Consider the following 72,089-nt stretch of genomic DNA (forward strand, 5'->3'; position numbering starts at 1 on the left):
AATAAAATGGATATAGATTCGTTAGAAAATGTACAGAGAAGAATGACAAAAATTATACATGATGTTCAAAACCTTTCATATGAAGACAGACCAAAAAGGCAAAATCTGCACTCACTAGAAAGGCGTAAGTAAGGGGAGGCTTGAGGCGTTTAAGTGGAGGAAGAGTTTAAATAATGGAGACATTAGCAAGGTATTTAAAGTGAGCATATAGGATAGAACTAGAGCCAATGATTTAAAAATGGATAAATTCCGTTTTAGTATTAAAATAGGTAGAAATTGGTTTGGCATCAGAGTAGCAGACGAATGGAATAAGTTGCTAAGTGATGTAGTTGCTGTCTCTTCCATTTAGAGTTTAAAGGATCGGCTAGATAAGCATATGACAAGTAAAGGTTGGGTATAAAAAAAGATCTCACACCCAGTACTGAATCATTTTTTTTTTTCCTTTTCAGGCTACACTATGATAGTCTACTTTTCCCCTTTCACACTTTCCTATAAAATGTCCCCGCCAGATTATCTGTACTGCGTGTTGTTCCTTCTGACTTTTCTTGCCGGCTTCAGTGGAGGGCTTGGAAGGCGAGGAAGAGCCTTCTTCTTTGCTATCCTTATCGCATTCTAATAGTTTAGTTACTCTTTTAGGAGCTGCCTAGCACTGGCCGACTTTCCTACTACAGTTATCCTCTCTCTCTCTCTCTCTCTCTCTCTCTCTCTCTCTCTCTCTCTCTCTCTCTCTCTCTCTCTCAGGTTCGTCATCATTCCCATCCTAATAATTCATTCACAAGACTAAGGAGTGGAAAAAAATAAGGAAATCATACAAGGGTGGGGCCGGATAACGAGGCCAGATAATTAGGTTGTACTTCATGCCTTCTTCCCACTCCACCACCACTCCTGACCATCTAGCACCGGGGGGCACATGACTTCACACTGGTAGCATCTGCTCAGTCTGGGGGTTCAGATGTAAGTTAGGCGCAGCTTGGAGGGTTCAAAGATTGATGTGTTCAGTTTTGAGGTTGGGAGGTTGGTGGGACATGATAACAAACAAGGCCGGACGAGTTCGGCTGTGGATTTTGAGGTTGATGGAGTTCTGTTGGGGATTTGGAGGTTGGTGGAGTTCTGTTTTGGGTTCAGAGTTTGACGGGCTCATGTCGAGGTTTTAGAGATTTGTGTGGTACAGTTCTGGGGTTCAAAGGTTGGTGTGGTACAGTTTGGGGTTTCAAAGGTTGGCGGGATTCAATTTGGAGGGCCAGAGTTTGATATAGTTCAGTTTGGGGGTTCGTGATTATTTTAGCAGATTAATTTTTCCAAGACCTAACTTTAAGCTGATTTGGGGTTCAATTTAAGGGTTTATATGTTGATGGGGTTCAATTTAAGTGTTTATATGTTGATGGGGTTCAATTTAAGTGTTTATATGTTAATGGGGTTCAGTTTTAGGGCTCATATGTTATTGGGGTTCAATTTAAGGGTTGATATGTTGATGACGTTCAGTTTGAAGGGTTCAGAGACTGGTGGTGTTCAGTTTGTGGCTTCAGAGGTTGATAATGTTTAGCTTGGGGATTCAGAGATTGCTAAGGTTCACTTTAAAGGTTCAGAGGTCGATGGGATTCAATTTGGGGAGTCAGAAGTTAATGAGGTTCAGTTTACGAGTTCGTAGGTTGTTGGGGTCAAATTTGGGGCTGCAAGGTTGGTAAGGTTATGTATGGAGCTCATAGGGTGATGGGGTTCAATGTGGGATTTGCATGGAAAGGGGGATTTGGTAGTACTACAATGTTTTTTTTTTTTTTTTCGTTAAAATGGTGCCTTTAGCAACGTCGGAGGATTCTGAGAATGGTGGAGATCAATTTGATTGATTACAGGAGTTACGGGTGCTCAGACTGGGGCTTTGAAAGTAGCTAGAGTTTAGTTTATGGGTTCAGAGGTTTGTCAGGTTTTGTTGTACGTCTGATGCTGGTCGGTTCTATCATTCCGCTAGGGAGCCCCAGGACTTGTTGTACAAACTCCGGTAAGTGATTCCTGAGGCTATTCTAATGTAACTGTTTTATAAACATTATGTGGATCTTCGATTTCACAGTGGTTATAGACTATTCAAATTTGTATGGGGGTTGTTGTTAATGTTGTTGTTGAATAACCCCGGCTTGTCTGGCCAAGCAGTCCCATGAACCGCAGGCAATCAACTGCCCTGGAGAGCTGTCCTGTGGAGTGAACCGATGTTCCTTTGTGGTAAACAATTCCTCGCCACAGCAAGGCGTGGGGAAGAGTGTGGAAGTTTGGTTCCTGGATGGACGCCACAGTGTATCTCCATTCAGATAACTGACGCATCATAATAGGATCTACATTACCCGGTTATTTGGCTATATGGTTACCACCCAACGTTGTAAATGGTTTCCTAAGTTACAGGAAACCATATGGCTTGTCGCTCATTGTAGGCTACTATGGGTCACAGAAGTATCGGCGTACAGGGGGTCCGATGCCTACCGAAAACATTCGAACAACTGCTGTTTATCAACGTCTCATTGTGTATGAACAACGTGTTTATATAAACATAACATTTGCTATATGTTTGCACGAGGATATTCCTACTTGGCGACATATGACACCTCCCGACATGAAGGCTACCAACGTGTGGTAGGACGGACACTAATATTTCAGTGACCGTCGTTCTGTGTTCCCAAATGTTTCACGCATATTGAGCACCGATACTTTTGTGACCCAATGTACAACCACCTGAAGTGGAAAGAAGAGTAATTAAAAGTGACAGGAAGGGTGAGAGAAACAGAATGAACTGAGGGAAAACAAAGAAAAAGAATGACATAGGTGAAGGAAGAAGGAGGCAGCACTACATAAGGTGCGTGAATGATGGTCACCACCACCTACCACCTCTGAGTGGGGTTGATTTAGTTAATAGGGAAACTTGAAGTCTTACAAAGTTCTTGCAATGGAAACTAGGGGTCACACGTACAAACAGGAAAGAGACTTTACAGTGTAAAGGAATAGACGAAAGTAGGAGATATAATCACTTTAATCAAAATGCGAAAATGGATGTGGGCAGATCACGTCCTTCGTAGAACTGATGACAGAGCAAATAGGATAACGGAGAGACAACCCAGAGATGGAGTGACAGAAAGAGGCAGACGGAGAGCAATATGGCGAGACGAAACTCGGAGATTCGCTGGAACTGGATGGAACAAGTTAACAGACAATAAAACAGACTGGAAAGACATGAAAAATCTTCCTGCACTGGACTGATTCGACGTGATGACGATGATGATGAATGAAGGAAATTATCCTTTTCAACGAGCTTCTAACCTGTATGGTCTTCAATGGTTAAGAGCAACTGATAAATACATAAACCAACTACATTACGAGATGTCAAAAAAAGAAGAAAAAAAAGTGATTAAGCATACACATTATGGCAACACATGAAGTACCTCACATTCCATGACCGTTGCAAACCTGACGTATGTTCAGTAAACCTATGTATCTTTAATTTAGCTCAGAAATCCTCCCCTAGTGTTAGTGCAACAACTCCTGGTATGTTCTGTAAACTGGTATGCTGTTGTGATCTTTCAAAAACGTACACTTACTCTAATGTCATTGTTACTCTTACTTGTATTATTATCTTCTTTTAGACTTGGCATAAGTGTTTCTAAATAGCATAGTTTTTGTACTGTTACTAACTGTATATTACTTTTACAGGTGAGTGGAGCTGGTCTCGCATCAAGCTACGAAAGTGGTAAGCACAAGAGCAGATATAGTATAAAATAAGAGCACATAATGTACTTACTTTCTAAGCGACACTTTTAAAAATAAAAATGTGTAGCCAATAGCGTACATGTCGGTAGTCTCACTCTATTTTGTTTTCTTGTGTAAACACAGGAAGAAAAGTAGTGAAACAGGTCACCATTTAAATAACGATCTACTGTAAACCCTCCTAACAAACGTGTACGTATGTAGCATTGTATGGTAATGCATATAAATTGCTGTGCGGGGAGAGTCAGTATTTCTCCTGTTTGTTTATTTCTTTGTATATTCCATTAAATTATTAAAATTCTATTTGTTATGAGGTTGGGAGACCGTAATTTTTTTTACGGAAATTCATGGGACGTTTGTGTTTTTTGGATTTTTTTTAATGCAAGAAAGGAGCCAAAGGACAGAACCCTGCAAGATTGTTCCCTCAAAAAAAAAAAAAAAAAATTATATATATATATATATATATATAACAGAGCCAAATTCAAGGCCTGTCCATTTCTAGATGCCTGGACACACTACTTTTCAAAGACTGGAGGCCATTGGCAGTGGGAAATACAGACAGAGGAAGTTCCAGAGCTGACCTGTTGCAAACATGAAGGACTGGGAGTAACGGTGAACTCTTGCATTAGAGAGTTGGACAGAAAAGAGATGGGAGTTATTGCTAGACGGGTGATATGCTTCCCTTCCCTCCCCTCCGTTGTGGTGGAGGGATGCAAGCAGACAGTTCAGAACAGTGTGCATCTCAGATTACCGAGTGTGGGCAGCAACTAATTACATAGATCACAAGCGTTCTATCATCTTCACGTACTTCAGAAATTGTCATCAGAACTTGGGCTTTGGTTTCCCTTTTGTGATATAAACAACATAGCCACATCCTTCATCATATACCCAGAGGGCAAGTAGGATTCAGCAGTCATGGATTGTTATAAATGATTGTGGCATATTATTTTAATCCTTGGACCACCAGGAACAATATCCAGGTGCACAACCTTGGAAACCAAGTATATACTGCAAGTTGGGAATTCAAGATGGTCTCAAAGATGGTTACCATATCCATAAATGTTCATAAGTTGGTCATAATTTTCAGTAATTTCATGTGTAATACGAGTTAGGGACACAGAATTCATTTTTGATAATTTCATAGTAATTCAACATACTTTAGCTTGTAAAATCAGCTACTGTAAACTTGAAATCCAGATGGCATCCAAGATGGCTGCCATATTTATAAGTGTTCTTAAATTTGTCATACTTTGCATTAATTTCAATGTAATACAAGTTTTCTAGGGTTTTTAAGGAGAAAGTATTTATGATAATTTCTAAATAATTTGATATACCTTTAATTGGAATTAATGCTTTATCCTTATTTAACAAGGACGGCACAATGAGAGCATGTGGAACAAAATGAAGTCTTGTGAAAGCTATAAAAGAGGACACAGGCATAAGCGATTGTGAAAAGTTACAACCATTCAACAAAGCACGTGCAAAAGTGATCGACGTCACGCACTGGTTCATCATTTGTCATTTGTGAAAGATGAAAAGTTCTCTGCCATCGCACTTAGATACAAACAAGTGATTCTCAATAAAATCCCAGTTAATGCAGATGCTGTTCACCTGTGTTTTGATCGCTACAGAAGTCCAAGTATGAACGATGCAAGAAGACAGATGAGGACTGATAAGCTAGAAACAGTAAAAATATTTGATATCAGACCAGCACAAAGAACCAGATCCTTCAGAACTTTTTGTTTGCTCTCCAAAAAAGACAGTGTTACTTGCCAACTTGTGTGATGAATGGTGTCAACTCCAGTCTTCATGTTCTGGTAGCACCAAACTTCATCTGAGTTTTTCATTGAAGAAACAAAGTCAGTAATGCTGCAAAGTGGAAATGTAACTGCAGTCCCTGCCCTTGAATCAACATATGAAGAGGCAGACGCTCGTATTATTTTAAATCCCTGTATAGTGTTCAAGTAGACAAAGTTGATCAGGTTATTGTTCATTCAAGTGATACATATGATATTCTCCTCTGTCTATATTATGCATCCACAATGTTGAACGATTTTCCTGAACTTCGGGTCAAGACAGTAATAGACAATTACCTTCCCACACGTGACATTGCCAAAGCACTGCAACCATGCAGATGTCTCTCGCTTCGAATTGTTCACCGTTTAAGTGGCAGGGATACCACCACCAGTCCCCCTTTTTTTTTTTTTTTTTTTTTTTTTTTTTTTACCAGGAAGAAAGGATGGTTAGCAGCAAGTAAAAAAAAAAAAAAAAAAAAGAATCATCTGGATGTTTTGGAAGACTTCACCAGTGACAGCAATGCTATCATAGCTGAAGAGATTATCAGTCAGTCTAGGAGGTTACTTGTCACCGTATGCACAAGGAATGATGAGATGTCAGATGTTATAAATAAATAGTATAATAAATTATATTACATATATAAGGAAAATTCTTTAGCTAAAAATTTATGGATAACAATGAATTTGATACCGTACAGTAAGCACAACTGAGGAATGTCGTAGGATTAAGTTTTTACGAAGGATTAATTGCGTGGGGGAGGGGATTATCAAACATGGGCCTACTGTCCCATCCAGGTCACTCTCTCTTGCTCTCATACCTCTCTCTCTCTCTCTCTCTCTCTCTCTCTCTCTCTCTCTCTCTCTCTCTCTCTCTCTCTCTCTCTCTCTCTCCTCTTCTTCTTCTTCTTCATTACTATCCTTACCTCTTTCTGGTAGTTCAGTTACTCTTTTAGGTGCTGCTTAGCATGGGCCAACTGGCCTGCTGCAGTTATCTTCTCTTCTTATGTTCTCTCTCTCTCTCTCTCTCTCTCTCTCCTTCACACACACACACACACACACACACACACACACACACACACACACACACACACACACACACACACATACATTTACCCATGCGAATTAATATAATTACACATATAAATAATGCCATTAAATATAGGCTATGTAAGTGTATTATACCAACATGAAGCTATTATATACATACATATGTTTAATGGCATTGTATATTAATGTGCAATTGCCTTGTAAGCATGGCTATGTCTTTGATTAATTCGCACAGATAAATATGAGAGAGAGAGAGAGAGAGAGAGAGAGAGAGAGAGAGAGAGAGACCTGGTGGGACAGTTGGCCTATGTTTGATAACCTCGTCCCCCACCCAAGTAATCCTTCTTAAGAGCTTAATCCTATGACATTCCTCAGTTATACTTACCGTACGGTATAATTTATAATTCATTGTTATCCATAAATATTGCCTAAAGAATTATGCTTTATGTATATCATATTTTCTTATTTTAGCATTTAATTAACTAGAAACAAGGATGTATGTTATTAACAAAGCTAATAAAAAAAGCAAATTCCAGTGTACTGGCATAAGTACTCACTAGAATCTAAAAGTGTACTAAATAAAGAGCAGGTGATTACGGAACCTAAAGGTGAATGTAGGGAAGAGTAAAGTGATGGTCTTTGAGAGAGGTGAAGTTAGTGAATGTACAGCGAGGTTGGATGGTGAGGAATTGGAAAATGTGAGTACGTTTAAGTATTTGGGTAGTGTGATGAGTAAGGATGGAGGTTTGGAGGGTGAAGTGCTTGAAAGGGTACAGCAGGGAAGAAAGGTTGCTGATTCCTTGAAAGCAGTGATAAGAAACAGGGAAGTGAGCATGGAAGTGAAAAAGTTACTACATGACAGTATTGTGATACCAACTCTAACGTACGGAAGTGAAGCTTGGACATTGTTGGAAGGACACAAGTCAAGAGTGAGAGCAGTGGAAATGAGTTATTTAAGAGGAGCCTGTGGAGTCACGTGGAGAGACAGGCTGACGAATGAGGATATAAAGGAGCGTTGTGGTGTGGATGTGGATGTGATAGGAAGCGTTATGAGGAACACACTGAGGTGGTTTGGCCATGTGGAGAGGATGGAGGGTGAAAGACTGACGAAGAGAGTGTATGTGAGTGAGGTGGAGGGGGAAAGAGGGAGGGGGAGGCCAAGGATGAGATGGAGGGATGGGGTGGAGAGGTATATGAGAGAGAGGGGTGTGAGTTGGGAGCAGGGCAGTGAAATGGCGGGGGACAGGGCGACTTGGAGGCGATTTGTTTGTGGCCACCCCAAACGGGATTGAGGCGTCTGGCAATAGATAGATAGATAGATAGATTACGTATTATAATGGATAAATTGAAGACTTTAATTAGAAAGTGAAAATAGACGGTGCCGTTACTAGTGAAACTTGGATGAATAGACACACTCGAGAATTTTTGGCGGAATATCGTATAAAGAGCTATAATATACTTGTGCCAAACCGCGTGGGAAGAAAGGAGGCGGGGTAGCTATTTATGTAAAGGATTCAATAAACCATTACAATAAAGCCGATATTAAATTGAACATGAATACAGAAAGTGTTGGGGTTGAAATTAGTAACATGGAGAAATTAGTCCTGAAAGCTATTTACAGATCTCCAAAATTAAGTAGACAGTTAGTAAAGATCTCTGGGAGAAAATAAGGAAACGGTCACAGTCCAGCTTAGCAATCATTGTAGGGGATCTTATCCTGTCAAGGACTGATTGGCGAAATCATACGGGATGCAGTCCGAGAAATTTCTCGAGTTAGTGCAGGGTGATTTCCTTTATCAGTATATCAGGGAGCCCACTAAAGGTAATAATATTCTAGATCTGATTTTACCAGATAGAGAAATCGTCATTAGAGACCTAGAAGTTGGCGGATGACTCCGTAGAAGTGAACATAAAGAAATTAAGTTTAAATTTATTTTCTTTTTAATGCAAGGAAGAAGGAACCAAAGGCCAGGAGCCCACAAACTGTTCTTTCCAAGAAAAAAACAAATCAGAAGAGAGCCAAATTCAAGATCTGTTCATTTTGAGTTGCTTGAACACATTGCATCTGAAAGACTAGAGATCATAGGAAGTAGGAAATACAGACAGAGGGAGACAGTTCCAGCACTGACCTGTTGCATAAATGATGAACTGGGAGTAATGGTTAACTCTTGCATTAGAGGGTTGGGCAGAAAAAAGAAGAAAGTTTGTTGCAAGATGCACCCATCATAAAGATGGAGGGATGCAAGCAGACAGTTCAGAGGAACAGTGACCATTGAGGTAGCAACAGAAAAGAGATAAAGATGCAACAGTGCAGTGAAGAGACAGAGGTTGAAGGAAGCCAGTTAGAGGAGTGACTTAATCCTTTCACGCGCGGATAAGTTAATAAGTTTTCTGGGACATGACCTGCCGACTTTTTTCCCCTCCCCCCCACCCACTGTGCACTCCTAAAATATGTTTTCTTGGCTTATTTTCACCACCCAAACATATTCATTTTGCCACAAAACCCACATACTCCTATTCGTCGATGTTTGTTCTACATGATAAGAAAAAAAAGAAGACACTATACATAAGTTAGGGCAATGTGAATAAACATTCAGGTGCATACATCTCACTTCCCAACATCATAAGTCGAATGTTTACTGATCAATCTCTACATGTTATACAGTCACTGGAAAGAGAATTTTACTAGCTTTCAAAAGCCGACTGTCCCAGTTTGATACGAAGTATGATGTTCGAGTAATAAGCGAAAAAACAAAACCCATTTCCGACAGACAACAGATTTTATTCATGGAGCTCTAGCAATAAACTTTTCTCACCACTGTTATGTTTTTATTATATCATCCTACGCAGAGTTTCAATGGTTTTAATTTGAGCCAAAATGGTGATCCTAGGCCTCATAGTTTTCAAGAAAAATGCAAAAAACTACAGTGTACCCATGCCGTGTCGTGACTGTAGGGCAGTTTCCTGCCTTCCTCTAAGCTCCTGCATGTATTTCACCAATTCTGTGTTCACTAGATACACACACTATATTCACATGATCCACTGTCACTATGTTTTATAGCTAAATACTCACATTTGGTGCAGGGTAGAGGCAGTGTAGTTGATTAGAAACAGTAGCACAATCTTCGTTGGGCCATTGGCTGATAAAGACCAGGAATGCTTCACAAACACCAAATATCCTATTCCAAACACCAAATCTACAGTCAGCGCAATGGAAGTCTGGACCCTCTAATTCGCACCATATATTTGGTAGGTTCCAAGAAATATTGTAGGAAAATTCATGTAGTTGGTGGATTTTTTTTTCTGGTGGTTTCTAGCGACTTTACAGGCTTGCCACCACGTGCTGTGAGTTTATGAGCTCAGTGCCTGCCTGACTTTGGATGAGAAAGCACGTCAGATTTTCTTGTCTTGCCTGGCCTTTGTTAATTTCAAAGCTCTCGTTTTCACACCCTCCTCTGCCTTAGTGAATCATTGGAGATGGGTCCCAAGCCACTAACTGATGTAGAAAAAGCCCGAATATTATCTAAAAAAAACAACAACACTTGCTCAGTTGCAATGCGGCAGTCCCCCTGGGCGGCGGATATCGGTAGCCAATATTTCTGCAACTTCTGCGCTCCTTTGCAAGCCACAAAATGCGTCTAGGAAGCTGGGATTTGCACTGTTAAGTGGATCTGAACTTTCTCTTCAATATGGCAAGAAAAGAAATCAATATTCGAAACTTCAAAAAATGACCTTCGCGTTGGCATGGCATGCACTGAAAATTCTGGGCCTTTGACCATGGAGGAGTTAATTTAACTAAATGTGAATTTGTGAGGGCTCAAGTGCATTACCTAGGTTATGTGGTCGGTTTAGGCCAAGTGAGACCACCTGATTTTAAAGTTCAAGCCAATGTCAATTTCCCCCAACCCAAAAATAAGAGAGAGTTGCAACGATTCTTGGATATAGTAGCTTACTACAAACGTTTAGTCCTGAATTTCTCTGATGTTGTAGCTCCCCTCACTGATTTGTTAAGAGAAGAAGCCAAGTATGAGTGGAAGCCAGAATGTGAGGAAGCCCATTCTAAAGTCAAAGCCATCCTGTCATGTCACCCAGTGCTTCAAGTTCCAAATTTTGATAAACCCTTTAAAACAGCTGTTGATGCCAGTGGGCTAGGGGCTGGTGCAGTTTTGCTTCAGAATAATGCTCAAGGCTTTGAGATCCCTGTTTGCTATTTTAGTGAAACATTTAATAAGGCCCAGAGAAATTATTCAACTATTGAGAAAGAACTCCTTGCACTCATACTTGCCCTTCAACACTTCTCTGTGTATGTTGGTCCTGGGTCAGGTGATGTTGTAGTGTATACTGATCACCACCCTCTGAAATTTTTGTCCCGATTTGAGGACAAAAATCTTAGATTGACCCACTGGGCCCTACTTTTGCAAGAATACTCCCTTGTTGTAAGACATGTAAAAGGTGTTAGTAATGTTTTGGCAGATTACCTGTCCAGAACTTAATTGTACAGTATCCAGAAATTTCCCCTTGGGAAATTTCTTCTCCCAGGAAGGGAGGTGTTACTGGCATAGTTAACCCCAGTAGCGAATGGGTGAAATATTAAATAAGTGATAACGTAAGGAGACAGGTGAGCCGTTAAGAACAGTAAATCTTTTTTTTATCAGTTTTGAGGGCTGTAAGGGGTAACCTTAGTCCTCAGCGGTCAACTTTGCCTTCTGAAAACACACCAGATGTTTTTCTCACAAATTACGCAGAAAATCCCTCTTGTCCTTGAAATACTGGGTGTGACATAATGTGGGAGGAGCAAATTAGGGTTTTTTGCCAATTAGAAGCCTAAATGGCGCCTTCGTCACATTCTTGATGGCACGCAATTGGTTCTGTGTGGAGTGTAGGAGGCCCTCATTGGTAGCAGGTGCGTCTGTTGTTTCTGTATGGACAGAGATTACTTTTAAGACAGCCTAGTGGTTAATTAGCTAAGAAAGGCGGAGTAAGTCTGCTTTTATAAGCTCAAGGAAAATGTGAAGAGACACATTTTTGTCCCATTTTGTACACACATCCGTTTACACATTTATGTCTCATTTTGTACACACATCCCTGTACACATTTTGTCTTTTTTTATACACATATTCTTGTGCACATTTTGTCGTCTGTACACATTTGTTCACATTTACTGTCACGTTACACTTTTGTCACATTGTGTTGCACTTTTCCTCAACACTACTCAATACGTGACTTTGATTACAAAACACACTATTTGTGCACCATTTCCCATTTTTGGTTCAGTCCTCCATTTACACTAGTGTGTGAAGTACATCTGGATTTCACCTTTGAAGTCTCCACGTTTCCTCGAGCTTTGTGAGTACTTACCCTCCATTGAGTGTATTCTGGTTAGGTAAGAAATAATTTGTTTTATATTTGTATTCTGAGGCCTATAGGAATCCTCCTTTTGTAAAACGAACCCTGGTTTCCTCTTTGGTTGTGTATGTTATAGTGTACAGTAAAGTTAAGGTAGTTTTTTGGTAAGCTTTATCTTATCCCTTTTGGTGATTAATTAAGGGCTAAGAGTGCACTGTAACAATATATCTATCTACCTATCTAGCTATCTATCTATCTTTCTATCTATCTATCTATCTATATCTCTATCTATCTATCTATCTATATCTATCTATCTATCTATATCTATCTATCTATCTATATCTATATCTATCTATCTATCTATATATATATAACTTGCCTGCGAATTCTATCACACACACACACACACACACACACACACACACACACACACACACACACACTCACACTTGCAAGTCCACAAGTGAACCGCTTCTCACAAACTTTTCCATGAATTCGTTGGGTGAACCAATCTCTGTCATGTTTTGCCTGCAAACTTGTCTACTGTATCTCATCTTTCTACCTCCGGTCTGGCCTCTTTTGAGCCAGGTAGACAAACTCGATTGTCAATATTTTTGTCCGAAATGCATGAATGTGTGTGTGTTTGTGTGTGTGTGTGTGTGTGTGTGTGTGTGTGTGTGTGTGTGTGTGTGTGTGTGTGTGTGTGTGTGTGTGTGTGTGTGTGTGTGTGTGTGTGTGTGTGTCGAAAACTCAAATCTCAGAAAGTGTTGATTATAGAAGGGAAAGTTATGAATAAATGTTGTTTCGAGTCACAACTTGAGTTTACATGTCACTCAGTCAGCATTAGGAGTCATTCAGGATGGATACATATTAGTCAGGTTTTCATTTAACAGTATTATAACGGACTACCTGGCTCACAGATGACGGGTAGTCTTGTTTGAGCCAGGCAGAAGAAGTCGTTGGTAATTTTTTTGTACGAAATGTCCCTGCGTGTGTCTGTGTCCAAAACTCAAATATCAGAAATTATTGATTGTAGAAGGAAAAGTTATTAATAAAAGTTAGTTTGAGCCACAACCTGAGTTCACATGTCACTGAACCAGCATTGAGATTCATCCAGGGTGGATACGTAACAGTCTAGTTTTCATCTAACAGTATTAGTAAAGAGTACCTGCCTCACAGATGACGGGTTGTCTTGTTTCCTTCCATTTTCCATGCAACTACTTCTCTTCCTCATTCCCTTCCCACCGTTTGGGTATATGGGTGTTGCGATTTTTCCAAGGTCCCTTTCTTCTTTCCTTACGCCTCCTTTCCTCTTTCATTACCTACACACAGAGTCCATCATTTCCCATGTCCTCTTCTTTTCTCACATCGGTGCTTTCTGTCATCTCTCCCCCACCTCTTTTTCCTCCATTCTCCTCCTCACCCCACCCCCTTTTCCCCTTTTTGTGTGTCAATGTCCCAGTTAGGAGTAGCTGTTCTCTGAATCACCGCTTGTGTTTCTACATCCTTTTTTACCGCTCCTACATTTTATTCATTTTTTTCCTTCCTATTCTCACCATCTAAATTACTTTATTCCTTATTTTGTATTTCCCGCTTTACAATTTTATACTGCAGTCTTTCCTATATCTTTTTTTCCCATTCTTGCCCCTTTCTCTTTTCATTACCGCGGTTTTCCTTCTTTGTCCCGTCTTTTTCCACTGCTTCCTGCTTTCCACCCTCTTGATTTCTTTCACCTTCCATTTTATGTGTGTGTGTGTGTGTGTGTGTGTGTGTGTGTGTGTGTGTGTGTGTGTGTGTGTGTGTGTGTGTGTGTGCACGCGTGAGTTCGTGCGTGCGTGTCTGTTGTGAGTGTGTGTGTGTTTGTGTGTGTACGTATGTGTGTATGTGTGTCTGTTGGAACATGCAGGTAGGATATATAAGCAGGTGAGTAAAGAAAGGCAGTGTAGTTAACTTGTCATATAATTATCCAGATGGAAAGACAGTATGTAGGGACAGGCGATTGAATTGATTGAAAGAAAGGAAAGATGCAAATGAGTGAGAAGCTGGGTAGGCGGATAACCAAGGATATTAATGACGTCCAAAGAATACCAGTCAAGCGGATTTTGTAATATGAATAAGGTTTGGGGAATACCAGTGTGAAGGATTTTGTAATATGAATAACGCCCCCCAAATGTTAGTGTAATAGATTTTACAATATCAGTATCAGCCAGAAAGTATTAAGTATTTTCGCAACACACATGCTTCGGTTTCCAGTCTATTTACATCAGTGCATTACAAGACTGTTAACTCTGTGTACGAAGGATGTAAGTGTATTATAGAATCATGACGCCTAAAAGAATTGTGTGCACCTAAATGGGTGAGAGTGATGTGAGGTGGTGAGAGGACAGCTTGATGGCAGAAGACAGGGCGATATGGGGGAGATTCTCTGGTGAGCATCCCTTCCGGGATTGATGTGTTCGACCACAGATAGATAGGTAGGATGAGATATGTAGGTAGATAGATAGACACAGACAGAAGAGAGACACAAAGAACGATACATAGATAGACACATAGATAGATAGATAGATGGAGAGGTAGGGAGACTGTGAAATTAGAAGAAAGAGGAGGAGGAAGATGGAAAGAGAAACGAGAGGGAGCGTAGGAGGGGTAGAGAGTTGGAAAGAAAAGAAGAAATAAAAGGAGGAGAGGACGGAGAAGGATAAAGAACACTTTCAGAAGTGCTCGACAGATGTGGGATAATAATTATTGGGCTTGGCTAAAGTGAGGCACCATACTGGGCTTCGCTATCGTGAACTACTTTGTGTGTGAAAATCCCCCTGTATCTAAAAAGGGAGGCTGAGGAAAAAGGACAAGGAGAGGTAGTGAGAAACGAGGAGGGGGGACAAAACAGACAGAACAAATAATACAGTAAACGTATAATGGGGAACAAATTGGAAACATTACAACCACCTAATATAGTTGTTCGTAGGATATAGTGGGAGGAAGGTGGGAGAGCAAGTGGAACACCGAGTACTATGTATTTGTATCGTCAAGTTCATTTGAATATGCAGATTGAAGGTCATATTATGCCAGACTAGGAAAGATAAGGTTAGGTTTACAATAACCTTATTAATATTTTTTTTTACTTTATTAACCAGTGTAAAATATGTTCTGCACAAGGAGGGCATCTAAATTGGGTTATCAGGGTATCTCATCGTGTTTGTCGCAAGAGGTGATGATTCCAGGCCGACCACATCTGTATTACCCGATGATTAATACCACGCGAAAGAAATCTCACTTTTGGATCAACCACTAACTTTCTTCTGAAATAAGGAATTCAAGCACACACACACACACACACACACACACACACACACACACACACACACATACACACCTACAGTATATATATATATATATATATATATATATATATATATATATATATATATATATATATATATATATATATATATATATATATATATATATCCTCTCAGCAGCTGCAGCAGCCATTGCAGGTTCACCACTGAACAACGGCTTCTCACAACCTTTACCAGGAATTCCATGCCTGAGCCAGTCTGTGCCACGTTTTGCCTGGAAACTTCTCTGCTGTATCTCATCTTCCCACCTCCTGTCTGGCCTCTTTTGAGCCAGGTAGACGAAGTCGATGGTCATTATTTTTTAACAAATATATATGTTTGTATCTGTCCGTGTCGAAAAGTGAAATCTCAGAAAGTATTGATTGTAGAAGGAAAAGTTATTAATAAAAGTTATTTAGAGACACAACTTGAGTTTACATATCACTCAGTCAGCATTGGAAGTCATCCAGGATGGATGCATAATACTCATTTTTCATCTAACAGATTTATTACAGTCTACCTGGATCACAGATGACTGGTAATCAAGTTTACTTTCGTTTTTCATGCAACTTCTCCTTCTCATCATTCCCCTCCCCACCCTTTTGCCATATGGGTGTACCGAATTTTCCATGGTTCATTTCTGCTTTCGTTACCCATCCTTTACTCTTTCATTTCCCATATATAATTTACATCATTTACTTTGCCCTTCTCTTCCCATATCCCTGTTCCTGATCGTCTCTCCCCTACCTCTTTTTCTACCATCCTTCCCCCCGCCAATCCGTTGTACCCTTTTTGTGCGTGAATGTCCCAGTTTGGAGTAGTTGTTTTTCTGAATCACCGAATGGGTTTTTCTTCATCCTTTTCTATCGCTTATTCATTATATTCATTCTTTCCTTCCATTTCTCATCTCTTAAATACCTTTCATCCTCATTCTTTTTTTCCTGCTTTGCACCATTCTGTTCCAGTCTTTCCCATGCCTTTTTTTTCCTTCTTCCCCCTTTTCTCTTTTCATTACCACGGGTTTCTTTCTTTGTCCCCTCTTTCTCCAACCGCTTCCTGCATTCCGCAGACTTGATTTCTTCCACATACACGTGTGTATGTGTGTGTGTGTGTGTGTGTGTGTGTGTGTGTGTTTGTGTGTGTGTGTGTGTGTTGGAACAAGCAGGTAGGTAGATAAGTAGGTAGGTATTTAAACAGGTGGGTAAAAAACGGCAATGTAGTTAACTTGGCATACAGTTATCCTTATGGAAAAAGAGTAGGCTATGTAGCGGTAGGCGAGTGAACTGATTGAGAGGAAGATAGGAAAGGTTCAAATGAGTGAGATGCTAGGTAGGTAGATGGACAAAGGATAATCATGGAATATCAATTAATCGATAATGTAATATGAATAACGTCCAAAGAATACCAGTCAAGCGGATTTTGTAATATGAATAAGGTTTGGAGAATACCAGTGTGAAAGATTTTGTAATATGAATAACGCCTCCCAGATATTAGTGTAATAGATTTTACAATATCAGTATCAGCCAGAAAGTATTAAGTATTTTCGCAACACACGTGCGTCGGTTTTCAGTCTATTTACATCAGTGCATTACAAGACTGTTAACTCTGTGTACGAAGAATATAAGTGTATTATAGAATCATGACGCCTAAAAGAATTGTCTGCACCTAAATGGGTGAGAGTGATGTGAGGTGGTGAGAGGACAGCTTGATGGCAGAAGACAGGGCGATATGGAGGCGATTCTCTGGTGAGCATCCCTTCCGGGATTGATGTGTTCGACCACAGATAGATAGGTAGGATGAGATATGTAGGTAGATAGATAGTTAGACACAGAAAGAAGAGAGACACAAAAATGGATAGACAGACACATACTGTAGATGGACACATAGGTGAAGAGGTAGAGAGACTGTGAATTAAGAAGAAAGAGGAGGAGGAAGAAGGGAGGGGAAGGGAGAGGGAACGTAGGAGGGGTAAAAAAGGGGAATGGAGAGGGAGATATGAAAGGAGGAAAGGAGGGAGATAGATAAAGAACATTTCAGAAGTGCTTGGTACATGTGTGGGATTATAATTATTGGGCTTGGCTAAAGTGAGGCACCATATTGGCCTTCGCTATCGTGAACTGCTTTGTGTGTGAAAATTCCCCTGTACAAAGGAAAAAAGAAGGACAAGCGAGGAAGAAAGAGAGGTAGTGACAGAGAGGGAGGGGGAGAAAACTGACGTAAACAGATCAGAGAATAAATGTATAACGGGGAACAAAATGGAAGCATTACAACCACCTAAAATAGTTGTTCATACACTGGGAGGGAGGTGGGAGAGCAAGTGGAATAGCGTGTACTAGTAAGTGTGTGTGTAGTATTTGTATCGTCAGGTTCATCTGAATATGCAGGTTGATTAAGCCAGCCTAGTTCAGATCAGGTTAGAATTACAACCACCTTAATTCATTTCTAAATTATTAATCTGTGCAAAATATGCCCTGTAAAGGGAGGCATCTAAAATAGGTTATCAGGGTACCTCATCGTGTCTGTCGCAACAGCTAAAAATATGATTCCAGGCCGGCCACATCTGTTTTACCCGATTAGGAAGTCCACGCGGATATAATCGCATTATTGGATCAACCACCGGCTTTTTTCTGACATAAGGAATTCAACCAAACATCCATGCACACACACAGACATACAGACACAAGCAGGCAGCCACACATACATACAGTAGACACATGCATAATACATGCACATACAGATGTACAGTAAATACGAGTAGCCTGTAACCATACCCACGCATATGCATACACAGATATATGAACACACACATGTATCTGATTAATGGAATGATAAATTACACACACACACACACACAACATATATATATATATATATATATATATATATATATATATATATATATATATATATATATATATATATATATATATATATATATATATATTGTTACGGTGGCGCCAGCCCGGGGCTATTACGAAAAGACAACAAGTCAGCCTTAGATGATCGGCCTCCACTGCGTTGCAAAAATAACGCAGACCCCGGCACTGACACTCCGCAAACTAGAGAAAAACTGCGCAACGGAAAAGTACTTACTTAAGAACGCAACACTCTGTACTTTGATAATAAAACGGAACAGCCTACCTATAGATCTAGCCTACTATCGTCACTACCGGAAGTAATACCGCCCGAGACAGTATACAGGAACACCTCCCACTTACTTCCGGTGGTGACGACTTCTACTTAACCCGTGTCCAAGGGGGAACGCAGTTAATGGCTCACGATAGTTCTCACTAGCCTTGTGCAAAGAGATGGGATTAAACAGTGTAGGGGTTAGGGGTGTGTGTGTATGTACGTGTGTTGGGGGAACGTTAATTAAGGCAGCGAGAAACTACGGTGAGCCAGACTGGCCCTCCAAAGACAACAAGGTCACAAAACAAAATAAAATAACTACTTCCCTCAGTCAGCAACAAAAAGAATAAAAATAAACTTAAATGAAAACGCCAGCTCGGCATAAAAATGACTGGGGAGAGAGTGTGCACACACGCACGATACAGAAGCTAGCTGGGAAGAGACTGCCCCTGATCAAGGCTCGTGCACGGCCAAGCGCGAACGCATAATCAAATTAATTAATAAGAACTTATATTCGTGCCCCTCTCTCTCTCTACAATAAACTGGTACTTCTAATGCAAGCAAAATCATTAAATATACTGGTAGCTCACACAAGACAATCAAAATAATCAAATGCATACTCAGCATGGTATGAAATAAAATTGCCCTCAGTGGCAGGAAGGAAAGAAACAAAAGAACTTGTAACACTCGCTAATGTAAACTCCGCGAATGACGCGGATACATACTGCATAATCCCCTAGCCCAGATGTAACGGCTGCATCCGTGGGAACGGAAAGGCGGACAACGTAACATGCCCTTCCCCAAGGGAAAATTTTGAGCCCTGGATCAAAATTTTCGAATCAAGACCCTGACCCCTCCCACTTGGTGTCATACACAATGACATCATCGATGTAAACGACACAGTTGGGTATGCCATCCACCACTTTATCCATAAGCCTCTGGAAAGTGGCTGGAGCATTCTTCAATCCATAAGGCATCACCTGGCACTGATATACTGCACCACTGACAACAAAGCTAGCCACTTGTTTAGCCCGTTCCGTCAGCGGGACCTGCCAGTATCCTTTTACTAAGTCAAGTTTGGTGATATAAGTGGCATTTCCCACCTTGTCCACGGAGTCATCGACCCGAGGTAAAGGATAAGCATCGGTCTTAGACAGTGAATTAACTTTCCGGAAGTCCACACACAACCTAACCTTCCCATCTGGCTTCGGCTGCAAGGTAACTGGTGAACTCCACTCACTGAAACTCCTCTTGATCAATCCATGGTCCAACATATACTTGATCTCATTATCGAGAGCTTTTCTGTCTGATAGGGTTGATGCGGTAAGGAGCTAATTTTACAGGCTTACTATCCCCAACGTCAATGTCATGAGTAGCCCAAGTTGTCAATCCCGGTGAATCTCCAAAAACTTTCGGATGTTTCCATAATCTGTTGCACAGCTCTTCTCGCTTTACTGGCTCAAGGTGTCGCAATTTCTCCACCAGAGCTGCATAACCATTGCCCTCCCATAGGTCAGCTGGTAACATCTCACCACGACTAAGCACTTCCTCCTGCTCCTCCAACTCACTACCAACCGCCAAAACTACAGGAGCACTCTTATCCCTGGTTCCCTCAACGTCCACTCCAAAGTCACCTTCCAGGGACTGTGGCTGTAACCCTGGTCCACTACTCACATCACCGGCACCAACAGCTCCCTCCACAGCACGTTCCTTTGATGCCACGTCCTCCTTTCCCCGTCCTTCACATCCCAGGTGAGAGACATCAGCAGTCATCCCACAATGAGAATCAACTGGGCGGTAGTATGGCTTCAACATATTAATGTGGCACAACTGAGTACTCTTCCGCCTATCTGGGGTAACAATTAGATAGTCAAGTTCCCCAACTCTCTTCTTCACAATATAAGGACCACTGAATCTAGCCGCCAGAGGTTTTCCTTGCATGGGCAGCAGTGCCAAAACTTCATCTCCTTGCTTAAACTCACGACTTCTGACCTTCTTATCGTAATGAGCCTTCATTTTCGCTTGAGCCCCGATTAGATTGTCACGGGCAAGCTCTAAAGCGCAATGCAGTCTCTCCCGAGTGCGGCAGACATAGTCAAGCAGGGATTCCTGATTGCCAGATTTGTTGTTACTCCAGGCCTCTCGCACCACATCCAAGGGACCACGAACTCTGTGCCCAAACACTAACTCATTGGGTGAAAACCCTAACGACTCAGTTGGTACCTCTCTCACTGCAAACATAACAAAGGGTACCGCTAGGTCCCAATCCTTTCCACTATCATAGCAGAAGCTGCGCAGCATGGTCTTTAAGGTCTGATGATGCCTCTCCAGGGCACCTTGTGACTGCGGATGGTAGGCACTGGACAAAATGTGTTTGATGCCCAACTCTGTCATTGTCTGCTTAAACAAATTAGATGTAAAATTCACTCCACGGTCTGACTGCAACTCCTTGGGCAGGCCAAAATGAGTAAAGAACAGGATAAGTTGCTTGACTACTGACTTCGCCTGCATGCTTCTGATTGGTATAGCCTCTGGGTATCGCGTTGTAACATCCATTATGGTTAACAAATACTTGTTTCCAGCAGAAGTAGGAGGTAAAGGGCCCACGATATCAATGATTACCCGGGTAAACGGAGGTTCAACTGCAGGAATGGGAATCAAAGGGGCCACAGGAAGAACTTGATTAGGCTTGCCCACTATCTGACACGTGTGACAGCTCTTGATGTACGCAGCAACTTGTCCCGGCATACTTGGCCACCAAAAATTATATCTTAAGCGCTGCACTGTCTTTCTGTTACCCAAGTGACCCGCTAAAGGTCCCTCATGTGCTAACTGTATTAACGGCACCCTATACTGCACAGGCACCACCACCTGCACTAACTCACCCACTCCTCCATCCACCGTGGCGCCAGTGGGCGTCCATCGGCGATGTAAAACATTGTCTTTATTCAGGAACTCCTCCTTACCACACTCCATACTTCTTTCTTCCCCTACTCGAGCAAACAAGGGCTTTAATGTTACATCCTCCTGTTGCTTCACCCTCAATTCTGCTGGCCCAACACCCGCCAGCTCTACTGAGGACTGAGATAAGGGACTGGTCGGGACACTGGATTGCGAAGGGCGATCAATCTCAGCGTCACCTCTAGTACACTCGACAGGGGGAGGAATGTCAGACTCCACACTGACATCATCATCACCTCTACCCTCAACAGTGACACTCTGTTCCTCAGGCGCGTTTGACGGTGGTCCTGCATCCCCGCAGTCAACCCCAGCATCCTGAAATTCTCCTAATTCAGTCGATGGGCTGGGTTCAGTCTCCACACAGACACACTCGACACCACCTCTAGTGTCCTGAGTGGGAAGTGGGGCGGCGCCCATGCACGCATTCCCACTCTCCTCACCCACTACAGCAACACTCTGCTCACTAGGTTCCTCCATTGGTGGCCCTGCCTCACCACAGTCGACCCCAAGAACCTGTGACTTCACCAGTTCTTCCTCCCGGGCTGCAACCTGTGCCATAGATCTTGTAATTGCACAGACCGGGAACATGGCTTCCACTTCTGCATCAACTTCAATACCAATTTCTGGGGCGTCAAAACACTTCTCTGCCACAACAACTGGTGGGGGAAGAGATGGAAATACTTTCTCCCCAGCCAGGTCGTTCCCCAGCAGAAAATCAATCCCCTCTACTGGCATTACATCAGCAACAGCTACTTGAGCTGCAGCCTGAACAATGGGGCAATCGAGTTCCACATGAACATAATCATAGTATTCATCTGAGTTCATGCCTCTACACAGCACATACTTCCCTGAGTTTACAGGCCCTCCAGTCACGTTTCTGCACACAGACTGTTGTGCACAGGTATCACGAGCCACAGTAACTGGATAACTGATCCCATGAATTTTCACTGTGCCGTGACATATAAAAGGTTTACACCAGTCTAGGGACGATTTCTGAGGCAGTTCATCCGGAGGTGGCGTAGCATGTTGGGTAACCTTTTCAGCCTGAGCTGGCAGCGAGCACAGCCGGCTGAACTCCAGCTTTCCACAGACTTCTCCCTCACCGTTACCACTCTCCCAACTCCTCTCGTCCACCTGACTCGAACCTACAATTAGTGCCACTGGTTTGGCATTTTGGGAGGCCTTCCACTTAGGGCAGTTAGGCTTGATGTGCCCACTCTGTTTGCAAAAGTAACAAACTAGCTTCGAACTGGATACAGGGCTCTTTCTCCCTGAATTCTTTTTCTCCTCTGAACTTCCCTTGGACTGATTCACGGGAGATTTATCCCAGGCAGGGCCACTCACAGTCCTCTCCCTGGAATACTGAAAATTAGCATACTTGACCCCCATACTCCGCAAGGCAAACACCCGGTCATCAGCCCACGTCGCTGCTTCCTTCACGGTCTTGAATCTCTTCTCCCTAATTTTAACACCAATTTCTTTGTCAGCCATGTTGGTAAAATGTTCCATCAAAAACAGTTCACGCACCTCGTTATACGAAGTGGCGCTCTCACTCAGCAACCACTCGTCTAACCTCTCCTCCAGATACCTAGCGTAGGCCATATAGGTGTCAGCAGGCCTTTTCCGAGCACCACGGAACAACAACCGATAAGCCTCTGGTCTAAGTTCATATGCCTTCAGGATAGCTGTTTTAAATTCATCATAATCATCTACATCCTCAGGGCTCAACCTATTATACACTTCCAAGGCTTTTCCCTTCAGCACATTAGATACCAACCCCACCCAGCGCTGCCTTGGCCACTCAAACTCCCTAGCCTTCTTCTCAAACCTGACAAACCATTCTGTCACCTTCAACTCATCAAATGCTGGCACTAATTTTAGACTCCTTGAGAACCAACTCTCCCTATCCTCTGCACGGCCTGAGGTTTGGGTATCTGAAGTTGTTCTATTAGCAGTCACCTCCAAGCGAGTCTTCTCCAGCTCAAATCGCATTTTTTCACGCTGCAACTCCATCTCCTCTCTTGCACGCTGCATCTCCATCTCCCTCTCTTCTTTTGCACGCTGCATCTCCATCTTTTTCAACTCCAACTGCAACTGAGCCTCAGGTGACAAGACTCCAGGGTATATGGGAGTGGAATGAACAACTCCAGGGAAAGCACCAGACATACCCGGGGGAACTGCTCTAAACTGGCTCGGCGGCATCATAGATGGTAATAGTGGGGTAGCGAAACGAGGCAACTCAGCACCATAGTCAAACTCAGGGCTCACACGGGGAGTACCTTTGCTATGTGCCTCTCGTTGTTCCATATTTTCCATATCCACAGGTGACTCAGCACGTACGCGATCTGGTGTAGACACGCGTGACTCCATGGCGACAAATCAATAGCAGTACTGAATAATGAAATACTAATGCTGACTGAGAAACTACAAAACACATCAACTTCACCTCAAAGCACAGAGAACGCCAAGGTAACGATATCCTAGCAAGAAAAAGGCACTGTTAGGATATCCTGATGCGAGGTCGCCACTGTTACGGTGGCGCCAGCCCGGGGCTATTACAAAAAGACAACAAGTCAGCCTTAGATGATCGGCCTCCACTGCGTTGCAAAAATAACGCAGACCCCGGCACTGACACTCCGCAAACTAGAGAAAAACTGCGCAACGGAAAAGTACTTACTTAAGAACGCAACACTCTGTACTTTGATAATAAAACGGAACAGCCTACCTATAGATCTAGCCTACTATCGTCACTACCGGAAGTAATACCGCCCGAGACAGTATACAGGAACACCTCCCACTTACTTCTGGTGGTGACGACTTCTACTTAACCCGTGTCCAAGGGGGAACGCAGTTAATGGCTCACGATAGTTCTCACTAGCCTTGTGCAAAGAGATGGGATTAAACAGTGTAGGGGTTAGGGGTGTGTGTGTATGTACGTGTGTTGGGGGAACGTTAATTAAGGCAGCGAGAAACTACGGTGAGCCAGACTGGCCCTCCAAAGACAACAAGGTCACAAAACAAAATAAAATAGCTACTTCCCTCAGTCAGCAACAAAAAGAATAAAAATAAACTTAAATGAAAACGCCAGCTCGGCATAAAAATGACTGGGGAGAGAGAGAGTGTGCACACACGCACGATACGGAAGCTAGCTGGGAAGAGACTGCCCCTGATCAAGGCTCGTGCACGGCCAAGCGCGAATGCATAATCAAATTAATTAATAAGAACTTATATTCGTGCCCCTCTCTCTCTCTACAATAAACTGGTACTTCTAATGCAAGCAAAATCATTAAATATACTGGTAGCTCACACAAGACAATCAAAATAATCAAATGCATACTCAGCATGGTATGAAATAAAATTGCCCTCAGTGGCAGGAACGAAAGAAACAAAAGAACTTGTAACACTCGCTAATGTAAACTCCGCGAATGACGCGGATACATACTGCATAATCCCCTAGCCCAGCTGTAACGGCTGCATCCGTGGGAACGGAAAGGCGGACAACGTAACAATATATATACACACAGAGAGAGATACCTATCTATCTATCTCTCTCTCTCTCTCTCTCTCTCTCTCTCTCTATATATATATATATATATATATATATATATACACAGTATATATATGAGGTGCTACCCAAAATATCCATGAATTTGAATATTGAAGGAAAATAAGTTACCTTACCTCCTAGTTCTCACTGTCGCCTTCAAAGTAGTCCCCTTGGGCATGTGTACAGTGGTCCCAGCATTTTTTCCACGAGTTCATGCATCCCTGGAAGGCTTCAGGCGTGATGGTCTTGAGTACCTCCTGCAATTCTGTCTGGATCTCCTCAGTCGAGTCAAATCGACGCCCTTTCATTCGTAATTTCAGCTTGGGAAAGAGGAAAAAGTCGCAGGGGACAAGGTCAGGCGAATAGCGTGGATGGGGAATGACTACCGTGTTAGTGGAAGCCAGGAACTGCCGGACAACAATTGATGTGTGGGTGGGGCGTTGTCATGATGCAGGACCCAGGCCTTGTTCTTCCACTTTTCTGGACGTTTGCGGCGGATGTTCTCCCTCAGATGCTGCAAAATTTAACAGTAAAGCTTTCAGCTGACAGATTGATCGGGTGGGACGAAATCCTTGTGAGCAATCCCTTGGATATCAAAGAAAATGATGAACATCGACTTGACCCGACCCGTCCCGTCGACGTATGGGTACGTTGCAACATTTTGCATTTGCCAGTCCCGGCAATGTACTGGTACATCGTGCAATTGCAAGGTCCCTAATTTGCACAATTTTTAATTTTTGCGTGTGATTTTTCGTACGTATACACGGGACACCTTCCTCTATTCCGCAACAAGATGCCAAGCAGGGACAATGCCTTACACCGCATAACCTCCCCCCTCCCCCCCTCACGCCATTGTCTCAGCAATTCACCTGTTACCAGTGACCTAGCCAGTAAAGATATTCAGGGCCAGAGTGATTCCCCAATCGATGACAATGTGGAGGACAAAGTTTACATAGCATTAGAAGAAGAAACAGTCAGAAATAATGATCAGATAATGTGGCAAAAAAAGGTCAGGTATGGTGATTAGTTAGTGAGTGAAACAATGCTTATAATGCCTATATTACTGCTTGAAAACCAATATACTCTCATACTACATATAAATTCGTGCCAAGTAAATAAATAAATACCGTTTATGAGTTGTGTGAAATAGTTACCCTCCCATAGAACTCGTTTTCTTTGGTGCCAGCATGTTAGAAAACCCAGTCAGGTAAGGAAGAACTCCTACCTGGATCGAGTATTTTAAACCTCAGGTGAGCGATTTCTCTATGAATTTTCGATGTTTCTCACCAAAAGCGGAGGTTTTAGCCAAAAAAATTTTGTCGATAATACCTCGGGATTGGGGGATGTCGGAGGTGCGGAAAACCTCGGGACGTGACGGGTTAACATTGCTGCGCCATTGATCTGCCATTGCAAAACCACCAAACCACCTACACACCACGTTACAATAGTAAGCATAGCTCAACAGCACGTTTGCTCACAGACACGGCCGGGGCCACACTGATGCACAAGGGGTGCTACTGACTCCTCCTAGTGGCAAAAAGCAAAATTGCAAACGGTTGTCTTCCTCTGTTCAGATTACTTGAACTTTTGGGTAGCACCTCATATATATATACATACAGACACATAGAGAGAGAGAGAGAGAGAGAGAGAGAGAGAGATTTATATGTAATTTACTAGCAGGGGTACCCGGCGTTGCATGGGTAAAAAATGCGAACACTCTAACGCTGTTTATTCTAGTTCAGTCTTTCTGCTCCAGAAAGACCATGTACTTCTTATGCTTTTGAAGAGGTGTTGTAAGAGGTCAGAACTTTGTATTTCAGCTATCACAGACTAACGCACAGTATTTTGATACAGTAGTTTACTATTACCGATGACTTTGAATGACCTCCGACCGGTGACCACATATGACCGCGGACGTCAACCTCACATAGCCTATGCTCGAACTGGAAGTCAGATGAGTCTCCATGCCAAAAATTGGTCTGCTCTGTCCAGTCGTTCAAGTGTTTACTACCGATGACCTCAAATGACCTCCTACCAGTGACCTCAAATGATCTCGAATTCAACAGAACAAAGCCTATGTTCGAACTGGAGGCCATGTGAGTCTCCATGCCACATATTTGGCCAGAGGGGTGCCAGGTTTTGACCGGTCGAAACAGGGGAACACTCTACCGGTGACCTCAAATGACCAGATCTGAAATTTGACCTCCTTTAAATCATCCTTAGGTCACCTTGATTCAGAATATATAGGGTCTGGGGATCTTTTGCCCTTGGTATACGCGTGATTGAAGGATAAACAAACAAACAAACAATGCGGCTCATTTATATATATATATATATATATATATATATACTGTATAGATAGATAAATAGATAGATATATATATATATATATATATATGTATATATATATATATATATATATATATATATATATATATATATATATATATATATATATACTGTATAGATAGATAAATAGATAGATATATAGATATCATCATCATTGTCATCATCATCATCATCAGCAGCAGCAGCAGCCATTGCAAGTCCATTACTGAACAACTGTTCACAGCCGTTTCCGCGAATTCCTTGACTGAACCAATCCCTGACACGTTTTGCGTGCAGATTTTTGTCTCATCTCTCCACCTCCTGTCTAGCCTTGTACTGCTACGCTCTTTCTTTCGTTTTTCATGTAACTATTTCTCTTCCTCATTCCCCTCTACCCCTTTTTGGTATATGGGTGTTGCGCTTTTTCCAGTCTCTTTCTTCTTTCCTTACCCCTTCTTTCCTCTTTCAATTCCTACATGCAGTTGCCATCATTTCCCTTCTCCATCATTTCATACACCCCTGTTTCCGGTCATCTCCCCTCCACCTCTTTTTCCGCCATCCCTCCCCCGTCTCCCCCACCTCCTTTACCCCTTTTTGTGTGTGAATGTCCCAATTAGGAGTAGCTGTTTCTCTGAATCACCTCGTGTGCTTCTACTTTGTTTTTTTTTATCGTTGATACGTTTTATTCATTTTTTCCATCCTTTTCTCATCTCCTAAATACTCTTCGTCGTCATACTGAATTTCCCGTTTTGAACTTATATGTTCCAGTATTTCCTATGCCTTTTTGTCTTTCTCCCCCTTTTCTCTTTTCATTACCACTGTTTTCCTTCTTTGTCCTCTCTTTCTCCAACCGCTTCCTGCTATCCAGCCACTTGATTTCTTCCACCTTCAATTCTATGTGTGTGTGTGTGTGTGTGTGTGTGTGTGTGTGTGTGTGTGTGTGTCTCCTGATTTCCCAGGCTTGTGTTTCCATGGACCAGGTCGGGCCATTATCGCCTCTGTTTCTGTGTATCGCGATATTGGCAATCAGGACGCCACAGAATTAGCCGACACAAAAAGGGCTCTGGAAAGACTGGTGTGTGTGTGTGTGTGTGTGTGTGTGTGTGTGTGTGTGTGTGTGTGTTGGAACAAGCAGGTAGTTAGATAAACAGGACGGTATATAATCAGATGGGTAAAAAAAGGCAGTGTATTAACTTGCAGAATAATTATCAAGATTGAAAGAGAGTATGTAAGGAAAAGCGATTGAAATGAAGATGGGAAAGAGTCAAATGAGTGAAATGCTTGGAAGGTAGATAGGCAAATTATTTTTTTTTTAATGAGAGGAAGATGGAACAAAGGGCTGAGCCTGCATAATGTTCCTTCCAAGAGAGAAAAAAGTACAAAAAAAGCCAAATTCAAGATCCATTCATTACGAGATGCCTGGACACACTGGCTTCGGAAGATTGGAGATCATAGGAACTAGGAAATACAGACAGAGGGAGACAGTTCCAGAGTTGACCTGTTGCATTAATGAAGGACTGGGAGTAACGGTGAACTCTTGCATTAGAGTGTTGGACAGAAAAGGGATGAGAGTTTGTTGATAGGCGTGTGCTACGCGCCCGTCGTAGAGGTAGAGGGATCCAAGCAGACAGTTCAGAGAAGCAGTGACCATTGAAGTAGCGACAGAAAAGAGACAAAGAGGCAACAGTGCAGCGAAGAGACAGAGGTTGAAGGGAGCCAGTAAGAGTAGGAAAGTTGATGAGATGAATAGCCTTTGACTCCACCCTATAGAGAAGAGCTGTATGTGGGGAGCCTTGCCACACATGTGAGTTGTACTCTAAACTGGGGCGAATAAAAAACGTGTATAAAGTCAACAACTGTGCAGGGGTAAAGAAGGCACGGGGTCGGCTTAGCACACCTAATTTCTTGGGAGCAGATTTTATAAGAGATGCAATATGATCTTTCCAAGATAAGTCCCGTATGGATGAAACCCCAAGCATGTTCAAGGATGATGAAGGACTGGGCTGGATATTATGAAACATTAGTGGGTACTACTGTGGAAGATGTTGGTGGGTTCATAAACGTAAAAACTGAGTGTTTGATACATTAAAAAATATATTTATATATATATTTTTATCCCAGTCAGAGATACGAGTCAAGTCAGACATTAGTTGTGGCATAGCCTCATCCCTTGTTTGTTGGAGTAACTGCTGAGATGGACGTTGTGGGAACCGAATGGAAAGGTGAAGAGTGGAATCATCAGCGTACCCCAGTCAGACATATGAGCCAACAGTAAAGTGACCAGATTTACTGGAGCTAAAAGCGGGACATTGTCATATATATATATATATATATATATATATATATATATATATATATATATATATATATATATATATATATATATATATATATATATATATATATATATATACTAGACAGCCTAAGCCACTTGGTAGAGATGCATTGGCTGTATCGTCTCCACTTCCATAAGGATAGGCCGGTCCTGCAGTGGACATTCAAACGGCTGATGAAGATGATGATGATGATCATATATAGTGCTGAACCTCACCCAGAGGCTGCTAATCAAACACTAACTTCTTAGACAAACTCTGTACATACCATATTGTACGGTGAATGGCCGACCAAAGTTGTCAGTTAGTGAGTATAATAGATTCTATATTAACAGCTCTGTATTTCATTTGGTTTGGATTAAGCATGATTTTAATAACTCATTATATTTTCATAAAAGAAAGTCATCTTATATATAATGTAGCAGTAATTTTCTAAAAACAGGACATTTTAGTCGCAATTAAATAAGAGGGACAGACGTAAAAAAAGCGGGACACTCCCTCCTAAAAGTGGGACTCTGGTCACTTTAGCCAACAGACATTAGGTGTGCCATAGCCTCATCCCTTCTTTGTTGAAGTATCTGCTGAGATGGATGTTGCAGAAACCGAATGGAAAGGTGAAAGATGGAATCATCAGCGTACGAGTGAATAGGGTTAGATGTACAGCTTAGAAGATCATTGACGAATAAAAGGAAGAGAGTTGGTGATAGGACAGAGCCCTGGGGAACACCATTGTTGATAAATCTAGAAGAAGAACGATGGTCGTTTTCAAAAGCAGCTATAGAGCGACCAAAAAGGAAGCTATAGATGAAGTCACAGACAGAAGGATAGAAACCGTAAGATGGTAGTTTCGAAATTAAAGATTTATGCCAGACTTGATCGAAAGCCTTTGAGATGTCAAGTGCAATGGCATAGCTTTCGCCAAAGTCGCGAAAGGAGGATGACCAGGGGTCTGAAAGGTAGGTGAGAAGATCGCCAGTGAAGCGTCCCTGATGGAACCTCTAGTGACGATCAGAAAGAAGGTTGTGAAAGGACAGATGCTTTAAAATTGTTCTCTTAAGAATAGACTCGAAAACTTTTGACACACAGGATGTTAAAGCAATTGGACGATAGTTAGAGGGTTGGGAATGGTCACCTTCCTTTTGGGACTGGCTGAATGAGCGCAAACCTCCAGCAAGAAGGAAAGGTAGAAGTTGATAGACAAAGGCGAAAGAGTTTACCAAGGCACAGTGTAAGCACAGAAGCACAGTTCATGAGGACAACAGAAGGGACTCCATCAGGCCCATATGCCTCGTTAGTATTGAGGCCAGTGTTGGCAGAAAATACATCAGGTGAAGAAATTTTAATGTCAGCCATGAGGATGTCAGAGGGGGAAAATGATGGAGGAACAGCACCAGAATCGTCTAAGGTGGAATTGGAGGAGAATGTCTGAGCAAAGGGATCTGCTTTATCAGTAGAAGAAATAGCTACACAGTCATCAGAGTAGAAGAGAGGAGGGAAGGATGATGAGGTAAAGTTGTTAGAAAGGTTTTTGGCAAGGTGATAGAAGGAGCAGGAAGAATTCAAGTTGGAGAGTTGAGAGCATTTAGTACGGATGAAATTAATTTTAGCAGAGCGAAGAACAAAGCACGATTCCGGGCAGAAACATACAAAAGATGTGATTTAGGGGTGGGTTGGCTTCGGTAAATTTTATAGGCCCTCTCCTTGTTGCGGACAGCATTAGAACAAGCGTGATTAAACCAAGGCTTTCTTGCATTAGCTAAAAGATATGAGAGAGGAATGTGTGCTTCCATGCCCGAGAGAATAACCTCCGTAATGGGCAAGGCACACTCAGATGGCTCCCAGCCATGGAAGCAATAATCATTCCATGTAAAATCAAAGAAGTACTGCCAAAGGCTTCCCAGTCTGCATCTCCAAAGTGCCACAGACGACGTCTCTTTGGAGGGTCCACAGGGCGTACTGGAGCGATAGGACAGGTTAAGGTAATAAGGTTATGATCAGAGGAGCCCAATGGAGAGAAAAGATTAACAGTGTAAGCAGAAAGATTAGTTGTAAGGAAGAGGTCAAGTATGTTGGAGCTCTCCCCAAGGCAGTCAGAGATATGTATAGGGTGCTGTAAAAGCTACTCTAGGTCATTAAGGATAGAAAAGATGTAGGCTTGTTCACCAGGTGGATCAGCGAAAGGAGAGGAGAGCCAAAGGTGGTGATGAAGATTGAAATCTCCTAGATTGGAGATTTCAGAGAAAGGAGAAATGGATAGAATGTGTTCCATCATAGAAGTAAGATATTCGAAGAACTTTTGATAGTCAGTAGAATTAGGAGATAAGTAATCAGCACAGATATATTTAGTCAGAGAATGAGAGGAGAGCCGAAGCCAGAGAGTAGGAACACGAGAGCATGATAGGTCGTTGCGTACATATACACAACATCCATCTTTGGCTTTGAAATGAGTATAGGGAAAGTAAGAGGAATTAGAAAAGGGTTTACTGTCAGTTGTCACAGGCAGCTGAGTCTCGGTAAGAAAGAGAAGATGAGGTTTAGAGGAGGAGAAATGGTGTTCGACAGAGAGAAAGTTGAAGGAAAGGCCGCGAATGTTGCAGAAATGAAGTGAGTCAGACAGTGGATCCAGGCAGCTCCAAGAGTCGTCACCGGGAGAGGGGTGGATAGTGGCTTCATTGATAGTCTCCGCCTTCCCTGGGGACTCCGAGGCATGGTATGGGTGTGCCATTTTCCTTTTTTTTTTTTTTTTGAAAAGGAAGTGTAGTGTGTACTGTGTGTTGACAATTAGAGAAACTTGTAGTGGTGAGCATGCTGGCCTACTCCCCGTGTTACTGAAACACTGAAAAAATTCAGCAAAGGGGGATGATCAGGAACTAGCCCCGAGGGCTGATGAAACAGGAGCTCCAGCTCTCCCTGTCATCAGCTTTCCATCCAACTTTGGAGTACTGTCCTGCTCGACTGGTGCTACAGTCTACTCCTTACAAATTCTCATGAATATCAGTACAAATATTCATGGATGCTCATAGAATATCAATCGATTTTGTAATTTGAATAACGTCCAAATGATACCAGTATGCGGATTGTGTAATATGAATCAGGTTTAGGGAATATCAGTGTGGCCGATTGTGTAAGATGAAGAACGCCCAAAAAATATCAGTGTCATAGATTTTACATCAGTAACAGCCACAAAGTATTAAATATTTTCACAACACACATGCGTCGGTTTCCCATCTGTTGATATCAGTGTATTACAAGACGTCAGCTCTGTGAACGAAGCATATGAATGTATTACAGATGCATAACGCCTTAAAAAAAGCGTTTGCCCTTAACTGAGTGAGAGTGGTCAGAAGTGGTGAAAGGACAGCTTGTTTGCAGACGACAGGGAGACATGGATTCGATTCGTTTTTGAGCATCCTTTCTGGGATTTAGGTGTTAGACTACAAATAGGCAGATAGGAAGAGATAGATAGACAGAGAGTTAGACACAGAGAAAAGAGAGATAAAGAGATAGATAGGCACATAGATAGACGGATAGATGCTGAGGTAGAGAGATACGGAATAGAGGAAGAAGAAAGGACAAGGGAAAGGAAGCGTAGGCAGGGAAGAAAGGGGGAAAGAGAAGGGGAAATAAAAGAAGAGGAGGGAGAAAGATAAAGAACATTTACAAAAGCGCTTGACGGATGTTGGAGAATAATTATTGGGCTTGGCTTAAGTTGAGGCACCATACTGAGCTTCGCTAGCGTGAACTACTTTGCGTGTGAAAATGCCCCTGTGTCTAAAAAGGAAGGCAGAAAAAGAAGGGAGAGAGGGAGAAGAAGAGGTAGTGAGAGTGGAGGAGGAGGAGAGAACTGATGTAAACAGAGAAGAGATTAAATGTATAACGGAAAACAGAGTGGAATAATTACAGCCACCTAAAATAGTTGTTCGTATAGTGGGAGGAAGGTGAAGAGCAGGTTGAATAGTGAGTACTAGTACGTGTATGCGTAGTACTTGTATCTCCAGGTTCATCATAATATGCAATATGAAAGTTACTTAAAGCCAGACTAGGTAAGATAAGGCTAGGTTTACAACAACCTAGTTAATTCATTTTTACATTAAAAATCGGTGTCAGATATGTTTTGCACAAGGAGGGCATCTAAAATAGGTTATCAAGGAACCTCATCGTGTTTGTCGCAATAGGTAAAAATATTTTTCCAGGCCGACCTCATTGGTATTACCCGATTACTAATAGAACGCGGTATAAATCTCACTTTTGGATCAACTACCAACTTTTTTTTCTGATAATAAGAAATTCAAGCAAACATACATGCAGACACAACACACAAACACACACACTCACACACACACACACACACACACACACACACACACACACACACACACACACACACACACACACACACACACACACAGATCCTCAACAGCTGCAGCAGCAATTGCCAGTCTACTACTGAACAACTGCTTTTGACAACGTTTTCGACGAGTTCCTTGACTGAGCCAATCTCAGCCACGTTTTGCCTACGTAGAGATGTTGCTTCTTTAACATTATTATGTCGATATTTTTACGGTAAGTGCTCTGACGAACTGGCTTCAATTGTGCCTCCCTTTCACATTTTCTCCCGAAATACTCGGGCAGCTGGAAGAGCCCATGAACTCACACTCTTTCCCCCGCAATGAGGAACCTCTGCTTATCAAAATACATTTATCCCCAGAACTACTACTCTCTGGAATTCGCTTCCTGGGAGTTGTTTCCCACAAACATTTTATCCACTTCAATTTAAATCCAGTTGTTATAAATATTTTATGAACGGAGGATGCCTTTAGGCACATGGACTTATTTTTTTTCCTTTGTTTTTCTTTCCCCCATTCATTATCTATAAAAAAAAAAAAAACTCATCTGCTGTATGTCATCTCTCTACCTCCTGTCTGGACTATTTTTAGCCAGGTAGACGAAGTCGATGGTCATTATTATTTTACTAATATATCTGTGTGTGTCTGTGTCGAAAACCCAAATCTCAGAAAGTATTGACTGTAGAGGGAAAAGTTATTAAAAAAAAAAAAAAAGTGTTTTGAGTCGCAACTTGAACTACATGTCACTCAATCAACACTGGGAGTCATCGAGAATGGATACATAATAAAGTTTTCATCTAACGAATTATTACAGTCTAACTGGCTCAACGATGACGGGTAATCTTGTTTACTTTCGATTTCCATGTAACTACTTCTCTTCCTCATTCTCCTCAAATTTTTGGTGTATTGGTGTAGCGATTTTTCCAAGGTCCTCTTCTTCTTTCTTTACCCCCTCTCTCCTCTTTCTTTTCCTATATACAGTTTACATGATTTCCTTTGTCCTTTTCACATCCCTGTTTCCAATCATCTCTTCGTCACCTCTTTTTTTGCCATCCCACCCATCCCCTTTTCCCCTTTTTGTGTGTGAATGTCCCAGTTAGCAGAAACTGTTTCTCTGAATCACCTCGTGTATTTCTACATCCCTTTTTATCGCTCATACATTTTTTTCAATTTTTTCCCTTTCTTTTCTCACTTCCTGTATACCGTTCGTTCTCATACCGTATTTCCCGCTTTACAATTATATGTTCCCGTCTTTTCTTTGCCTTTTTTTTTCCTTTCTAGCCCGATTCTTTTTTCATTACCACTGTTTCCCTTCTTTGACCCGTCTATTTCCAATCGCTTCCGGTTTTCCACCCACTTGATTTCTTCCACCTTCCATTTCATGCGTGTGTGTGTGTGTGTGTGTTCTGTGTGTGTGTGTGTGTGTGTGTGTGTGTGTGTGTGTGTGTGTGTGTGTGTGTGTGTGTGTGTGTCCTGATTTCCCAGGCCGGTGTTTCCACGAACCAGGTCGGGCCATTATCGCCTCTATTTGTTTCTGTGTATCGGCGATATTGGCAATCAGGACGCCACAGAAGTAGCCGACACGAAAAGGGCTCTGGAAAGATTGGTGTGTGTGTGTGTGTGTGTGTGTGTGTGTGTGTGTGTGTGTGTGTGTGTGTTGGAACAAGCACGTAGGTAGATAAGGAGGTAGTTATATAGGCGGTGGCTCAATCGGTAGAGAGTTGGCCTGCAGTCCTGACGGACCCTGGTTCAAATCCCTCTGAGGCAGGGAACAGTTTAAGGATTTGAATTTAAGAAAAATCAGACTTTACTGATCTACCAGAAGGCCCGCCGACATGTCGTAAAAATACCCCCGCTAATACCAATACACCAGTCCTGCATGAGACAGCCCTAGCATGTATTCAGTATGGACGGTGGGTGTTAGCGCCGAAGTGGTGACATGTAGAGGTGTGCGGTACGTAGGAGGACTACTGGGCCTTGAAAGCAGGCTGTGAAGCCTATGCCCAGAGTCGGTCACATTAAAAAAAAAAAATAAAAAAAAAAGTGCTCATGGGCCCTTCGGGCCCCTCGCACTTGCTCTTGCGGAGGGCTCTCGCGTTTATGTGCTTTCCTAGTGTAACGTTGTCACTTGGATTTTTTTGCAGCTAACCAATTGATCGTGATATTTGCAGCTTCGGGAATGGAACCCAAGTTGTCGAACCAAGTCCGAAATACTTTAGGTGTACCTGTGGGCATAAAATTCTACGGAGATCCTATGCCGGACTCCAGGACCGGCATTTTTTGGTCAAAACGTGATCACTCATTAAGTATAGTAAAAGTTTGTCAGTCGTGATGGAAGCAAGTAAAGGATAATCACGGATTATCAGTTAATCGATTTTGTAATACGAATAATGTCCAAAGAATACTTGGCATGCGGATTTTGTAATATGAATTAGGTTTAGAGAATATCAGTGTGACGGATTTTGTAATATGAATAACGCCCAAAGAATATCAGTGTCATAGATTTTACAGTATCAGTAACAGCCACAAAATATTATATATTTTCTCACCACACATGTATCGGTTTTCCATCTGTTGACATCAGTGCATTACAAGAGTGTCAGCTCTGTGAACGAAGCATGTGAATGTATTACAGATGCATGACGCCTAAAAAAAATTTGTGCACCTAAATGAATAAGAGTGGTGTGAGTTGGTGAGAGGACAGCTTGATTGAAGAGGACAGGGTGACATGGAGGCGATTCATTGTTGAGCATCCTTTCCGGGATTAAGGTGTTTTACCACAGATAGATAGATAGGAAAAGATAGATAGAGAGACAGATAGACAGTTAAATAGAAAGGCACAGACAGATAGGTGCAGCGGTAGACAGAGAGAGAATTTGAAAGAGGAGGAAGGAGAAGGGGTGAGCGTTGGAAGGGTAAAAAGGGGGAAGGAGAAGGAGAAATAAAAGCAGGAGAGGAGTGAGAAGGATAAAGAACATTTACAAAATCGCATGACAGATGTGGGATTATAATTATTGGGCTTGGCTAAAGTGAGGCACCATATTGGGCTTCGCTAGCGTGAACTACTTTGAGTGTGAAAATGCCCCTGTATATAAAACGGGAGGCAGAGGAAAAAGAAGGCGAAGAGAGGGAGAAGGAGAGGTAGTGAGAGAGAGAGAGAAGGAGGGGAGAAAATTGACGTAAACAAATAAGAGAATAAATGTATAGCGGGGAACAAAATTGAATGCATTACAAGCACCCAACATAGTTGTTTATACAGTGGGAGCAAGATGGGACAGCAAGTGAAATAGCGTGTACTACTGGGTGTGTGTATAGTATCTTGAGGTTCATCTGTATATGCAAGTTGAAAGTTATATTAAGCCACACTATATGTATAAGGGGGAACAAAGTGGAAGCATTACAACTACCTAATTTAATTGTTCATACAGTGGTAGGAAGGTGGGAGAGCAAGTGGAATAGCGTGTACCAGTGTGTGTGTGTAGGCCTAATATTTGTATCTTAAGGTTCATCTGAATATGCGGGTCGAGGGTTATATTAAGGCACACTAATGTAGGTAAGATAAGGTTAGGTTTACAACCACCTTCTTAATTCATTTCTAAATTATTAATCTCTGTAAAACATGCTCTGCACGAGGAGGGCATCTAAAACTGGTTATCAGGGTACCTCATCGTGTCTGTCGTAACAGCAAAAAATATGATCCCAGGCCGACCACATTTGTGTTACCCGATTAGTAAGTCAACCAGGATCTAATCGCATTGTTGGATCAACCACCGACTTTTTTCTGACACAAGGAATCAAACCAAACATACATGCACACACATAGACATACACACACGCAGACAGCCACACATACATACATACATACACACATACATACAGTAGACACATGCATAATACATGCACATACAGATGTACAGTCCATACGAGTATAACCATACTTACACACTTGTATGCACAGATACATGAACACACTGATATTTATCTGATTAATGGGGCGCTTACTCACACACACACACACACACACACACACACACACACACACACACACACACACACACACACACAGCCCTTTCAGTAATTCAGGCGTTGTTTACAAAATCCCGTGTAAAAGCTGTAACAAATTTTACATAAGACAATCTGGAAAAGATTTGGAAACTAGAATCTCACAACATAAATACAGTGTAAGGACAGCCCAACAGAGTAGTGATTTATTTCAGCACAAAGCATCTAGTGATCATCATATTGACTGGACAGGCTCCAAGATTCTAGCAAGATCAAAAAGCTTAGATGAAAGAAATTTAATAGAATCTTGTCTAATTTCTGGCATATATGAAAAGAATGTAAATATGAGCTATGGTCATTTTAAGTGTGATAAATTAACTGAATTACTTTTAAAGCGGTATCCCCCAGACTAACATGTGATTGTTCCCTGTCATCTCCTGCTGGTGTAGTCATACCTGTGTGGGACACACCAAGCATTAATCCTCTAGGTCTGTCTGATAAATTACCAATATGCCGGGAATCGAACCCGGGACTCTCAGGTGAGAGCCAGGCAGCATACCACTACACCTGTGTAAAATACAGGTTTCTCTCTTAATCCTCTTGGTCTTAAGTTAAGCAGCAGTATTTATACCCTCCTCCCTCCCCCCTTCCCCTCCTCCCCTCCCCCTTCCCCCTCCCTCCCACTCCCCTTTCCTCCCCTCCTACTCCCTCCTCCTTTGTCACGTGCATTTTTAGATTCAGGTCATCCTTTGTTGTGTTCCACTCCCTGCTGCAGGTGACCATAAGTTAAGTCGCAGGTAAAAAATCAGGTCATCCATTGTTCTGTGTGCCACTACCTGCTGCAGGTGTGCATAAAAGACCTCTACCCTTTACGTTTCTCTCTCACTGTGTCTGAAGATGTAATATACGAAAGTCCTCACAGTCGCTCCTTTCATTTCTCCTGTGGTTAGTTTGCATATATATATATATATATATATATATATATATATATATATATATATATATATATATATATATATATATATATATGTATATATATATATATATATATATATATATATATATATATATATATATATATATATATATATATATATATATATATATATATATATGATTAACTAGCAGGGGTACCCGGCTTTGCCCGGGTCAAAAATGCGAACACTCTGATCCTATTTGTTCTAGGTCAGTCTTTCTTTCTACTCCAGAAAGATCATGTACAGTCTCCAGCAAAAATCGAGCGACCGGCATGACGAGCTGGTTGGTATATGTGGCACCGCCGCATCCCCAGTTTGAACCCCTCTCCCCCCTTCCATCGTTCCCATTCATTCATCTACCCTCCATCCTCCCCACATTCAAGGGCAAAAGAGTAAGGCCTACTTGCATTGTCTCAACTACTCTTCCATCATCCATTTGTCTTAGGAAATAATGGTTTTGTTATGATAAAGAATAAAAACACATTACACAGTGTTTTACTCCACTGCATAGTTATTTATACACCACGATCTGAACGCAGGGTGATATCGTAATATATTCGTATGATTGTGAGGTCTGTAATCATACAATTTATCATTTTGACGGTTGTATCCAGTCAGTGTGTAACATTAAACAGTAGGAAGCTAGAAGTAGATGTTGGTAGTGGCTGGTGGTGTGCTTCTTCCCTTACTTGTCATGGTCACTGTTACTTTACAAACCCTATTATAGGTTATTACCATTAGCTACTACTAAAACCCCATGTGTGATAATAGCAAAGTGTTGCTGACAAGTAAAACACATGATCATTATTATCTTGATTACTGACATCTTAATACATGACATCGGATAACTTTGGGCAACAGGGACTGGATGACAGCTTGTCTGGTGGTTAAATACACACACACACACACACACACACACACACACACACACACACACACACACACACACACACACACACACACACACGCACACACACACACACACACGCATATACACACTAGGGTAATGACTTTTTTACAGCCTTATGTTCCTGTACCTGAAGTCGATGAACTTTTGCTTAAAAACAAAGAAAAAAAACCTTATTCCTCTCAGTTAAAAAAAAAAAGTCACCCCGAAAAAAAAAAATAGATTTTTGCAAGTGTCTATATGTATAATGATAATAATAATAATAATAATAATAATCATAAAAGCTTCCACAAATATTTAATACTTAAAACCATTGTTTATTACCTAGAATAAATCTAAGTTGCAGTTTGGCTTTGTTTATGCAGCAGCATAAAGTTCCTGCATCACTTTGATTGCATGTTCTTCAAATGATTACTTCTTGGTATCTTGAGTATGGATGGCTCCTGCTTCCAATGATTTTGCAATGAGTTTAGTGCTTTTTTTGTTGTAAGGTTTCAATATTTCTGACAATTTTTTGAAGTCATTTTCATTATACATCTGATTAGTAAACCAGTACTCTGCCCATTCGTACGAAATGAATCTGCATGTCTTCTCCAGTCTTCCTTGTTGTAGGTGTAAGAATGAATGCATGGATAGAGAGAATTGCTCTTGAATTCTACCTCGCCTTACTGATACTTGGAATATTGTGAAAGTTAATTAAAGGAAAATGCCCTTTTTCTTCAAAGAATCTAAACACTCATGTTAAATGGTACAAAACTTCATGTCATCTCTCCTTCCTGACTTATCGAGGATTTCCTCTGTTCCATTAACAAACTGTGATTTTAGTTTTTCATAATTCTTTATTAGTTGAGACACAAATGGATATTCAATGTTTGGAAAATTGGTGTTAGCGCCAAGTTCTTCGTCCATCACCAAACGGAGAATCCTGTCCAGATTGTGATGCTGACAGCCGATAAATTGTTGTTTGTTGAAACTCTTATTCGAGAACATTTGCTGTAATCTGACAACTCCACTCTTTTTCCCAGTGTTAATGCTAGTAGCTGTATCAGCAATGATCATTTTTATTGTATGGCATAAATTGTATTCATCAATAACTTTTGCTATTCCTTCAGCAATAGTTTCAGCTTTGCTATTTTCCAAAAGCAATGCATCCAATTATATACCTGTTCTTTCATTTTTCAGTAGTACTACTACCTGGTACTCATTTTCATCAATCCGTCTTCCATCGAAATGTTAAGACCATGTTTCCAACTGTAACTTGTCAAACATTTCCTCCTTCAGTGTTGCAGCCTCTTTGTATATTGACTTGTAAATTGCTGCTTGACTTGCAGCTGGAATGTCAATACCATCATATGACAATTGTTTGCATATTCTTGCAACTTTGTTTGTCGATACTTCAACGGATGTCACCAAATTAGTTGCAACTTTACTTCTGTTGTGTTTTCTGGTTGGTGGATAATTAGTCTCATCTTCATCCTTATATTCACTGTCATTAGATTCAGTGCAACTACCACTAGATGAAAGATCGTAAGATGTTGATGGTAATATAGGTTCATCAGGCAGTTCTCGTCTTTTTGAAGGATGAATGGTTTTCTTACTTGCAACTTGCCTTGTTGAGTACACCACTTCTCCTTTACTTAGCACTTGTAGGTGGTAGAGTTGTTTATCTTCAGTGGATAACCAGCGACCATTTACCTTTGTGATATCAAAAGGTTTATTATCATATATTCCCCTCTTGACACATTCATCGTAAGAATTTAGTACCATGTCAAGCTTTGCTTGTATTGCTTGATATGACACATGTGGAAAGTTCAATTTATTCTTCCATAATTTTGTAACTTCTTTGGAAATTTCGACTATTCGTTCTTTTCTTAATTTGATTTTTGCTCCAAGAAACTGGTAACGTCCAACAACTTGCATTTGGTTTGGCATTCTGCACTTTTCTTCTAATGAAAATTCATCTAAAGGCACAATTCCTCTTCTTCTATGTGACTCCTGGAACCACACCAAATTATTGGTCCAGACAACCTTGTTCTTTTTCACGATAGCATCACTTCTTTTGTGCGACATCATGCCTATCTGAAAAACAAAAATATTTAATATATACCAGTAATACATTAAGCAATTATTTTGCTGACTGTTCACCTGCAAACTGCAAACATAACTGTTAGATGCTGAAAACTGAGTCTTGTGTTATATTTAGATTATGCTAGAATGTTCTAAACAATGTTAACCATGCAAGAACGTTACAAACTGTTCTAGAAAGTTCTAAACAGTTCTAATATCTTCTGTGGAAGTCTATAAATTTATAAAAAATCTATATATTAAGAAGGTGATAAAACTTGCGTGTGGTAACGTTAAATATATGGTAATTCAGTTTTTATTTAGGGGTGACCTTTTTTTTTTTAATTTAGCCTAACTGAAAGAAATAAGGGCTTTCTTCTTTGTTTTTAAACCAAAGTTCATCAGTTTATGATATAGGGTACCTTTTATTTGGAAAAGAAAAAGTTGTAACCCTAATACACACACACACACACACACATACGCAGAAAGAGAGAGAGAGAGAGAGAGAGAGAGAGAGAGAGAGAGAGAGAGAGGGGGGGGTGAATTATATTCGTACATATCGGATACACGTACAATAGTTTCCGATCAGAGAGAGAGAGAGAGAGAGAGAGAGAGAGAGAATTCTGAATGATGCTAGCATTGTAATCAGTTTCACTATTAAGATGACAAATTAAAGTCTGGTCCCTACATCAGAGTCCCTGCCACACAGGATATCAGAGTTATGAGTTTCCCATGACGGGGAAGTGGACGAGGTGGGAGAAGGGAAATTGAGGCAAGAGATGCTGGGAAAGTGACAATACTCTGTTATCATTATCTCACTGTTATTATTATTCTGTCTGTTTATATCCACACATTTCAAAATCCGTTCACTGAGCCTTGCATCTGGTGGTCGTCTTCGCTTTACAGATTTTCTTCAGAAAGGAAAGGTACAGTCAGTTTACGGACCCTACCGTCTTTCACTAGGGCTATCGCAGCATCCATTGCGTTACAATATCATATAATCATTAATATTACTAATATTACTAACAACCATGGACACATGACATACCGATATATCAATCCAACTATCTCATAAAAATATGCTCAATTCTATTATCGCATGCATTGTCACCCTCGTGTCCTTAAACATATTCTGAAAAGGATTTAACAATTCCCAATATACTCCAGGTATTTTCATCTGGATTCACACTCCTTGTCTGTCTGCTCTACCATAATTCTTTTCATATCCATGAAGACAGCAAATAAATTCTTTCCCTATTGAAATTCTCCTCTGTCACACACACTGAGAGCATCTCTGGTCTGTACGCTCCTTCCCTTCCTTAAGCTTCCTTGTCCATACCCTCAGTTTTCCCTCATACTTTTTCGGAAGGTGTCTTGTAATAAATTTTTCCTACTACCTCCAAAAGACAGATACCTCTGATTTCCACACACTCCTCTTTCCCCGTTACTCTTATACAAGGAAAATTTTATACCTGAATTCTGTTTCTCAAGTATGTTTGTCATTTTCCCAGATCGATCTGCTCATTTTACAGAGCTATTTAATCACTATTTCTCCCATATTTCAGCCTTTCGCTACACTCTAAATCAGTCTTCATCGATTTACCCAATTAATTTTCTTCGGTTAGACAGATAGAGAAGTAGATTTACAGACAGACAGGCTGATAAACAAAGAACAATGAAGATGGCTAGATAGGATGTATACAGTAGATAGATAGATGGATGGTTAAGCTAACAGATTGATAGACAGGATATAAGTAAGATACTTAAATTCCAATACGTTCGTTTGTGAATTGAGAGCTGAAACAGCTAGCGTTTACTTACAACGTCTCTCAACACACATGAATACACACACACACACACACACACACACACACACACATTCAGAGAGAGAGAGAGAGAGAGAGAGAGAGAGAGAGAGAGAGAATGCATGGATGAGACAGTGGTAGTCGTGTGTGGTGGGAATGCATCAGTTCGGCTCTTACGCGATGTGTATGTATTAAACCAACGCACGGCAGAAACACACCACGAGGAAGGTACATTTGCTAACAATCTATACGTAGTAGTAGCAAAAATGTACGCGTCGAAATGTGTACGCCCAGCGGAGAAAGAACGCTTGAGTTCAGGTGGCAGGAACCTATGTACAGTCGCTCAAAAAGTATCCTCCCAAAGGTGCCGTGAGTCAATCTGACACAACGAACGAAGAAATATGGAAAATATTAAGTGAGCGTGAGATCTGTTAGTAGCCCCGGTTTACATACGGCGCAGCGGCGTACGAGTTAAAGTGTCGAATGGAAACATTATGCCCTTGTGAAATACAATAAGGGAATTATCTCGGATATATGAAATAGGATTATTCATGCATTTCCGATGCGTAGCCTGTATGAGTAGAACAGAACAATACAGACTCTGTATCGAATATCTTAAATCCTCGACTCAAACTTCGGATCTAGATACGAGGCACTGAATCTATCGTGATATTTGAGAGAGCCAGGCTTGCTAACAATACCGACGCTGCTTCAATCGCCCGACACATTGTGAAGTCCTGAGTTCATGCGGTGGGAGGATACCTTTTTGAGCGACTGTATAAAAATACGTTTTACCGGTAGGATCGGGCGAAGAGTTGGGATGCACAGTTCCTACTTCAACAGATGTAATGTAATAGAAGCCGATATATATAATCATTAAAAATGTTTGTAAAATATTGCTAATCTTCAGTAATAAAAATCTTGTTTAATCGTATTAATAGTTCACTTGTTTTCACCTCTGTATATACATGTATGTGTAAATATATATACTTACACACACATTGTATATATATATATATATATATATATATATATATATATATATATATGTGTGTGTAAATATATATACTTACACACATATTGTATATATATATATATATATATATATATCATCATCAGCCGTTTGAGTATCCACTGCAGGACCGGCCTGTCCCGACCGGAGTCGGGACGATACAACCAGGGCTTAGGCTGTCTGGTAGAGATTGTATGTAGGATGAGAAGTGCTTGTAAGTGTAATTGTAGTGCTGGAGTGGCTTTGGATGTGTGTGTAGTCTGTGAACCAAGTGTAATCGGCCCGCGCAAGCCGACTGGGTACAAGCATACTTTATAGTAAGCGACACTGGTTCAACCACAGCACCCCATCTGTCCGCCAATGCAGTACGTGGCCGGGTGAACACTCCCAAAGTTTATTATCCTGGCGGGGCGCGAACCCTGGTTCACCCATGTACGAAATGCACACTCTACCACTGTACCACAGAGGCTCCATATATATATATATATATATATATATATATATATATATATATATATCTGGAGCCTCTGTGGTACAGTGGTAGAGTGTGCGTTTCGTACACGGGTGAACCAGGGTTCGCGCCCAGCCAGGATAATATATATATATATATATATATATATATACACATCGAGGAAAGGCATCTATGTATGTCTTCCAGTCTATGATTTATATACTGATCTGTGTACTTGCCTGGCTGACTACTGACACCGCATCCTTTGAGATGAGCTGTTTAAACAAGGATTCAACAAAACTATACGAAGCAACTTTGTCTCTGCCCACCGACGATCCATCATCTCACAAAACATAACCCTCCCTTCGTCCTGGTTAACCCGTTGAAGCCCAGTGTCCAATATAATGGACGGAACTGGGTATTTTCAAAATTTAATAAAGAAAAGAACCCCGGGGAAGGGACCTATGAGCTTCGCGACTGAGCCGATAGGCGGAGGGCGGTACGCTTAGAACCCGTCCAGCAAAATCCTTTGCACAGAAACTCTGGCCATTAATGGGTTATAATCACTCTACTTTGTTCTTTGTCTCCCCATCCAACCACTCTCCTCTCACCTGCTATGTTACGTTCAGTTTGGTACTGTCTGACGGAAGTGGGCCACTGACAACTTAAGTCGTGGTTCCATGAAATTCAGTGAGGCTCAGTTCCGAGGTAGGAATGGGCCTCCTTAGCGACAGATCAAATCGACCCATAATTCTGACCACACTTTGTCATCAACTGAGCTGAAAGGGGGCAAGAATGTTTGCCAGGTTAGAAGAAACGCGCTATATTCATTGTCACTTCCCATTAGCTCAGTATGGTTGGACCACGTCAGAGCAGTTCTTTTTATTTTATACCCACTTCGTCACCACCCACAATGCACTCTTCAGTAATCCTTTCTTTTGTCCATCTTTGTCACTACAAAGACCCTTTAGATATTACTACTTTAGACAGCTTTCATTCCTTTTTTATCTCCATGAAACATCATCCACGCAGCAGGGAACGCTAAAACTTACTCCATTTTTAATACCATGGCAAGGGATAGTAGTTAATCATCATCTTTCTCGTCCTTGTCATGGTCCTCTTCTTTGTCGTCGTGTTCGTCGTCGTCGTCATCGTCCTCCTCCTCCTCCAACTCCTCCTCCTCCTCCAACTCCTCCTCCTTCTCCTCCTCCTCCTCCTCATCATCATCATCATCATCATAAGATTGTCCATCAAAGAACGAAGCTTACTCCAACCATCTCTATTCTCATTGATTGGGCAGGTACTCAGGACAGGCATTTGGCAGGCAGATGTAAAAATAGCCAGCGGGCACGCACCCACACACATCAAACGCCACGTACTGACACACGCAGGCACACTCGCTTCCACACCCACGCACTCATGGATGACCATTAGCACACATATACACACACAGTCACATACAAATGCATGAAGGAAACCTACATTATCAGACAAAACTCTTGCACACTTTCGCACACATATGCACACCCTGGGACACCCTAGTCCTAGGGGTTACTGCACACACTGGAACACCGTGATCCCAAGGGTTATTGCACACACACACACACACACACACACACACACACACACACACACACCGCTCGCTGGAGCAGTGGTAACGTTCTTGCTTGCCATCTGGTAGACGGGAGTTCGCGCCTCGCTCAGATTGTGAAAAGTTTCACTGACGAAGTGGGTGGTCACTGTCCCCCTTGAGCAAGGGGATGGGTGTGTGCGTGTGTGAAGGTTACAACCTTGCCCTTAGATCGGACTATATGAGCTCTCAGCTCCCTTCCGGGAGGGTAAAACGCTGACGGACACGACCATCAAGTGATCCTGACCGACCCGGTGAATTACACACACACACACACACACACTGAAGCCACTCAAGCTCACAAAAGCTCCGAACACACACACACACACACACACACACACACACACACACACTCACACACTGAAGCCACTCAAGCTCATAAAAGCTCCGAAGACACACACACACACACACACACACACACACCAACAGTAGTATAAATAAGTTACATAAGTCTCTCTCTCTCTCTCTCTCTCTCTCTCTCTCTCTCTCCTCACCAAAAAAACGATGTAACCAGGGCAAGACAAGGTAAATGACGGAGGTATGAGCGAGACTGTCAGCAAGAGTTTTGATGTGTCTTAACCTGGCATGCCTGGTGTAGGGCTGTTGCTCTCTTTCTTTCTCCAGCGAAATGGAGAGAGGGGGAGAAACAGACAGGCAAAGCTATGGATCGATTGCTCTTCTGCTATGCTTTTACGACAGTCCAGTGAGAGGGTGATGGAAACGTATGTGTGTGTGTATTCATACACCCTGAAGATGTCTTGTATCATAAAGGAAGGCTCGGTATTCCAGTTTTTCACTTCTTCTTGTGAGTATTGTTCAACTTATTCATCACGTGCTCAGGTGATTATATATATATATATATATATATATATATATATATATATATATATATATATATATATATATATATATATATATATATATATATATATATATATATATATATATATATGCACACACACAGGGAACAGGATCCCACTGCTACCCGACGCGTACCCGGGTGGCAGATATGGGAAGGCTTTGCAGGTATGCGAGGTACCATCTTAGATCGCGCGGCTTCACCGAGTATACTGAATAAGATGGCACAAAAATGACATCACACCCAAAACTATTGGCAGGGAGGTGAATTTTTTTTTCACAATCCTTCCAACCAATCATAAATTCTATTGCTAATGCTTTGATTGGCGTTCCTATGCTTACTAGCAGTGAGCACCACCGAAAGTGAATAGGCACTGTCTCGGCAAATTAGAGACCGTGACATTAAACAAGCTGAAATCCATGAAGATCTATACGTACAATGTAAGAAACTTCGCAGATGACTTCAAACTTTGTAATTTAATGACTGAATTAGAAAACATTAGTTGGATATTGCAGGTTTGAGTGAGATCAAAGGAAAGGAAGAAAAAGTAATATAGCTCCAAGACAGCAACCACTTATTTTACTACAGAGGAAGGCAAAATGAAAGAGTTAGTGGTGTACGATTTTTAATTAAAAGAATCCTTGTACACAACATTGTTAAATTCAGCAGTGTATCTGACAGAGTAGCAAAAACACACACTGAAAGTAATACAAGCATGTGCACCGACTTCTCAAAGCTCAGATGAAGAGACAGAAACATTCTATGACAACATCTCCCAGATTATGGAAGAAAAAAAAAACACATATACTAATGTATACTCATGGAAGACTTCAACGCAACAGTTGGGAAATAAGAATTTAAGCATGTATGGGAAAATTTGGAGTGAAAGAAAGGAATGAAAGAGGTGAAATGGTGGTATAATTTGCTGAAATGTGTAACATGAGACTAAAGAACAAACTATTTCACAAAAGAACAGGAAGAAAATGGACACAGTTATGTCAAAACGGAGAAACAAAGAATGAAATCGGCTTCATTATAGCAGATAATGTCACGGCTATACACAAGGTAAATACAGGAAGTGACCATAGAATGGTGAGTTGTACAGACAGATTCAGTTTCAGAAGTGAAATAAAGATGATTAAAAAAAATATATATGCCCATTTAAGGTAAATGAAAACAAAGCAGGCTTTCAGTTATAAATAACGAAAATATTTCAGGCTCTAAGTTATGCTGAATGTCACGAGTTGAATGATAGACTAATAAACGTGGTAAGAGAATCAGCGGAGGTAGTAGGGAAAGCTAATACAACCAAAGCCAAGAAGTATTCAGACAAGACATTCGAGCTCATGAAAAGAAGGAAGGAAATAAAAGTGAAAACAAAGAAAGATGAAATAGAACGAACGGGATTATATAAGCTTATCAACAAGAGACAGAGAGAAGAAAAAAGGAAGAAACATGGATCAGATCAAAGAAACCATTAAAAGAAAAGTCTGAAACAGGTCCGGAACAAAATGGCACCAGGAAGGCAACACATTATATCACTGAAAGACAAACACAGTGAAGTCATTAAATGCAGATAATATGTAGAAGAGATTTGAATAATTGTACGAAGAGCTGTATACAACAAAGAGAATAGTACCAATAGCAAGCTTTTCCGTTGACACAAGTGAAATACTTGAGATAACAACAGACGAGGTAAACATTTCTCTACAAAAACAGGAAAAGAGGGAAGGGTCCTGGAGAAGATGGAATCGTAGCAAATTTACTACGGATGCAGGACTAAAGAAACAAAACAGGCTCACCCACTTATTTACTCAGTGTATAAAAAAGAGAAAAATTCCCAAAACATGGTGTAATGTGACTCAAAAGATCTTAGCAACTATCGACCAATAAGCTTCTTATTAGTTATTTATAAGCTCTTCACTAAAGTCCTCATGAACAGAATAACTACAAATTTGGAAGAAAACTGACCTCGTGAACAGGAAGGATTCCGAAGCTGGTATTAGACTACTGATCATCTACACACTATGAATCAGCTAGTTGAGAAAGCTACAGAATGTAATAAACCACTGTGCTTACGTTTTGTTGACTACGAAAAGGCTTTCGACTCAGTGGAGCACATATGAATTATAAGTTCACTGAGAGAATAAGGAGTAAATGAGAACATGGTAAAATCGAAAAATATATGTAAAGAGAAAGCTGCTATAACTAAATTACATTAAAACTCAAAAAAAATAATAATGACAGAAGGTCGTGCTTCAAGGAGATACAGTTTCATTCACCAAAAATTATATATATATATATATATATATATATATATATATATATATATATATATATATATATATATATATATATATATATATATATATATATATATGTATTTATATATGTATATTATATATTCGGTTGTCACATAATCAAACCAGACTGCATTCAGAGTGCGTATTCCTCCACGAATGTCATTGCCATTAAAATCGATCAGGACGTGGATCCGCGGGGATATTGTGTGGAAAACGTTGGATCCAGATCCACCACAAAATTTAATTAATTGTTCCTTGACCCATGGCCCACTCCACCAAAAAATGTTATTGAAATTTATGTAGCACTCTCTCTCTCTCTCTCTCTCTCTCTCTCTCTCTCTCTCTCTCTCTCTCTCGTAATCACCAGGAATATTATTATTATTATTATTATTATTATTATTATTATTATTATTATTATTATTATTATTATTATTATCAGTAGCAGTAGAAGTAGTAGTAGTAGTTGTTGGTGTTGTTCTTGTTGTTGTTATTGTTTTTTGTTGGTGTTGTTCTTGTTGTTGTTATTGTTTTTGTTGTTGATGTTGTTGTTGTAGTTTTAGTAATAATAATAATAATAATAATAATAATAATAATAATTTGTCATTGTTATTGTTAATTTTTGTATAACTGTTATTATTATTTATTATTATTGTTATTGTTGTTATTATCATTTTTATAATAATAATAATAATAATATTAATAATAATAATTATTATTATTATTATCATCATTAACCTCTTCTCTTTCTCCTCCTCCTTTGTCTTCCTTACCTCTGTCGTTTTCAGTGGCCTGGGTGTGCGTGTGTGTACCTATGTCAGTGTTAACTTAATGACAGTCCCCACAAAATGACCTAGAAGTTTTTAGCCATATCTTTTCGTGATTCGTAATACCTCACGGGGCACGCTGACACGATGAAGAGGAAAAAGTTAAATAGCAATCGCTGACATGGAGGAACAAAACATGCAGAAATGTATGCTGTAGTATGACAACTCAAACGTGCCAAAGATTTATAACAATTTTCAGCTCGACTTCTGGCCAAGTTTTGTTAGATTGGAGGTTGTAATCAACTAGGAACCAAGGAGACTTATTCATATTTTATAACCAAGGCTCAAGGAGTTTGATACAGTTACGAGCTACAGTACTATTCAAGCTATGGGACTTTTCTGATTCCGTCTTATGATAACCAACCAACTAGATTAACTGTGATATTCTGTAACATATCACTGTGAAAGTCGCTCTGGAGGTGTGAATAGGAAAAATTTACTGGATATACATCATGGAGTGCGGCAGTCACACCGGAAGTAGGAATGGGGCAGGTTCAAAATGACGTTCTGTACACATAGGGTAAAGGAGCATTTCCGCGAGAACGGTGGTAAAGCCCAGTTATAAGCTTATGAACTAAAAGACCTTCGCTATTCAAGTGCAAAACTACTCGTAACGTATTGCTACCTTTCGCTGGAGTCGCAAAATTCAACCGCGGAAATATCGATTTTGTTCTTTATTTCCTGCTTTCTTTCTTTCTTCCGTCTTCACCAGTAATAACTCCTAAACAATCAGGCGTACGCGAGCTTACTGTACACCAAAACGCTGCTTGTCAAGTGTAGATGTTTCTTTCCATGCCTACAAAAGCATTCAGGCTCTTGCTCGCGAGTTACAGCCTGAAAACCGCATCGCAATCACACTTAAGTAAGCCATTTAGGGCACTATTGATTAGCTACTGCTCTCCTGCTGGTAAAAAAAGGACCAAAACACTTCTTTTCGCGGAAAGGCACCCTCGTTTTAGTCTTTCAGTATGCTATTGCACATATCAATCCAAATCTAACAATTGCTTTATGCATAATTCTACTTCCACAAGAGAAGATCATAAAATACTGTAGAAAAAAAAATCTTCAAAAATTATTGTTAAGCAGTAGGAATGACAAAAGGGAACAGATAAGAGACGAAAAAAAGCACAGAAACAAGAGAACATTCAAGATGCGAGGAGACCTGTACCCATTACTACTGTACAGTTAGCCGCACTCCCGCGAGGGCCACCTTAGTGTTGGCAACGCTGGCCGAGATAGTAACCGCGAATCATTAGTAGTGAGCTCTGATCGAAGCATTCACAGGACTGAGGGAGGGAGCGGGTTTGAGGTGGGTAGGTGGGTGCCTGTACACGAGAGGCGAGATATGACGATTGTTGAGGCGACAGAAAAGTGTAATATTTATTAAAAGAATTTTTTTTTTTTACGGTGTTACTTTTGCCATCATGAAAAGTATAAAGATTAACTTTAAATATTATACTGCAAAACAAAGACAACTGATCAAGATTCATAATTGTAGACTTTAATCGTATTTTGTTTTATTGTCGTTTCCAAGCAATGGACGCTGTAAAATACAGACAAAAACTGCCTGAAAATAATGAATCAGAATGCTGTTTATTAATCATATGTAACAAATGTAAGTAACTTCATCCGGAATGTGGCAGCTGCTGACACCACTGGCACATATCAACATCGCCCATATCTACCGTTACCTAACAAGCAGTTTAAAATCGCATCGTTGCGTCATCGCATCGTGGAGTTATCAGGGCTCCCATTCACCTTCACATGATAGCAGATTAAATATATATATATATATATATATATATATATATATATATATATATATATATATATATAGAGAGATAGATATATATATATATATATATATATATATATATATATATATATATATAGATATATAGATAGATAGATAGATAGATAGATAGAGAGAGAGAGAGAGAGAGAGAGAGAGAGAGAGAGAGAGAGAGAGAGAGAGAGAGAGAGAGAGAGAGAGAGAGAGAGAGAGCGAGAGCAAGAGCGAGAGAGAGAGAGAGAGAGAGCGCGAGAGAGCAAGAGAGAGAGCGAGCGAGCGAGAGCAAGAGCGAGAGAGAGAACGAGAGCGAGAGCGAGAGCGAGAGCGAGAGAGAGAGAGAGAGAGAGAGAGAGAGAGAGAGAGAGAGAGAGAGAGAGATCACAAATTGTTTAAAGCCTCATTGGTCAAGACGCCCATAATTTCATTTTTACAAACAACCATCTGTTGCCATCGTGTCCGTGCCTCTTTGCCTATCTCGTACTATGTAAATTTTTACATAGCAAAATCTGACTACAGCATTTAGCGTTTAGTATCATTAATCAGAATGTAGAAAAAATAGTAAGGTAAAAGAGTGATACAGCATTATGCTTTATGGTTTCCAAGCATTAACTGTGCCACTTTTCACAGCGGTAATAACTTGACAATAAAGGTATTAAAATATATATGATTTGTTACCAGGTATTGTAGATTTATATTATATATAGCTTCCAGCCTTCCACTCATCTGTTTCAGACGTCATCCCTCACCTCTCGTGCATAGGTATCCCCCCACTCTCCTCAAACCCCCTTCCTCCCCCCCAAACTCTCTCTGTACGACTCTCTCTTACTGGCTGTGGATGCTTCGAACGCATCTCTCTACTAGTGTTTCAGGGTAAATATCTTGGCCAGCGTTGACAAAGCTGTGGCCCTCGCGGGAGTGCAGCCAGCTGTACATCCAACCAGCTACAAATTTGTGGCTAAAGTGTGGAATGTAGTAATGGGTATAGGTCTCCAAATCTTCCATCCTGAATGCTGTCTTGTTTCTGTGCTTTTTTCATCTCTTCACTGTGCACTTTTGCCATTCCTACTTCTTAATGATCGTTTTAGAAGATTTTTTCTCTCTCTCTCTCTCTCTCTCTCTCTCTCTCTCTCTCTCTCTCTCCTTAGTATCCATCAGGCCACGTCACGTCCACTTGAGTCATATCAGGCCCAATATCCGATTACATATAAACCACGAAATCTCGGCCACACATTACACAAATATCTTCGTCCTTAGGGGGAACGGAAAACACCTCCGCCCAGAAAATGATCCCACCACCATCCCACCTGCGTCCCCAATCTCCGACCATAATACACTTTTCTCGTCTTCTCCCTCATCCTTCTAAACCAATGTCATCCTCCCCTCTTCCCCATTACCCTCTTCTACTCGTATGCATTGGTTGTAGGTGCGAGCGCCCATCATCCACTTATTCCTTTTTCCTTCATGTCTGCCATTCATTTTCTGTCTGTCCTCCTCTCAGTCGGTAGAAGTGGCCTGCAGTCCTTCCACCCAGGATACTCCGCATTAATCCCAGTGATTCACTGTGACGAGGTACCGTCAGCCACATAGAGACATCGGTTCGTTGCACGGAATGGCCCTGTAGAGGCCGGTTGCTTGCTTGTTGCTGTTGTGTCTGTTCAGTCATGCAGATTGGGGCAACACAACAACAACAGCCTGTATGCATCTTTTCCCCATTCTTTACACCTGTAATCCTACCTACATGTGCCGACCTTGTTGGGGAAAAAAAATCAAGCATTTGTACTGGATAAACTTTGCAGTATTCCTCCATGCGTGCCTTCCTTTGCTGTAAGTTACTCCCCTGAGGCACGAAATACCCCCTTTGTCCCACCTTTAAGCCCAATTAAAAAAAAAACAAAAAGTTTAGTCATACTCTTCTATTTTCTTCGACGTTTACCTTTGTTGAACATCACTCCCTTGAGGCGAGGAAAAATATCCAGAGCCACCTCTCCCCCATCCCCTCTTTTATTCCCTCATCTCTTCTCCTCCTGAATGCTTTTACTTTAAAGGCAAAAAAATCAAGGCCTTAGATTTGAAACACTCAAGTATTGTTTTTCCTTTTAATGATTTCAGCTCTGGGCATAGGCTTAACTGCCCGTTCTCTCACTGAATCCCAGCTATCCTTTTACCTATACCTCGCAGGCAACTGCACATGTCACGACCACACCTTTGTTTTCCGCACAACAGTCATCTGAAGCAAAGCAAAAAAAAAAACACTGTGCCCCATTTCATCCCTCTAATCCACCCCTCACTCCCGCCATTCTTCCACTGCCAGAGTGTTTTAAGGTAATTGAGAAAATACAGCACTTAGAATGGATATATTTTAAAATTTTCGCTGAAAATGATTTTCATTCGTTTCACATCAGTCCCTTCAAGCACTTGTCCTCTCCTCCCAAATGTTATGGCATGATGGGAGGGAAAGAAATCACTTCTGGGCTATACATTTCAATTTTCCTTCGATTTTGACTTCCTACACATCACCTTTTGCCGAGATTCTACCCTCATCAGAGTGCATTAGCCTGATAGGGGAAAAACAAGCACCCAGATCTGGTGCAATTCTTCAGTTTTCTTGGGTCTTTTTCTTCCTTTGCTGCACCCCATAGTTGGGCAGTGAAAGGGCTCCATTGTCACGGTTTCTTTTTCCTTTCCCCACGTCACCTTTTCTTTTTCCTTTCCCAACCACCCCTACTCGCATGAGAGTGTTTTATCCGAATGAGACAAACTCAAGCAAATGGACTGTTTACACTTATGATTTCCATACTAAATTTTCCTTGTTTCACATCACTTTCGTCAAATACATTATACTCACCTTTTCCTTCACCTTTTCCAATGCCTGAGTGCTTTAGCCTGTTGTCAAAAATATCAGGCACTTAAATAGGACATAGTTTTCAGTTTCCTTCAGTGTTGACTTCGTTCGCTGCGCGTGACTCCCTTGAGGCCACGAAGTACTTCCACTGCCTCCTCATAATCCCATTCCCTTGCACCCCTTACCTTCACTTGTGTTTTAACCTACTTAGAATATAAAAACTAGGACTGTTTGTACTCCTCTTATCTCTTCATTTTCGCCGTATTTAGTAGCACGTCATTTCCTTGAGGTACTGAGAGACAGCCAATTGACTCACCGTTATCTCTCCCCTGGATATACTGAGAGACAGCCAATTGACCTCTGTTACCTCTTCTCCTTCCCCTTTCCCCGCCCGTCCCCTGAGCAGAGTTCTTAAGTCAGTTTAGAGAAAATATCAAGAGCCTGGATCGGATATACTTTTCAGATTTCTTCGATGCCGATTTTTCCTGCTACACTTCGCGTCCTTGCGGCTTGAAATTCACAGCCTTTGTCCCTTTTCATCCCTATTCCCATTCCCGAACTCTTTACCACATTTTCCCTCACTCTTTCTCCTCCTTTCCCCCAGTCGCTTTCACCCTCACATCACTACTGCAGCCTAATGAGAGAAAAGCAAGGGCACGGATTAATCATATTTTTCAATCTTCCTAAACATTTCTCTTCTTATCTTCGCATCACTCCCTGAAGGAACGAAATATCATTCCCTTCCCCCCTCTTTGGTGTCCCTTTCCTTCCCTCCTACCTCCTCCCGTTCATCAGAATGTTTTAGCTTGCTTAGAGAAAAGCCAAGCACCCCAACTGGTTATACGTTACATTTTTCTGCCGTGTTCGTCCACCTTTGGTTTACATAACGCCCTTGAGGCACGAATAATGTCTCCTCCTCTGCTGTACCCCACCACCTCCCTCTTCTTATATTCGCAGCTCCCTTTCCTCTCTTTCCTCCTCTTCCTATTCCGTCTTTCCTATTTTCAATTGTTCCTTTTTTTATGCTGCTTCTTCTTCCTCTGACTCCTTCCCACCTCCATTATTCCTTCTCTTCCCTCTCCTCACTGTCGTTACCTTCCCTTCCCCTCCTTCCTGTCCCTTCTTCCAACCCACTTTTCGTCCTTTCCTCTCTGCCTTTTCACTTTCCTCTTCCTCATCTTCTTGCCCCCATCCCTGGTCATTCTTCCCTCCTCTCCTCATTTCCTTCCTCGCCTGCTTCGTACACTCCACCCCCTTTATCCATTGCCCTCTCCGATCGCCTTCCCCAATCCCCCCTTCCTTTCCTGTATCTCACCTTTCCTCTCCAGCATTTCCTCTTAGTCTCCATCCATTCTTCTTGGCATTCATTCCTTGCCCCTCCCCTCTCTTTCTCCCTTTTCTCTCATGTCCCTCTGTTTGCTCCTACATTATTAATCTCTTTCTCCGTTGCCTTCCCCTCCCTCCCCATCCCCTCTCTATTTATTTTTTCCCGGATTCCCCCTCCCCCACCCTCCTCCTTTCTATCTTCTCCAACGACTCCCCATCCATCCCCGTCCTTCCTCTTCCTCCCTTCCCCCTCCTCTCGTGTGCTTCAGCTTAATGGGAGGAACCTGTTGAACCATAACCACCTTAAAGGCTTTTATGTCTCAGCTCACGTTCGGACGCCTATTATCGGGTTAAATATTCAAGGCCCTGTCGATGTCCAGGTAAGATGCTTTAGACCCGGGGAAGGAGAGGGGCGTGGAAGGGGGCTGGTAGATAGGGAAGGAGGAGGCTGGGCGTGAGGGGTGAGTAGTAGGTGGGATGTCAGGACGAAGAAGAATGCCATTTTTTTACTAATAATCCCAGTGAAAAATGTAATATTGGCCATTAAAAGGGGCGTAAAGGGGTTACTAAAGTGATTAGATATTTAGGTGAGAGGGACTTTTAAAGATTCCATTATACTTTTACGTTGCAAGCTATGAATAAGGAACTCTGTTAAGTATAGACAGTTAAAGGTGAGACGTTACGGAAGTTCTCAAGGATGTTGCAAGTCGCATAATCGCTGAGAGGGTACATGAGAATCGAGTGGTTGGAGAAAGAGATGGAGAGGAAGACTCAGATCTATGTAGAGGGACAAGAGTAGTGAGGGATTCTGTTATTCTTAAATCGCTGACTGAGAGACGAACAATGAGAGTGATTTTGGCATTTGTTTGATCAGTGACTGTGTGTGTGTGTGTGTGTGTGTGTGTGTGTGTGTGTGTGTGTGTGTGTGAGATTGGGGTGACTGAGAGGAAACACAGACCAAGTTTAACGTTTGACTAGTTTGTTGTATAATCAATGAATGTGCGCGAAAGTGGAGAGGTTCGAAGTTAAAGGAGATAAAGTGCAAGGTCCCGAAGCAGGGTGGGAGCATTAAGAGTACTATGTAATGGATGTCTTCCATTTCTAGACTTGACTGAGATATTGTGCGAGTAGGTGTGCAAGAAGGGGAGGTACAGTACGAGAATAAGGTACGGTTTGTGGCTAGATAACCGTTAGGGTGGGTAAGGCGGTCAGAAGAAGGAAAGCCAGAGCAAGAAGTTATGGTTATGTGGTTATGATAATGCTGGTAGCAACATCCTACAAACCAAATATTACATAACTGGCAACAACACACCAACCTGTCCTCCCTCCCTCCCTACTCCCTTGTAAGCCATAAAATTTGAATTTAATCCTTAATTACAGTCGATTTGTGAAAAAGAATTGCATGAATGCATGACGATGTTAAAGAAGCAAATGGCTACGTAAAGTTTCTTCTTAAAACTCGTGTGTACTGATAGGATATGGGATTTTCATGTACAGTACAGTATAATCTAATAATACTCGTCTCCCGTCACCCTGTGAAGCTCTCACCCAGTGGCACATGCAAGAGACGAAGCTTTTACACAAAACAGCCGAATGCTAGGTACTGAACTGGGGTCGCAGAGAGCATATGTTTATAGAACAAAATATACTCAAAATTACATAATAGATCATTGGTGTAAGTTTTTGTCATACGTCGCGTTACACCCTGTATAATCGAAGAGACGATGCATGAGAGTGAGGAAAAGGACAAGTGGGCCATGAACCAGATAGAAAATCAAGGAGAATGATAGCAGCTGCTGAATGATTGACTGCTCTTTTCGCACGTAATCGGTTCCTGAATACCTCATTTTTCAATTTCTTTTTCTGTAGCTAAATTGCAGAATACGAAAATACTCTTTATGGTTTACTTAACGCTTCTTCAACCAAACGCTTCTTCGTGACCAACATCATCGTCTACTTTTGTTCCATTGCTAAAAGTCAGCATTGAAGATGGTGTCTTTAAGCCTAATGAGAGTAAAGGGATTATATGAGGGTGCTTCGGAGTGAGGGGCTTGCAAGGATAAGAGTCTAACCAAGAATAAACTTGAGGAGTGGGTGGGGAGAAAATTGTAAGGAGTAAGGACGGAAATTTCTTGAGATCTTATGTCGAGACCACGCCTTACAGGATGCAGATTCAGGCGATAGTTAGATAAAAAGATCGATAAGCGGTGGTCCTGTTGCCCAGATGAAGGTTTTAGGGATGGACAGGCAGACAGACACTGATTGATACATAGACTGATCGACAGATAATTAACTGATATAAGTACTGATAGACAGGCATACAGTTGATAGTTACAGGTGCACAAATAGATAGATAGATGATGGACAGGGGCATAGATAGACATAAACAGACAGACAAATGATTCGACTGACAGATGAATTTGATGTAAATGGATATGACAGGCAGAGAGATAGACAGGTGACTGATGGAAGGATTGATGGACAGACAAACAAAATAGCAAGTTCAAACTTTATAGCAGATATACCAACAGAACGACAGATGGATAAATATAAATGCATAAGCAGAGATTTAGACAGACAGATAGATAATTACTCCCATACACCTGTCTTTATATTTCAGCGCGGTACGAATTTTCATTTTGGTTTTGCCACTGAACGAATAACACTGTTCAGTAACTGTAATGGTTCTGTGCATTCCATTAGCATTCGTCATTCAAACTAATTACGCGAATTTCACCATAACAGAACAGTAAATGACGCAGTTTGCATTTCAGTGATATTGTCATTCGCTTACTCCTTCAACCCGAGGGACCCATTCACGTGGTGACACCGATGTTGCCGGGCGATTCTGCTACTTGATTATCCTAAACATCCCACAGTTACCCTTCTGTTCCCCAAAAGGAGTAGATTGGACAGCAGGAGAAGGGTAACTTCAGCCTGCACTGCACTGGGTTTATGTTCAGAATATGAGCCTAGGTCTGCGACTGCTTCCCTAAGATCTCCTTTGTGTTTTATTTCATGCTGCTGCCGGACGATTTTTCTCATTTTAGGGGAGAATTTGAAAAGTTGGAGGGTTTGATAGAACTTTCATTAACCCCACACTAATAGAGATACTTCCTGAGTTGAGGAAAATCGTCTACCGGTGTACTGACTTGAATGAAAAACGTCTTTCGAGTTAAGAGTTTAACTCCTTCAGTACTGCCACATTCTGATTTTATCGTATCCAGTTATTGTTGTCATCATTCTTGTGGTCCTGGGCTCGTTTGAAAGTGAGGCCAGTAGACTGCAAGCAGAAGCTGTCCTTCCGCAGTTCACCATCCTCCTTATAGTAGATACGTTTGCATAACCGTACAGAAGAGTCATACAGTTATGTCGGTGCCGCCACGTGAAGGCGTTCTTCTCTATCACTGTTTTGCTCTTGCTACTAGCATATGTATGACTCAGCTTCTGAGAGTGTCCAAATACCGAAGCAGTTAATAAAGGCTGAGTCAAACCTCTCCATCTCCAAAACCTCATCGTCTGAATAAAATCGTCAGGAGGTAGCAAGAATAATACGAAAATTAACGTGATCGTACTGAAGGGGTGAATATACAAGGAGTCCCGGGAGGAAAGAGAGGAAATTCTACGGAGACATGGTTATTGATCATGTTATAGGCGAATTTTGAATACCATTTTCTCCCACAAGGTCTTCAGTAGTTGTAGTTCCGCAACGACTTAGATTTAGACATGCTGATATAACATTTCTTGCTTAGAATTGCCTCGCCTGTCATTTCCCAAAGTTATGCCCTTGTCTCCCGGGACACCGTGTATTTTAACTATTAATTTTCAGATAATGAAACGAACATTGTATAGACGAAGTTTGGTACTGAAAAAATACTGCTCTTTTGAATATGCAAATTTAGGTGTATGATTACATTATGAAAGCGGACTTTAGAGTCCCCTAACCCTTTCCCCTTCCCTCCTCTTATCTCTACTCGGACCCTCCCCAATCCTCCTCCGTCTCCCCCCTCCCCACTCTTCTCGTTCTCCTCCATCCATTTTCCTGCCTACCCCTTTACCTGCCCCTCCCCTTTCCCACCACTTTCTCCCACTCCTCTCAGCACATCAGCCTCCCCTTCTCTCATTCCCCTCCCCCACTGTCTCTTTCCCCTCCTCTTATCCATAGTGTCCCCCTTCTCCCTTCATGTCATCCATGGTTTCCCCTTCTCCTCTCGCTTCTCATTCACCCTTCCCTTCTCTCTATCTTTCACCATCACTTCCCCACTACACCCCCCTCTCCCTCCCTCAACCCTTCTCCCCTCCTGTCACTTTCATTCTTGCCTTTCTTCACCCCTATATCCTTACCCTCACTAGCTCTTTCTCCCCCACTATCACTCTCGCTCTTCCCCCAACACCTCTTCCTCCTCCTCCTCCTCCTCCTCCTCCTCCTCTCCTCCTCTTATCTCCCTTCCTCTCCCTCTTCCCTATCACTGCCTCCCCCCATTCCTCTACTCCTGACCTCATTTTCCCCTCCTTCCTTCCTAACTCTCAATTCTCCCCTCTCCCTCCCCCCTCTTTCTCCTTTCCAGCACCCTTCCCCTACATCACTTTCATTTTCCTAGATCGACCCCTTATCCTCCCTTGACCTTCACTCTCCCCTTCCCCCACACTCTCTCTCCCTCTCCCCAATTCCACTCTCCCTTTTTTCCCACTCCTACACCTCCTGACTTCCCATCCTTCCTCCTTCACTTTCACTTCGACCTCCCCCACTATAACTCTCTCCTTCTCCCCTCCTCCCTCTCCCTTATCCTCACCTTACCAGCCACTCTTCCGTCCTCATTCGTCCCATTCACCCGTCTCTTCACTCACTATCATCCTCCCCAACCCAGGCCCCCTTTTCCTTGCTCACACTCTCTTCCTCCTCTTCCTCATTCACCCCTTTCCCCTCCCTTCCCTACTCCCGTCCTTTACCCTCCCTATCCCCCTTAGTACCTATACTCCTGCCTCACTCCCATTCTCTTTTCCTTCACTCCTCTGCCCTCACCGTCCTCAATCCTCCACACATAATACCTGCCCCAAGTACTGTATATAAACAGTCCATCCCTTACCCTGCCCGGAAATATGTAACAATATTGACGCCCTTGCTCAGCGGTGATCAGATTGTGAATAACAGAACGCTTGTGGAGGCTATCCTTAATTGCCTATGCAAAGTGTTTTTAATCCTTGTCGGTACGATGGGGTCAGTTTTGTAGTTTGTTCTTGAGGATCTTGGAAGATTTATTTTATATGAACTGATGGGAGGCCTCTCTAGGGAAAAGGAGAATCATTGAACTGAGTGATGTCATTATTTTTGAGTCACTTTAACCATCAGACGATTGTATTCAGCTTTGGAAAGGTCTTTAGTACTGAAGGGATTTAGTATTCCCATATCTCACTCCTCCTGTTCTGAAACTCTATCCCAAGCTAAATGAAGTCGTCAGGGAATACCATGAATAAACTTAAAAATACGTCATACGTCCCTGGGTTGTAAGGATAAATGAAGGTTACATGTAACACCTTCAGTTAGAAAAGCCTCTCCTCAGCTGAGTAAAATCTCCTAATGGTAGCAAGATGTAAACTTGTATTCTCGTACTGAAGCTAAGATTTTCAGTCTCGTGTACTGCCTCTCTCAGGTGAATCTTCACTTAATGACAAGGTAAATGGTTTCTTGTAGGTCAGGAAAATATTTACTTCCTTGAGTGGTTACCACATAAGCGATGACGCTGTATGGTCCATTGGAGTAAGGCATTCTGTTAAGATGATGCCCATTAGGGTCTACATCCAAAGGCTGTTGGGGTTTATTGCTCACCAAACTCACAGGCAAGTAAATTTGACCACCCTCACCTTAAATGTCGGCACTGAGTAGCCTGCCCAAAGTTTCTCCACTCCTGATGGGACAAAAAGGACTACATAATTAACCCTCTCGCACTCTTTCGACGCCACCTGAGTCCGACCACCTGAGTCCAACCTGAGTCCAAGTACTGAGTGACAGTCTCTTGCCAGCCCAGATCTCACGCTCCCCACACTCCTCCCTCAGTGATTTGTGTGGCATCAAAAAATGATTACAATCATTTCATTCCCCTACCCTAATTTTTTAAGGTATTGTTATGAAACTGATACATGTTACAAATGAATAAATGATCTTCCTAATGAACGAGAAAGAAAATAAAGGATATAAACCACCATACTTTATCGTTCAGTAATGTATTCATTTACTCACTGACATATATACAGTACTCACACACTGTATTTTTTTCACAACAAATTGTTGTGAAAAGATACAGTGTGTGAGTACTGTACATGAGTATGTCAGAGAGAAAATGAATACATTACTGAACGATAAAGTATGGTGTTTTATATATTTTTTTTTCATTCATTAGAAAGAACATTTATTCATTTGTAACATGTATCAGTTTCATAACAATACAGTTAAAAATTAGGGCAGGGGAATGAAATGATTGTAATCGTTTTTCGATGCCACACAAATCACTAAGGAATGTGGGGAGCGTGAGGTCTTGGCGGCCGAGAATGAAAATAGCAGTTTACTCTAAGTGGCCAGGCGTGATGAACGACTATTGTTATTCCGTATGCCATAAAAAAATTTTCTAGTATAGTTAGAAGTGTCATTTTTTAACGAAATGGATCGCAGGTAAATGTACTACAATATTCTATAATCATTGCCGAAATGTTTATATGTCTGTGAGCAAATGAGTATTGAATAAATAAGTGTATGATACAATATGGTAATTCCTTTTTTTTTTAGATTTATTTTTTTCGTTCATTAGGAAGATCAAACAACAAATTGTTGTGAGAAAAAAAAATGCAAATTATTTGGTTGGACTTAACCTATGTCGAAGGAGTGTGAGCGGTTGATTTCACGTGGACGAATCCTGAGTCAAAAGAGTGCGAGCGGTTGGATTCTTCACCAGGCCCCCGTGTATGAAAGGGTTAATAGATGGATTCGCGCTTGAGTCCAATAATTTTCTCAGATTATGGGAAGTTCCACGCAGTGAAAGGGGTTAAGTCCGTGTTCAGAGGGGTTAGGTTTGTGTTCTGTTGCCACAGGTTGCTTTGTTGCACTTCTTTATGAGCGATTTATTTTGTTTATTACTATTAATTGTCCTATATTGTATCTTATGCCCCTTTAATAATGTGGTGGGGGGGGACACAGTCAGGCCGCACTATGAGGTGGTACTACCACTCTGCGACCAGGCTATGTTAGGAAGAATTATGCCACCGTATTCCCTGTGTGTCGTAAAAGGCGACTATAATGGGCAGGGTGAGGGGACTAGGGACCCCCTTCTCTGTTTTTTAGTTCCTAAAAAGAGACAGGCCAGAGAAAGGGATGGGGGATTGAGTTATCCATGTACCCTGAAGATTGGGTCTATGAATGTGTGTGGATGTAGTACGATTGGGGCTAAAATGGAGGCGACTGGAAAAGTGTTTGTGAGAAGAAAGTTGCATGTGTTAGCTTTGAATGAAACGAAGATGAAAGGGAAAGGTGGGTCAAAGTTTGGAAGCGTGAGTGGAAGATTATCAGGTGTTGATGGACGAAGGGCAAGAGGTGTGGCTTTGTTAGTGAGTCCGGAAGTACGGCAGTGTGTAACTGAATGGAGGGAGGTGTCATCGAGACTGATGTGGGTGAAAGCGAAATTTGAAAAGTGAGTTGTGGGTGTTTGTGAGTGCATATGGGCCTAGGAGTGAAAGAGATGAAGAAGAGAGGGAGTCTCTCTGGAATGACGCTGATGAGTGTCTGCAGTGTTGGAGCGAATGTGAATGTGGTAATGGTGGGAGATTTGAATGCTAGAGAGGGAAATGTAGCAGTTGAAGGTGTAGTTGGTATGCATGGTGTGCCTGGAAGAAATGAAAATGGGGAACGAATGATAGCGATGTGTGTTGAGCGAGAGATGGTGATTGGAAATACGCTGTTCGAGAAGAGAGATATTTATAAGTATACATGGGTGAGACAGGAGGGTGGAAGGGTTGTTGATACACCATTGATGGACTATGTGGCTGTGCCCAGGAATGTAATAGGAAGATTGTTGGATGTGAGAGTTCTGAGAGGGGAGGGTGGAGGTATGTCTGACCACTACCTGGTGGAGGGAAAGTTAAGAGTAGATAAGAGATGGATGAGAGCTAGGAGAGTTAGGTATGGCGGGAAGGTTTTGAAAGTGAGTGAGTTGGATAAAAGAGAGAAAATGATAGAGTTTCAGGAGAAATTGAAAGATGAGTGGAATGCAGTGAAAGATCAGGAAAATGGCGGTGTGGAAGTGGACTGGCAGTTGTTCAAGAGTGCTGTGGTAGGGCATGAGGAAGAGGTGTGTGGTGTGAGACGAGTGGGTGGTGGTGTAAGAAAAGGAAATGAATGGTGGTGCGAGGAAGTAAGGATGGCTGTGGCTGAGAAGAGGCGTGCATATGAAGTGTGGCTGCAGAGGAAGGATGAGGTGTCATATGAGAGGTATAAGGAAAAGAGGAATAGGGCGAGAAGGCCTGTGCGTGATGCTAAAGTGGCAGTAGATGAGAGGTGAGGTAGGCGGTTGACTGAGAATTTTCAACAGAATAAGAAAATGTTTTGGAAGGAGGTGGAAAGGGTGGGAAAGGGAGAGTCAGAAGAAAAAGCGAGTAAAAGCAGAGGATGGAAGGATGTTAACTGAGATGGATGCAGTAAGGAAGAGATGGGCGGAACATTTTGAAAGATTGTTAAATGTAGAGGAGGAAAGGGAGGCTGAGAATGTGGCGGATGGAAGGGTGCGGGGAATAGATGTGCTGGGAAAGTTGAATGATTCTTTGATCACGACGGAGGAAGTGCAGGAGGCGGTAAAGGAGATTAAAACAGGGAAAGCTCCAGGTATGGATGAGTATGCTGTGGAATGCCTGAAAGGTGGTGGAGCAAGTTTTGTTGGCTGGTTAGTAAGATTGTTGAATGTGTGCTTTGTGAAAGGTATGGTGCCAATTGACTGGGCAAATGCTTGTGCAGTCCCGATGTATAAAGGTAAGGGTGATAAGTATGAATGTACTAGCTTTAGGGGTATAAGTCTGTTGAGTGTTGTAGGTAAGGTGAATAGCAGAGTGTTAATTAAGATAGTTAGAGAGGGTACAGAGGGAGTGATTGGTAATGAGCAGTGTGGCTTTAGGAGAGCGAGGGGATGCGTGGATCAGGTGTTTGTTGTGAGACAGGTGTGTGAAAAGTATCTAGCGAAAGGTATGGATGTGTTTTGGGCAATCATGAATTTAGAGAAAGCATATGAGAGAACTGATAGGAAGGCTTTGTGGACTGTTTTAAGATTGTATGGACTTCATAATAGGTTACTAAAAGGAGTGAAAAGTTTTTATGTAAATAGTAGTGTGTGTGTAAGAATGGGAAATACTGTGAGTGATTGGTTTCCAGTGAGAGTGGGGCTGCAGCAGGGGTGTTTGATGTCGCCTTGCTTGTTTTATTTTAATATGGATGGTGTTGTAAGGGGGGTGAATGCAAGAGTGTTAGGTGCAGGTCTGAGTCTGGTGAATGTCGATGGTAGAGAGTGGAATCTGAAGCAGCTGTTGTTTGCAGATGATACTGCACTGGTGGCTGATTCAGAGAGGAGATTTGAGACAGTTGGTAGAGGAGTTTGGAAGGGTATGTGAAAGAAGGAGAAAGTAAATGAGAATAAGAGTAAAGTGATGAAGTGTACTAAGTTGGTAGATGATAGGGGGATGAATATAGTTTTGAATGGCGAGTTGCCTGAGGAGGTAGAGTGTTTTAAGTATTTAGGATCACATGTTGCTGTAGTTGGAAGAATAGATGCAGAAGTGAGGTGTAGAATTAATGAAGTAGGAAAGGTGCTGGGAGGAATGAAAAGTGTTTAAATGTTATTTGCTTAGAATGGATGAAAAGAGAAGGCTGTTTGAGTGTATTGTGGTACCTACTGCCTTATATGGGTTTGAAACATGGAATATGGGTGTAGCAGTCACTGTGCAGTGAGGGGTCTGAGGAGTATGTGTGGAGTGACATGTATGGATCGAGTGAGAAATGATGAAGTGCGAAGTAGAACTGGAGTTGTTCGGGAGATGGCTGATTGAGTTGAGCAGAGGGTGTTGCAATGGTCTGGCCATATGGAGAGAATGGATAATCAGAGATTGGTGAAAATGATAACTAGGTCTGATGTGACAGGTTTAAGGCTGAGAGGAAGACCAAGAATAGGATGGATGGACAGTGTGAAGAGAGCACTGGATGCGAGGGGGATGTCTGTTGAGCTAGGAAGAGTGGCTGTGCATATTAGAAACGAATGGAAAGAAATTGTTAATGAATAAATGATGACGCAGCCCTGAGGGGATATTCTCCCTCATTTGTCTGATCTGTTGATCAGGTCAGGTGAGGGTAAGGGGATGGGTCTATTATGATGTGGCAGGGGTAAACCAGCTCTGCTGTCGGGCCCTGCTGTGGATGTCACTGACTGCATTGTGCAGTTAGCCCTCGTGCGGTGTGGTGCAGTGAAGATCTGTCCCTTCTCCCCTTTGGGGCTAAGATGCAAATGAATGTGTCTGAGTGGATGAGTAAATTGGGAGTGTGTCGTCCTGTCTTGGCTACCTTGCTTTCCTTGGGGGAAGCAGCTTAGGTATATAGATAGATAGATAGTTGCTACAATGAGACAGGGAACAGAAAAGGATGGGGATTTGAGTTATCCCCATACCCTGAAGATTGGGTCTATGAATGTGCGTGGATGTAATACGATTGAGGCTAAAAGGGAGGAGACTGGGAGAATGTTTGTGAGAAAAAGGCTGGATGTGCTAGCTTTGAATATAACAAAAATAAAAGGGAAAGGTGAGTATAAGATTGGAAGTGTGAATGGAAGGATGTCGGGGGTTGATGGAGGAAGGGTAAGAGAATAGGAGTATAGCTATGAAGTGTACGAGTTTTGTAGATGGTAGGAGGATGAATATAGGTTTGAATGGTGAGTTGCTTGAGGAGGTAGAGTGTTTTAAGTATTTAGGGTCACATGTTGCTGTGGATGGAGGAATAGATGGAGAAGTGAAGTCTACTGTAGAATGAATGAAGTAAGAAAGGTGCTAGGAGGAATGAAAATAAGTGTTTAGATTTCGTTCGCTTAGAATGGATGTAAAGAGAAGGCTCTATGAGTGTGTTGTGGTACCGACTGCATTATATGGGTCTGAAACATGGAAAATGGGTGTGGCAGAGAGGAAAAGTTTGAATGTAATGGAGGTGAGGTGTCTGAGGAGTATGTGTGGAGTGACGTGTATGGATCGAGCGAGAAATGATGAAGTGCGAAGGAGAACTGGACCTGTGCGAGAGATGGCTGATCGAGTTGAGCAGAGGGTGTTGGAATGGTCTGGCCATATGGAGAGAATGGATGAAGGGCGAATGGTGAAAGAGACGACTGGATCTGATGTGAGAGGTGTAAGGCTGAGAGGAAGACCACAAATAGGATGGATGGCCAGTGTGAAGAAAGCGTTGGATGCGAGAGGGATGTCTGTTTAGTAAGGAAGGGTGGCTCCGCATGACAGGAATGATTGGAGAGATATTGTGAACGAATAAATGATGACGCAGCCCTGAGGGGATATTCTCCCGCATTTGGTCTGATCAGCTGACCAGATAAGGTGCAGGTAAGGGAATGGGTTCATTATGATGTGGCAGGGGTAAACCAGCTCTGCTGTTGGGCCTTGCTACGGATGTCGCTGATTGCACTGCGCAATTGACCCTAGTGCGGTGTTGTGCGGTGAGAATCTGTCACTTCTCCCCTTGGGGCTAAGATGCGAATGAATGTGTGTGTGTGTGTGTGTGTGTGTGTGTGTGTGTGTGTGTGTGTGTGTGTGTGTGTGTGTGTGTGTGTGTGTGTGTGTGTGTGTGTGTGTGTGTGGATGAGTAAATTGAAAGTGTGTCGTGCTGTCTCGGCTTCTTCCCTTTCTTGGGGGGAAGCAGCCTAGGTATATAGATAGATACTTGACATCAGCAACATAAGTAGAGAATAATGAGGGCCATAGTGCAAAACATATCGTTTTGGAAGAGGCATTAGGAATGGACAAAGCCACTTACAGTATGAAAAATGACACGATCTTCAGGTCGATGACTTTATAACAATCTTCGGCCGAACCACCTCACTGGTATCGTTAGAGCAATGTGGTCTGTATGTTTTTAACTCTCTCTCTCTCTCTCTCTCTGTTTTCTTACCGATAACCTGGTTTATAATCCCATCCCCTTTATTTCAGGCATTTTAATACCTTTAACCCCAGGATGCCACTCTTTTTCTTGGGACGGCCAGGCGATTTTCTTCAATTAAGCCTAGAGAAAAATTATCATGGCGAAGGGTATATATTTGTTTATGTTTATGAGTAATGATAGATTATTCACACGTGAAGAACTTTTTGTACCAGTCACGATTCATACATCCATTCCACCCTCATCCGTCCATCTTCTCTCCCTCCCACTATCCATCTGTCCATCTGTCCTTCCTATCCCTCTCCCACCCGTCATCCATCCATCCCTTCGTCCTACTTCCATCCCATACTTTCTCTCCTTACTGCATCCTTCCCTGTGTTCCTGTAATTATTTCCTCCATCCTACCTTCCTCTCCCTCTCTATCCTTAGTGCTTTCTTCTCTCCTTTGCTTCATGTACTCCTTCCTTTATCATTCCTCCTCCCTCCTGTCTTTCTTTCCTCCCTCTTATCTCCGTGCTTGCCTCCCTCCTACCTCCCTTCATCCATCCATCTCTTCATCCCCTCCAGGTCTCCCTCCCTTCCTCCCTTCTCTCCCTCCCCCCCCCCTCCTTGCTCTCTTTGCCATTAACGACCATCACATCCCACACAAGATTAATGCCCTCTTTTCTTATTTACACACGAAGCTGCAATTCTCTCGTCCTCCATCTCAATACCTCTCATTTTCCGGCATTTTCTCTATCTCAGTGCACCTCCCTTGTGATCTGGTATCTTAGATTTAACTCAGGGAATAGTTACACTAGTTATCATTTAAGCAATAACAAACAGCTTCGACAGGAACAGTAGGAATGATAAATGTTTGCTTCCCTTTGAACTCATTTGTACATTTTTACACTTTGTTCTCTCTCTCTCTCTCTCTCTCTCTCTCTCTCTCTCTCTCTCTCTCTCACACACACACACACACACACACACACACACACAATTATAAGAATGACTGGATTATAAGCTTTTTGCCGTATTGTTATTCATCTAAGTAGTTTTTGAGCCCCTTTTCGTCAACGATATATTTTGCAGTGAATATTTTATCGCCCCCCTTTAGCAATGCGTAGCGTTATAGTTTTTGTTGGTGTGTGTGTGTGTGTGTGTGTGTGTGTGTGTGTGTGTGTGTGTGTGTGTGTGTGTCGGTTGCCAATATATCTCAATAAGTTATGGGCGAGTTTTCGCCAAACCTTCAGAAAACAGCAACTATGTGGGTGTGCAGAGGCTTATTACTTTTGGTGAGTATTTGATCAAGGACGACTGAATACCAGCCGCAATATATTTAAAAAAATGAATTGGCTTTTTGTGAAACGCGATAACTGAATTCCACTGAGTTATCACCCACCAATAGCAAGCCAAGGCAATACAGAATAGTTTGTGTGTGTGTGTGTGTGTGTGTGTGTGTGTGTGTGTGTGTGTGTGTGTGTGTGTGTGTGTGTGTGTGTGTGTTGCTAACATATCTCGTCTTGAAATTTGGTTTGTAGGTAGCTTTTACCTTAGCAAGAAAGTATCGGAGCTTATTCTCTCTAAAAAAAAAAAAAAAAATAAGCTAACCTGTTGAGCTAGAACACTAATCCCCCTCAAAGTAGGCCCCTTCTGACTTGACACACATAGCCCAGCGTTCTCTCCACTGCCTGAAACATTTTTCAAAGTCGGTTATCGGTATATCTTGCAAGTGCTTCGTCGCATTCGTCATGATCTCTTCTCATGACTGAACGTTGCTCAAGACATGCTGGAGTGTGGAAATCGCGATCCATACTTTCTGAAGACGGTTATCACTGGAAATGAGCCTTGGGTGTATGTGTAAGACCCAGAGACCGAAGCACAGTCGTCCCAGTGGAAGCACGCAGGGTAGCCTCGGCCAAGATTAGCACGATAGGTACATAGGAAGGTGAAATGCACTCGCATATTGATTTTTTTTTTGTTTTCGACTACCGTGGTGGTGTGCATCAACACTGCCCACCAGATCAGGCTGTCAACGAACATTACTACCTCGATATTATCTGTCGTCTTCATGACCCAGTTCGGCAGAAGAGACCAGGCTTTTGGAATGTGTCAAGTTGGAAGCTGCACAGTGACAACACCCCTGCCATTTCTTTTCAAGTGATTCAGGAGTTTTTGGCCAAGCATACCCCGCAGGCTCCCTACTTACCATGTTAGGACTCCATATTATAATTACAAATCATAATAGATAGATAGATAGAGAGACAGATAGAAGCAGGGAGTCAGATGATGAGAAGGTATTGTGTCTGCGAGAATCGAGCAATGCTAAACATGCTTACACACTCTTAACTCAAGGAATGCTTTATAGGCACACGACAGCGCCTAGTGACCATACACACACATACACACATACTCACACACAGGCTTCTAGAACTTTCCACTCACAAGGAACACACGTGATACGTCTCTTGTTTCACCAGAATTTAGGAAAGAGAGGGCAGAAGGAAGCTAGCCATAGAACAGACAGGTCGCAGGGAGAAGGGCTTAGCAACTTGAGAGAGAGACAGAGAGAGCGAGACAGAGAGATAGCTAGCGGGACTCTACTTTATACTTCGCTCTGTGTGAGAGACTTATTAATATTTCCAAGACAAATAAAAATAGTCCCATACTATTCTTTACCTCTCCTGTCACTACATGACAAATGGGAAGAAGATTATCTTCTCACGAAGCTACTCAAGTATAACAACCGCTCGTCCACAAGTCTAATATATATATAACTTCTCTACAAGTAACTACAAAGTCTGTTATGACACTTGGTAGCAGCGAACGTATACAAACTTCGTCTACGAATCAACATTGAATTCCTACAACCCCCCCCTCCGTCTCCCCGATCATCATGCTGATGCAGAGGTGAAGAGGTCACAGGACGCCTTGCAAGTAGTTTAACAATATATAGATACAAACAATCTTGCAACTTCTACGACGAACCAGCGAACTACAACCATCTACAATCAACTACAAGTAACAACTCTACGAGTCGTCGGTATAATCTTCTACACGCACCTACAAGTAGCGGCAGTCTTCATCCTACAACGAGTAAATCACAAGAAAAAAGGACCACGAATACCTCGCAGAAGAAAAACGGAACAAACAAACGAAGAGTGAGACACAACTCATAACCACCAGACCTCACCCTCCTCTCTCTGCTACATCCACCCAACCCCCG

Source organism: Coenobita brevimanus, chromosome 7 (genome assembly GCF_032717465.1).
Source record: "Coenobita brevimanus isolate Jiangsu-jjx chromosome 7, ASM3271746v2, whole genome shotgun sequence".
Lineage (NCBI taxonomy): Eukaryota > Metazoa > Arthropoda > Malacostraca > Decapoda > Coenobitidae > Coenobita > Coenobita brevimanus.